Here is a 72,089-nt window from a genome sequence, read left to right on the forward strand (position 1 = left end):
GAATAGAAAATACGAACAAGTTGATGGTAAACGATGGGTTCAAGGTCAAAGAGTTTATCAAATTTCCACTCTTGTAAAAGAGGAAGATATTTAAAATTGATAGCTAACATAGCTTGACGAGAAGGAATACGTTCTTCCTGGATTTTGTAAGAGTCGAAATATTGATAATACCAAAAACGATGATTTCTAGGACCAGGATGATTGAAACACGAATTTTGGATAGTCAAATTAGGATCAATAGGATTAGGATTAGAAATTGGAATAGGTGGAGGATTTGGAGGTGGATTTGGTTATCGGTGTGAACGACTAGATGAAGACCTAGCACGTTTAGGATTAGACATGGTGAAGGAAATCGGAATAGATTGGATAACCTGCAATTTTAAAAACAAATGTATGCAATTCAATTAATCCTAAAACTCAATTGAGTCCTCAATATTTCAAGTTTCTCTAAATCAATCCTAATGGGTAAAGTTTTTGAAAAACTTTTGAAAAAAATATGGTTTTGAGAAACAATATATGTATAGTTTTCATAACAACAACATAATTTAATCAAAACAAAATGATTTGAAAAACAACATTTTTTTTTAATTTCAAAAATTTAAAATTTTTGGAAAATTTTTGTGTTTTTGATGAAATTAGTTGTAACATCTAGTTTCTAATCACTAAACAATCAATGCCCGATCACTATTTCAACCTAGAACTAATTAAAACTAATCCTATGTTCAAAATTAATGAAATAGAGAGTTTAGAAAAATTTACCTTGAAAGATGAAGATTGAGGGGATTTAGATGTTGTTTGCATGATTTTAATGATGATTGCAAGTTTAGGAGATGATATTTGAAGTGATTTCCGATTAAAATCAATGATTTGAGGCAAGAATGGAGATTTGAGTGTTTGAGGGAGAGAAATGGCGGAATAGGTTTTGGGGTTTTGGGTTTTTGGGTGTTCTTGCCCGATTTTAACAGAACCCAGGGGGGTATCGATTCCCCTGTGGGGGGAATCGGTTCCCTCATGGAGGGATCGATTCCCTTTGCAACAAAATGCTAAAATCTGACTTTTAAGCACATAAAATGCTAAATTAATCTTCTCTAGTGATATAGGCAACTCATATATTGAAAAATAATTATGTTCAAATAATTAAATTAATCTTTAATCGATATTTGAACATAAAATTAATTTTTTCATCAAGAATCATAAACTCCCCCTAACTAATAGCAATGAATGCAATCAAAAATTACTATTATGAGCATTTTTCAGTATTTATTAAAAGTGCTGAATTATTTTAAACACTAAGTGAAGATAGGTCAGTTAAACCTAATTCTCTCCTAAGTGTCCAAAACCTTTCCTTATCTAAGGGTTTTGTAAAAATATCCGCTAATTGATGCAAAGTATCAATATATTCTAGAACTACATCTTCCTTAGTGACATGGTCTCTAATGAAGTGATGTCTTATTTCAATGTGTTTAGTTCTAGAGTGTTGGATGGGATTTTTAGTGAGACAAATAGCACTAGTATTGTCACACTTGATAGGAATGGTACCTACTTCAATTCCATAATCAAAAAGTTGTTGTTTCATCCATAAAACTTGTGCACAACAACTACCGGCTGAAATGTATTCCGCTTCAGTGGTAGATAATGCAACACAATTTTGCTTCTTTGAAAACCAAGAAATCAGCATATTTCCAAGGAATTGACAAGTATCGGAGGTGCTTTTCCTATCTAATTTGCATCCTCCATAATCCGCATCAGAAAAGGCATGCAAGCTAAAGCTAGAGTCTCTAGGATACCAAAGTCCTAAACTAGGAGTGTCCTTAAGGTATCTAAAGATTCTCTTAACAGCTAGTAAATATGATTCCTTAGGACATGATTGAAATCTAGCACATAAGCAAACACTAAACATAATGTCCGGTCTACTTGCAGTTAGATAAAGCAAAGAGCTAATCATTGACCTATATAATTTAACATCTACACATTTACCTCATTCATCTAAGTCAAGCTTTGTTGAAGAGCTCATTGGAGTGTCATGAGGTTTCCCATTTTCCAGTCCAAACTTCTTGAGCATATCTTTGACGTAATTAGCTTGATTAATGAAGATGCCATCTTTTCTTTGATTGATTTGGAGTCCCAAGAAAAATGAGAGCTCCCCCATCATGCTCATCTCGAACTCACTTTGCATTAGCTTAGAAAATTCTTGACAAAGAACATCATTAGTAGAACCAAATATTATATCATCAACATAAATTTGAACTACTAATAAATCTTTACCTTTTCTCTTTAAAAACAATGTAGTGTCAACCTTTCCTTTTGAAAAACCTTTTTCAATTAAAAAATTTGACAATCTTTCATACCAAGCTCTAGGAGCTTGTTTTAAACCATAAAGAGCTTTTGTCAATTTTAAAACATGATCCAGAAAATTTGAATCTTCAAAACCTGGAGGTTGTTCCACGTACACTTCTTCCTTTATAAAACCATTTAAAAATGCACTTTTAACATCCATTTGATATAATTTAAATTCATTGAAACATGCAAATGCTAATAACATTCTAATTGCTTCTATCCTAGCTACGGGAGCGTATGTTTCATCATAGTCTATGCCTTCTTCTTGAGTATAGCCTTGAGCAACAAGTCTAGCCTTGTTCCTCACTATATTACCAATTTCATCAAGTTTATTTCTAAAAACCCATCTAGTACCTACAGTAGATTTATTACTAGGCCTTTCAACTAATGTTCATACTTTACTTCTCTCAAATTGATTTAATTCTTCTTGCATAGCCATAATCCAATGTTCATCTTTTAATGCTTCTTTGATGTTCTTAGGCTCTATGCATGAAATAAATGCAACATAATTACAGATATTTCTAAGAGAAGATCAAGTAGTTACCCCTTTTGATGGATCACCTATAATTTCACCATCCTTGATATAGTTGTACTCACTTGGAAAAGATACTTCCCTTTCTTCAATGGTTGGATTCTCTAGGGGATCATGAGTTTCCTCATCTTTTGTTTCTTCCTTTGATGATGATTCTCCAACGTCATGTCTAACGTCATTTGCTTGCACAATACCTACATCATCATTAACAGAAGAATCCTTCCTCGGAAGGTATTATCATCGAAAACAACATGTATAGACTCTTCTACAACTAAAGTTCTTTTATTAAATACACGATAAGCTTTAGAATTTAAGGAATAACCCAGAAAAATTCCTTCATCACTTTTAGCATCAAATTTGCCAAGGTTTTCTTTACCGTTGTTTAAAACAAAACATTTACATCCAAAAGGATGAAAATAGCTAATGTTAGGCATTTTATTTTTGAGAATTTCATATGGAGTTTTCTTTAAAATTGGCCTAATCATTACTCGATTTACAACATAACAAGCGGTATTTGTGGCTTCCGCCCAAAAATATTTTGGCAAATTATTTTCACAAAGCAAATTATTTTCAAAAATCATTCAAAAAAAAAATATAATAATATATTTATAAAAAAATAAATTTAAAAATGATCTAGGACTGTCAATATAGGGACAATCATACCCTATTTTCTCGAAATAGAAGGGCAAAATCAACATGCATCAGAGAGAAGAAGATAAAAGGAAACCAGAGCAATAAACGAATGAGATAGAGAAAAAAAGAAAATCGTAAACAAACAAGAGAGAAAAACAAAAAAGATGAAAGAAAAGAAAATAGAAAGAAGAAAACATTACCTTCGGATTTCGAACATCCTCATTCAACTAGAATCTGAGGAGACCTCAAAATATAGATGGTAGTTTTTCTATTTTTTATTTGGGTCTCAATTTAGGGAAAGATTGAAGAGATAAGTTAGGTTAGGGTCGATTTACTTATGGGTTTGAAGAAATAAAAGGAAGAGGGTCATTGAACCCTTGTCAAGGTTATTTAGGGGCGGTCAGAGAGACCTTCGTTCTCTCTCGGTCGAAAGAAAGAAAAAGAGGGGGATGGGTGAGAGAATATGAGAAATGGTTGGAAAGAAAATGGGAGAGGGTTTCAGTCAAAAATGATTAAAAAAGGTATTTAAACCCCCTAAATTGGGGTTTTTTAGTTTAGGGTTTGCTAAAAACTGGTATAGGGTTTATTCGCGAGAGATGGGTCCTGGGCTTTGTAATGTTTCATTTTAATCACGAAATGTGAGTTTTTATTTATCACGATTTGAGCCTTTAATTTTGTCGCGCATTTATTTTGGTCACTATTATGATGATTTTTGTGTTTGGGTTAATAGCCATCGGGTCCCTCAATGCTTGTAAATTCATATTTTAGGCCTTAATTATATATGGATCATTCTTGAGTTTGAACCTTTGAAATCTTCAATGTTCACATTTTAGTCATGATTTATAATATGCTTGGAAAATGTTATATTTATGTTTTGACCCCTTTTGATTTTTCTTGTATTCGATTTAATCATTGTTTTAGTTTGAAAAGAATATGGATAAATGCCTTTATTGTTTCCTGTGTTTTTGCTTTATCTTCAATTTAGTCCTTGTATTATTACATATATGTATACATTTATTTTATTTCCTACAATGTATAGTATAGTAATATTTGTATACATATTATATTATTTAAAGTGGCATTTGTAAGTATTTATAGATATGTAGTATGAAATATGTAATATATCTATAAGTGGATTTAAGAAAAATGAATGTGTTGATATATTAAATAAAAAAATATTTTTTTAGTATTATATTAGGTAATGGTGTTTAATAAAATTTATTAATAATATCATAAAATTATATAAGATTCTTTATTAATTATTTGACTAATTTATGGAAGACCTCCCTTCCAATGGTTATTCAAATAGAATAATTAATATTCTTATTTGTTGTTTATTTATATTGATGACATATTAAGTCAATTATATATTTTTTTATAAATGTATAAATTTTAATATTTTCCTTTTTAGTGAAATTATTTTAATAAAAAATAATTATTGTGTGTTTTATTTATTTTAATTCCTTATTATTTCTTTGTCTTATTTATTCGTTATATTATGTGAATATTTTCATATATTTTAAATATTTTATTTCTTAATCTTGCATTCATAAATCATGCATTTATTTTTTGTTTTCCTAAATATTCAAAAGCAATGTTGTCTCATGTCGTGAGTCTAAAATGACTAGATTTCAATTTTTGTTAATTCACGTAGTAAGGGGGCATCATTCCTCAATAAATTCGAGTGAATTAAATCGTTTTCATTGAGTCAAGTATTTTTAAAAGAAATTCATAATTTTTTTAATTTCGACAAAAAAATGATCGTAATTTAAATTTCAAATTCAAACTCGTAAAATTTCAATAATTTAGACAATATATAATCGAAGGTATCAATTTTGGGGCTGTGGGGTGCTCACTCTTCCCCACGTGAAATTAACTCTCAAACTCTTAAAAATGAACCTGTTGCAACAGCAAACCAATTTTTTGTCTTTTAAAATGATTTTTTATTAAAATTGTTTTAAAAAAACAGTTTTAAGTATTCGACCTACCTGATTCAAAGGTCGATGGCGACTCTAAATTTTAAATTAAATAAAAAATTGAATCTTCTCGATCAAAGTCAAATATTTTTTAAAATTTAATTTAAAAAAATGGTTATGACAACATTATTCAAGTACAAGTTTTTCGTGGCGTTTTTCAACAAACGTATCTAACGTTACCATTTTTTAGGGTTTTGGATAAAAATGTTGCGATATATATATAATTAGTAGCATTTACTCTAAAAAGCTGCTAAATGTGCCACTAAAAATCTGTTTGTTGTAGTGTATATGAATGAGTTTTATCCGATGGCTAATGAACAATAATGGAACGTGATTAACAACGAGCCTACCATTATACTCGATCCTACACTACATCGTAAAGACAAAGGTCGTCCAAAGTCAACTAGGATTCGTAATGACATGGATATTAGATAAAATATCAGCCAACCAAAATGATGTGATCATTATCGAAATTCGGGACAAACCAGGAGGACATGCATTATTCTATTGGCATCTTACAATCAATAATCATAATATTTTTTTCTTTATAATTTGTTGGTTTTGGTTTTTTTTTTTAAGTTGTGTGGTTTAATTAATACAACCTTGTGTTTTAAGTTTTGGCTAGCCGTCTCTCTGCCTTGGTGTGGTTAGTACATGGATTTGGGTCAACTTATCTAGTTCTGCTAGTTTTTTTCCTGTTATCTGTTTGATTCTTTGGTGCTATGGGGGATATTCTTCGTGAATTAGAAGATATGAATTTGGGAGAGGAAGAGGAGGAGGAACTGATCCTACCGCAAACTGAGGGTTCTTGTTGACGAAAACGGGGTAAAGAAAACGAAAGAACACGAGAATTTTACGAGGTTCGGCAATGTGCTTACGTCCTCGGTGCCTAGGCGGCGCTAGAATTTTATTCAATGATATTTTAGGTCTAGGTTACATCTCTATTTATAATAGAAAACCCTGGTACAAAATTACAAAATCAACCCTGTACCGTACCGCGGGGGCTACGCCCCCGCACCCCCATCCCACATAATTTGTAACCCCACAACGAGACTTTCTTTGTAAGGACAGTTGATGTTCGCTTCGCTCACTCCGCTCCATCTCCTGTCCTCTTTACTGGTATATTTATGAGCCATACCTAACAAATCTCCACCTTGGCGAATATCTTGCCCCTTGGAAACTTCAATGTGGGTTGGGTTACCTTGCTTCTTTAACAACTCGAAACATTCAACAAGTCCAAGCAATGCTTGAACTTGTCTGTCGTAACTGGCTTGGTGAACATATCAGCGGCATTCTCATCAGTATGTACCTTCTGAAACAAAACCTCTCCAGATGCAACCAACTCTCTGATCTTGTGGAACCTTACATCAATATGTTTAGTTCTAGCACGATACACCTGATTCTTACCCAAGTGAATAGCACTTTGATTATCACAAAGCAACTGAACTCCACCTTGTTGAACACCCAACTCCTTCACTAAACCAGTAAGCCATAAAGCTTCTTTTGCAGCTTCAGCCGCTGCCATGTATTCAGCTTCAGTTGTAGATAGTGCCACGACAGATTGAACAGTAGACTTCCAGCAAATAGGCCCTCCACCAAGAGTAAACACATACCCTAGTCGTAGATCTTCTATTATCCAAGTCACCTGCATAATCTGAATCCACATATCCTACAACCAAAGGATTATCCCGCTGACTCCCAAAAACAATTCCATGTCCCACAGTACCCTTTAAGTACCGAAAGATCCACTTGACTGCATCCCAATGTTGCTTACCAGGTTTAGACATGTACTTACAAACTTGACTAACAGCATGAGCTAAATCAGGACGAGTACATACCATCGCATACATCAAGCAACCAACAGCATTAGAATATGGAACCTTTGCCATATTTTCAGCTTCCTTATCTGTCTTAGGGCACTGTTCTGATGAGAGCTTAAAGTGATTCGCCAATGGAGTGCTAACTGGTTTCGCGCTGCTCATCGCAAACCTTTCTAGCATTTTCTCAACATAACCCCGTTGAGATAGCCGCAGTTTCCTTGAGTCTTTGTCCCTGCAAATTTCCATTCCAAGAATTTTCTTTGCAGCACCTAAATCTTTCATATTAAATTCCTGACTCAATAAAGTTTTCAAACCGATAACATCATCCATGTTCTTCGCAGCAATCAACATATCATCAACATACAGTAATAGAAAAATAAAAGAACCATCATCAAGGCTCTTAACATAGACACAACAATCATACTCACATCGGTTGTAGCCAATCTTGATCATATAGGAGTCAAACCGTTTATACCACTGTCTCGGAGACTGTTTTAACCCGTAAAAAGATTTCTTCAATCTGCAAACTAAATGCTCGTTTCCAGGTTGAGTGAAACCTTCAGGTTGCCGCATGTAGATCTACTCCTCTAAATCACCATGCAAAAAAGCAGTTTTAACATCCATCTGCTCTAAATGCAAATCCCAACTAGCCACCAATGCAAGTACTGCTCGGATTGAAGTGTGCCTGACCACAGGAGAAAAGATTTCATCATAATCAACTCCTTTCTGCTGTGAAAAACCCTTCGCTACCAAACGAGCCTTGAACTTCTCCCCCTCTTTTTCTGTTACTGCTGGTTTCTTCTTATACACCCATTTGCAACCAATCGGCTTCTTACCCTCAGGAAGGGGAACTAACTCCCATGTGCGATTGTGATTCAAAGACTCCATCTCCTCAACCATGGATGCCATCCACTTGTCGTTTTCCTGACTAGTAACAGCATCATGAAAAGTAACTGGATCATCACTGCTAACAGTAAGTGCAAAAGATACTAAGTCTTCAAAACCCAATCTGTTCGGAGGCTTTATATTCGTCCGTCTCACCCTGTCTCTGGCGAGACTATAATCCTGCAAATCATCCGTAGTGGAACCACCAGAAGTCGGTTGAGAAGTTTCTGGTTTCTCAACTGGAAACTGCTCGAAATCTACCACTGTCGTGTCTTGCTTCTACTGCAACATAGACTGTTCATCAAAAAATGACATCTCTACTAATCACAACTTTCTTCGCAACTGGATCCCAGAACTTGAATCCTTTGACACCTTTCTTGTAACCCAGAAAAATGCACTCCTTCGATTTTGCATCAAGTTTGGATCTCTCATCAGCAGGTAAATGCACATAAGCAGGACAACCAAAAATCCGTAAGTTATCAAAACTAACATCATGACCAGTCCATACCTCTTCTGCAACTTTCCCAGCCAGCGATGCCCTTGGCGATCTGTTGATAAGGTAACACGCCATGTTAACAGCCTCAGCCCAGAAGTGTTTGGGAAGCCCCGCATTCAACCGCAAACATCTGGCTCTTTCATTCAACGACCTGTTCATTCGTTCCGTAACACCATTCTGTTGTGGTGTCTTGCGCACTGTAAAATACCTCTGAATCACATGCTCCTTACAGAATTGTAGGAACTGTGAATCTGTGTACTCCGTACCATTGTCAGACCGCAAACACTTGATTTTTCGTCCTGTTTGGTTTTCTACCTCAGCTTTCCACAGCTTGAACTTCTCAAAAACTTCAGATTTCTGTTTCAAAAAATACACCCAAACTTTCCGTGAAAAATCATCAATAAAAGTAACATAGTACCTAGATCCACCCAAAGACGATGTCGTGGAAGGCCCCCATACATCAGAATGCACATAATCAAGAATCCCTTGAGTTGTGTGCTTCGCAGTCTTGAAACGAACTTTAGTCTGTTTACCAAGAACACAATACTTGCAAAAATCGAGCTTACAGCTTTTGACACCATGCAACAAGTTTCTCTTGTGTAATTCTGCCATACCACGTTCACTAAGATGAGCAAGGCGCATATGCCACGATTTTGTCGTATCATCACAGGACTCAACAGAGTGAACTCCACCTGCAACGGTACTCCCTAACAATCTGTAGATATTCCCTGCAGTCATCTTGCCTTTCATCACAGTCAATGCTCCTTTAACAATCCGAATGGTTTCCCTATCCTCGTCAGCCTTAGGGATAAAACCATTCTTGTGCAAAGTGCCCAAGGAAATCAAATTCTTCTTCAAGTCTGGGATATGTAGAACACCACTCAACGTCCGAACGGAGCCATCGTACATCTTAATTCTGACATCACCAATACCAACAATATTGCAACATCGATCATCACCCAAATAAACCGAACCAGAATTAACCGGCTTGTATGTCGAAAACCATTCCCTATTTGGCGTGATGTGATAAGAACATCCAGAATCAAGAATCCAAGCATCCGTCAATTGTTTCGTTGAAATAGAAAGCATATCACCCTCACTGCAATCAGAAGTATCATCCTCGACCACGTTCACAGACTTAGATGAGCCATCACGCTTCTCATCAGTCTGCTTTTTCAACTTCGGACAGTCTCGCTTCATATGTCCCGCCTCCTTGCACTTGTAACAGTGAATCGTCTTCTTATCCCTGGATTTGGATCTGGAATTCCGCTTCCCGGACCTGCCTTCTCTGGCTTCCGTCCACGATCTCGATTACCCTTGACATATAAGCTATCGGCTTGAGAGCTTTCCCCTGCATTCTGCTTCCGCTGGTTGTGAGCCAACAAGGCTGCAGTAATCTCCTCAACGTTGATAGTCTCTTTCCCATATGTAAGAGTAGTCACCATATGTTCGTAAGAGGAAGGCAACGAACACAAAAGAATCATCGCTCTGTCTTCATCCTCAATTTTCACATCAAGCCGAGCCAGATCAGAAACGATTTGATTGAATACATTCACGTGTTGCGCCAAATCGTGATCGTCCTGCATCTTCAGCCCATACAGCCGCTGCTTCAGATACAGTTTTGTCGTTAAGGATTTGGACATAAACTGACTTTCCAACTTCCTCCAAATTTCGTCTGGAGACGATAGATGCATGACGTGATACATGACCTCGTCCGCCAAGCATAATCGTATGGTTCCTGCCGCTCGCTGCTGCAATTCTTCCCAATCTTCCTCATCCATCGACGCCGGCTTTGTAGGTCGCAAAGCCTTCAAGATCCCTTGCTGCGCCAATAGATCCTTCACCCTCGTTTGCCATAATCCGAAGTTACCCTGACCATCGAATTTCGCGACTTCGAATTTTGCTCCTGACATCTGATACCAATTGTTGACGAAAACGGGTAAAGAAAATGAAAGAACACGAGAATTTTACGAGGTTCGGCAATGTGCTTACGTCCTCGGTGCCTAGGCGGCGCTAGAATTTTATTCAATGATATTTTAGGTCTAGGTTACATCTCTATTTATAATAGAAAACCCTGGAACATAATTACAAAATCAACCCTGTACCGTACCGCGGGGGCTACGCCCCCGCACCCCCAACCCACATAATTTGTAACCCCACAACGAGACTTTCTTTGTAAGGACAGTTGATGTTCGCTTCGCTCACTCCGCTCCATCTCCTGTCCTCTTTACTGGTATATTTATGAGCCATACCTAACAGTTCTTCACAGGTTTCTTTTAATAATTGCTTTGTCGGACATTTCCTTACGACAACCATGATCAATTTCCAGGCAATACGGATTACAATGGCAAACGTATGGTATCCGATTGGTGGAATTTTAATTATAGAATTCGGTGAAGGATGCTTTTTATTCAGGCTTTTCCACGATATTGATATTGATAGGATTGCACAGGAGGGGTCGTGATACTTTTGTTCCCATCAACTATTGCTACATCGTCTACAAACGATTAAGACCCGTTACAGGTGGATTTGTATAGAATTGATTTCTGGATCCTCGTGAACGATGTGCCGATAGGGTATATTTCAAAATAAGTGGCTAAGCAATTTGAGGATTTTATTGGAACTTTCTTAGAATATGATGCTAAAGCTGTATCACTCGGTTATGGAAGTTATATTCAGATTAGAGTGGCGATAGATGTTCAAAAACCTCTGAAGCGTAAGAAAAAGGTTGCATTGCCAAACGGTGGATTCACATACGAGGAGACTGATTTGGTGATGACGGGGGCGGAGGAAGAGGATCTTTTGGAAAACAAGAGATTATCAAGAGGCAACGAAGTATTCATGTGGCTTCGACTGTTTCAAAAGAAAATGTTGCTGGGAATTCAATTACATCAGCATGCCTAAGTACCTAGGCCAGTCGGTCGCAATGAAAATCATAAGCTGAAATGTCCGAGGATTAAGGATGCCTTGGAGAGTTCGACATCTCCAGTAGGTGCTGCGGGAGGCAAATCCATCTGTAGTTTTCTTTATAGAGACTAAGCTACAGAACTCGAGAATGGTCAAGGTGAGAAGGTCTTGTGGTTTTCTTTGTTGCATTGAGGTGGAACCCCAGGGGGCTCGTGGGGGTTTGTGTATGGCGTGGAAGTTCTTGAATGAAGTTACGCTACATTCGCTATCTAGCTCAAATATTGATGTGTTGATTACTAATAGTATTGGTTTTATATAGTGGGGCACAGGTTTATATGGTGATCTAGAAGAACAACGTAGAAGAGACTCATGGAATTTGTTACGAATCTTAAATGATACGGATATTCCCTGGTTAGTGATAGGGGATTTTAATGAAATAATGTTCTCCTATGAAAAATATGGAGGTTTAGTTCGAAGGGAATGACAAATGAGCGATTTTCGTGAGGTGGCGGATGATTGTTGTCTATCATATATTGGTTTTTCGAGTGCTTGGTTCACGTGGGAGAGGGGTCAACGTGTGGAGAACATCATTAGAGAAAGACTCACTACAACAAAATAGGTTTAATGCCGCTAAAAACGTTCCTGTCGCAAAAAAACACCACAAGAAGCGCTAGCCAAACGAGTGTTGCAACTGTTAAAGGTGTTTTACGTTAACAAATGCCGCAAAAGGTCATGTTCTTTAGCTGCATTTTGTAAACAAACGCCGCAAAATGTCTAGTTCTTTAACAACAATATGGATATAAACGCCACAAAATGCCATGTTCTTTAGCTGCATTTTGAATACCTAGCCGCTAATAATTATGTATTTAGTGACGTTTTTCCACAAAAACACCACTAATTTTGTACTCCTTTAGTGGCATTTTTCATCCTAAAATGTCGCTAATCACAACTGATTTTCAATATGTTTTGTTCCTATTTTGTATTACCCAAATTTAAATTGTAACAATATCCAATCACAACCTTAAAATAAAATTATGTTTCCAATTAAGTAAAAGTACATAAAAATATGACTAATTCAAAATTTACAAACATCTAACTAAAATGTAATGTAGTTTAACATTGTTCACTAGAATAAACAAAACATTAACTTAAGAAATCACCTAAGATAAGATTTTTTTCGCTTGATTCTGCTACTTTATATCTTCAAGTTGATTTTGAAGTTCTTCATATTTTTTCTAATATGGTGCTTCTCTTGCTTCAACTTCAGCTTTTATTTGATAATCGTCGCTTGCTCTTAACAAATTCATCAAACTCTTATCCATCTCGTATTTCTAGAATATCCATTATAAAAATAAAAGTAGTTTAATAATCAAACAATATTAGTGTAAATAGTATGACATGATCATAGGGCATATGTTAACTTCTTTCCTAATCAATAGAATAAGTTAATAAAAATTGAACATCAACTAATCAATAGAATAAGTTAATAGAATATTGAATATTAAATTGAACATCAACATATTAATAAATTTAATTATTAGATAAATTAGATTTTGACTTTTACCATTACAACTAAGTTATGGAATACTGATCATGACTTGGGTGATTGTAATCAAGGGGTTAATCTTTTCACGTAGAAAGAGGCCTAGATTTGGGGAGTTTCATTGAGTCCCAAGTTTTGCATTTGATTCCCTGAACTCAACCCATTCCCCCACCACTAAATTCAAGATGCTAAAACTAGCCACGTGGAATCCAATTACAGACACAATTTTTATTATCAACTACGAGAAGAAGAAAAAAAATCAAACTTCAGTTGAGTTCCCTCTTAATGCAATGGTAAAAGGCAAGAAGCCATCTCGGTATACATCTATTTTAGTCAAAGGAACCTGAAAAAATGCATCAAAAACCAAGTTGCAGATCTTTTTTTTTTTTGAGATAATCAATATAAAACCATTAACACTTCTTTTCTGTTTCAAAATTAAAAGCACCTTATAAAAATAGAAAATAACTTTTCCTCAACAAGCATAGGTAAGAGTAGGAGATTACGAGTAAAATTTTTCTAAAGTTCCATACCAACTTGGATTCAAAGAGCTACTTCTTCTTTCAGTACCTTTAATCATTCAAATGCAACGATATTCCTGAAAAAGAGATGAGCAAGTTATCAAACAGTACTTTACTAAGAAGAAAAAGGTGCCATAAAAGACCGGATACTTTATTTTTTTTTTTAATTAAAAGAGTTAAAAATATGGATCATGGAAGAATAAGAATGAAATTGAAGATACATTATGTGAATTGGATTCGTAAAAACTTATATATAAAGCACGTTTCATTCTGGACATCATAACGCAACCTTTAACTTGATCCAACTATAACATGTAAACCATGTTCTTGGCACGACGTAAGAAAAATCAATTCCACAAGCACAAAAAGAAATAGACCATTAAATAGGAAACGAAAATAGGCCATTAGACACATAAAGAAAGCATTAAGAGAAGAAAGCGGTAAGCCATTAAAAGGGTTCTCAGGGAACTTTTATTAAACACAAACAAAAACAGAAAACGAAATAGGCCAATAAAAGGGTTCTCAGGGAAATTTTATCAAACACAAAGATCATTAAACAGGAAACGAAAATAGGCCATTAAAAGCATTAAGAAAGACCAATAAGTACCTGAAGATGGCGACAAAAACGCTTGTATGAGATAGTGTATTAGTAGTCCAAATCAAATATCTACAGCTAAAAGAAAAATACAATTACCTGATTTCCAGCACAGCTAGGAAGGCTCCAAAAGTGTTCCAAGCACGAGCTGATTTAAACAAGAAATGTCTAGTACAAGAACTTTCAGTGAAGCAACATGGTTACTTGTTTGGGGTCATCTTTGCTATTATTTTCGGAAGTATAATCCCATGTAAAACAATTCTACTTTTCCGTAAGAAGAGATAGTGTAATAGTAGTCCAAACCAAATATCTACGCACTCAAATTCCAACATCATGATCTTCTCAAGATCTACCAACAAAATGAACCTTACCCGTAAAATGAAAGAGATGTTTCACTTGCAAATTAACTAGCTAAGCAAAAGATAGCCAAAAAAAGAAAGAAAGAAAAGATTACACATTTATAACTACGAGATAACTGATTAATAGGAATTTGTAGCATTTTACTTTTATGGGTATTTTTTTTAAGTAAACCAGAAAACGAAGAATCTCCAATGCTGATATCACATAGATCCTCAAGTAAACTAATAAAGAACAAATATTTGGATTATTCAACCAAATTTCTTAAAACCCATAAAGAAACAGAGTAAAGAAATTAAACCCAATAGGTTTAGGGAGAAAGGGGAAAAGAAATTACCACAGCTGGGTGCAGCCATTGCAGTGTAGCTGTTTCCAAAACGTGAAAATGCAGAAAATAAGAAAAAATAACTCAAAATCTCGCGAATCAAGTAGGAAAAATAAAGCTTCACGTTATGATTAGGGTTTCAAACAATACCTTGTTTAATTTCTTGGTCAGTAAACAAGAGAGGGCTTGAGTGACGGACTGAAGGAGGAGGAGACGCTTGCTTGGCGGCGATGATATGTAGAGAGATTAGGCGATTGCAATGTGCTGCAACTTCTTGGATAAAGGGTAAACGGAGAAAAACTGAGAAAACTGGATAATGAAAAAAAGGTAAAGGGAAAAAAGGGTTTGGGACGAAAATAGACTCAAAAATACTAATGTACTGAAATTTGCGGCGTTCCATTATAGGTAAATATCTGAAATTTGCGGCGTTCCATTATAGGTAAACATTATTGCTGCATTTGTTTAAAAAACACTACTAAAGTAATAGTTAGTAACGGCATTTGTTTTAAAAATGTCGTTATATATATATCTTATTGTGGCGTGTATGTAAACAATGCCAATATAGTAATAGTTAGTAGCGGTGTTTTTTTAAAAACGCCAGTAAATATATACCTTATTGTGGCATTTGTAAAAAAACACCATTAAATTAGTCGTCAAAAAACGCCTCTACGTATACACCGTATTGCGGCGCTTGCGAAAAAAATACCACTAAAGTAATTATTTAAAAACACCGTAAAATATAAACCTTATTCAAGTATTTGTATAAAAAACGTCACTACAGTAATAGTCTATCGTGGCGTTTTTTTAATATCGACGCTGATGTTACCATTTTGTGGCATTTTTCATATAAACACTGCTATATGTTTAAAATTTGTGTATTTACTCTCAAAACGCCGCTAAAAATGCTGCTAAAAATATGTTTTGTTTTAGTGATTGGACCGAGTTTTAGCTTTTGGCTCATGGAGACAATTTTTCCCAGATTTCTCTTTGAAGGACATGTTTCATGCTTTTTCGCACCATTGTCCTTTACTTCTGAACATCGATTTGGGGAGTTCATTGGCAAGGAGATGGCACTTTAAATTTGAAACTTCGTGATGTTAGAGGAGTCATGTGAAGGTGAAGTTGTTAAACTATAGACGAAGGTGGAGGGTTTGGTGCCGGAAAAGTTGAGCCACGTTTGTCAAGGACTGGATAAATGGTTCAAGGATATATGTGTTAAAAAATCATGTTCCGGCTATAGAATTGAAAAGGAGGTTATCATAGCTTATAGAGTTAGAACCAAATGATGATGTTCTGAGAGAGTTTATTGATACAAATCTACAAATGAAATTAGAAGCAGAGAAAAAAGAACTATATTGGGAGTAAAGGGCTTGCACAAACCGGATAAATTCAGGTGACAACAATACGCCTTTTTTCCACAGATTTTCCTCACAGCAGAAAAAACGAAACCAAATAAAATCCCTTTTGGATGACAATGGCAGTATGGTTAGGAGTGAAAAGGGAATCGAAGAATTGGCTTGCAATTTTTACTCATCTTTTTTCACTTCTTCCACATCTGGAGTGGATCCAAGAATATTGGAATCAATAAATCCTTACATTTCAGAAGAAATAAATACCTCTCTTCTTCGTTAGTTTACCTATGAGGATGTTACAGTTGCGATAAAATCAATGAGTCTGATGAAAACAACTAGAGAAGATGGGTTAGGTGCATTTTTTTATCAGCGTTTTTGGCATGGGGTGGGTTTGGAAATTGCTGAATATTGCATTGGACTTGTTTTAGGACGTTATAATATGAGAACAATTAATCGTACAAACATTGTTCTTATCCCAAAAGTGGAAGACCCTAGTCAGTTAAGTTAATGTTGACTGATAAGTCTATGTAATGTCTTGTTTAAGATAGTCTTTAAGATGTTGGTACATCGCATACGCTTCTTGAATGGTTGCATTGATGAGGTCGAGAGTGCCTTTATACCTGAACGACTGATTACTTATAATATCATTATTGCCTACGAAATTCTACATTCTCTTCAGAATAAGAGGGAATGACGTAAAGGTTACTTCGCTTTGAAGCTTGGTATGAGTAAGGCCTATGATAGAGTAGAATGACACTTTCTTTGGGTTATTCTGGACAGAATGGGGCTTTCTCGAACATGGATTGTTTTGTAAATCTTTGTGTTACACAATCACATACTCGGTTTGCATTAATATTTTGTTGGGCGAATCTTTTGAACCAAAACGAGGCTTGAGACAGGGTGACCCTTTGAATCCATACTTGTTTTTATTATGCTGTGAGGGTTTGTGTTGGATTTTGGAAGCTCAAAAGATCAGCCGAAATATGCTAAGAGGGAGTGAATTGACCTTTTGAAAATTTAAAGAAATAAAGAGAAAGGATAAGAAAGATTTGTACAAGGATTTATAGTGGTTCAACTTCCTCAATAAAGTCTACATCCACTACATTAGCTCCTCGCTAAGGATTTCAAACAAACTCACTAATTTGTTCTTTCTTTTTTTAGGCTCAAGAGTAACCTTTATAATTTCCCTATCTTTTCAATGACAAAGATAGAACCACTTCCCTTTTTAAAAAAGGATAAAGATGTAAACAAGAAAACCTCACAAGGTAGGTGTTTACAAAAATTAAAGCTCAAAAGAATAAATCCTAAAAATATACAATTAAGCTCAAGCACACTATGTACAAGAGAAAAAGAAATAAAAGAGTAAAAAGCTTTTCTATTGATGATGAATGCTTGGATAGGTGTTGTGTAACGTTCTTCAAGTGTCTTGAACTTATTTTTATATGTTGGAATGAGTTTGTAGACGTTTCTAGCCGTTGGGATGTTTTGGAGCCGTTGGAAGCCTTAATTTTGAGCATTAAATGCTCTTCTGCAACTTCGGTATCGAGACCGAGAAGTTGGTCTCGAGACCGAGCATCTTAATGGTAAAAAATATAGTCGTTGAACCCTTGGTATCGATACTCATTCAAACATTATCAATACTCATCCATCAGTATCGATTCCAACACCATGGTATCTATAGCAAATCTACCCACTGAAATATCGATCTAGAGACTAACAGGGTTTTTGGCTAATTTCAAGAGTTTTGAGCTTTAAAACAATATTTAGAAGTTTGACAAAGCTTAGAAAACATTTGAAACATGTTTTTTAAATTTATTCGGACTTTGAATTATTTTTGAAATTTTTGAATAAATTCAATTTAGTTATTTTTCCCTTATTTGTTATATCAAAATATAGGTTCAACAATCACTCCCTTTTTTATATAACAAAACCTTTAAAAAAATAGTTTCTTTTGGAAAAAAGCTCCCCGTTGTTAAAACAAAGGTTGAATAGAAGAAATAATTTGAAAAATATTTAAGCTCCCCCAATTTTATTCTTAAAATTGAATTTTTCAAACCTATATATCTCCCTCTTTTTGTTATATCAAAAATAATTCAAACATTTAGGTTCAAAAACAACAATGGAGAGTAAGTATAAATTTTAACATAAAAATCATTTGAAAAATCAAAAGCTCCCCTTCAACAAAAGCATTCCAAAAAAGTGTTGACACTAAAAAACTATTGAATTTAAACAAGGATGAGCAAACATGTTAGTAACACATGAAATTCAATAAATCCAAGTCTAAACTACTTTATGCACTATTAACATATGCATAAAGCTATACAAAAATGTCATTCATTTGAAAAATTGATATCAATTATTAGAGAGATGTCATTTGCAATAAATTACGCGCATAAACATTTAAATTTAATGTTAAAAATAAAAAATTTGTAAAAGAAAAAAGCATTAAAAACATTTTTAACCAAAAACCATTATGATGAACTAAAACATATGATAAATCATTAAGACTTTAAAAATTTTCATCATAATACATTTTAACATACATGTGATAGAAGACAACAGATAATCATTTAAGTTCAAAAAATCATGCATGCATAAAATAAATAGGCAACCAATTATACAAAAATTAAAAACATTTAAGTGTAGATGTTACTCATTCCTTATCAAGTGTGTCTAGAGCATTTGAATTTCTTCACTTTGGTCACCATTGCTCTCAGACACCTACATAAGACATATAATTTGATTTTGGTATCCAAATTGCTTTGAAGCCTTAAACATTAGTTTCAATGTCCCTTGTTCCCTTAGGAACTCATACTTGTCTAATTTTAAAATGTTTTCCTTTCTTTAAAGGAAAAGTATGTTCCATGTAACCATGAAAATGGCAATGTGATCATTTTTCCATTTTTTGAATATGATGAACAATTTTAAGAAATTAATTCATTTTCTTTTGTTAAGCTTTCAATCTTAACTGTCAAATCAAAGTTTTCTTTTTCTAAATCATTGATCTTGGATTTTGAAAGCTCAAAGTCATTTTTTAAAATTTCATTTCATTTTTCAAAAATAAATTTTGCTTTCAAAATCATATCATTTTGAACTTTGAATTTTGAAATTAATTTCTTATATTTGAAATTCACGGTCTCAAATTCCAAATACAACTCATCATAGAAATCTTGTAACTCTTTAAATGAATAAGAAGTTAAATCACAAGAGTTAGAAGTTACCATTGAATCTTCTTGGATTTCCATGAGGTATAGATTGGCTAGTTCATCATCAGAGTTGTTTTCATTACTCTAAGCATCAACAAATACATTCTTTTTGTTCGACCCCTTTTCCTTTAGAAGAGGGCATTCATATTGGACATGTCCCGTTCTTTGGCACTGAAAGCACACCGAGTGATAGGGAAGCGGTGGTGGATTAATGAACGTTGCTCTTGTTAAATAATCAAACCTAGAAAGCTCTAGACTCGATGAAGAACAGAGGGGATGAATAGTAGAAGGTGGCTCCCTTATGAAGGTGAACGGTAAAGATGATGATGGTGAGGATGAATTTGTGGAAAATAGATGTATAAGTGTCCTATCGAACCCTTCTAGTCGCAATGAAAAGGAAAACTCGATAATATGGCTCTAAGTGACCTATCGAACCCTCCTAGTCGCAATAAAAAAGAAAACTCGATAATATGGCTCTAACCAACCCTCCTAGTCGCGATGAAAAGGAAAATTGGAGTGTGAAGATTAATCTCCCTCAAAAGAACCTGAAAAAACTCCAGGAGAAGAAGCTTCGAAGGTACAAGACAATCAACACTTGCAAAAATGAACTCTCGTTGTATTATTAATCTATGAAATCTGTTTTTTCAAAGTTGAATGAAACCTATTTTATATAGGGGTGAGTTCTAAAGTTCCTAAATAACTAATAAATAAAATAATAACAAACTATACAGTTCTTAACTTTAATTCCTAATAAAATAATAATAAACTAAAAATAATATTTTAACTCAACCTTAATTTCTAATAAGATAATAAATCTAATCCTAAAAGATAATGCATCATCCTATATTAAATTATATTACAAATAATCAGTAAAAATTGTGAAAATTCATAATACTTACAAAATCTAGTATTAATCCCATATAGGATTTTCTGCATGCATCGTCTTCACTAAAATGGTCATATCTTGATTTCCCGATATCAGATTGATGTAATTAAAGAACCGTTGGAAATATAAGAGACAAAAATTTCTATCTCCAGAATACATATTGACCAAATAAGGTCATGATCCTATTAGAAAAATCGTCGCAAGTCTGTTGTTGTTCTGGTCTTCTTTTCCAAGGCTTAGACGAGTGGGTCATTTGGAAGAGTTATTACTTCTTCCTTTGATCTGACCCTTGCGATGCATGTATCATCCTCCCTTTCTTCAAAAATATTTGACCTCAAATATGAAACATTAAAGAGAACAACATTAGTATCGTTTAATGATTTATTCATATTATGATTACCGAATAAATATGCTTTGAAGTTTCGAAACTTTGTTCTTCTAATAGGTTCGAGTAGAAACATTAGTCCAAAGAAGCATGTATTATCATTATGGAATCTAGTGCATGTATCATTCCCCCACTCCTCAAAAGGATTCATCCTCGAATCTAAAAATCCAAGAGAAAAAGAATTAGATGTGTTGAAAGGAAAACTTGTGAAACATTTACCAGGATCAATGTGATGTGTCTTTATGCATTTTAGTTGAGGTTTTTTCTTTTTAGGAACTGATTTCTTGTAGTCTTGAAATCCTCTTTTGCATACAAGTCTTGAAATCCTCTTTTGCATACAACTCTTGTAATATGATGTTTAGGTTGAAATTAAACATGGCGTCGGCTATTGTTGGATTTCATTATGATTGCTTTAGATATTCTCTCCATGGTTTGACTCGTGTGTGGAGAGAATGAGTGTTGAAAAACCATGTTAACTAGTTTGTGAAAGTAATTCCTTAAGTATCCTAAGTGTGGCTTATGAATTAAGAATTCTCGGGAGGAGTTTTGTGGACTGCAAAACCTTCGTGGTAGTGCATTGTCTATTGTTTTTTGCTTATCTCAGTCTTTTATGCACTTAAAGGAGTTGTATTTAATATGGATGACAACTTCAATTTTCTTACCTTGTAAAAAGGAGAAGAAGTACGTTACAATATCATTAAAATGAGTAATAAAATACTTACCTTCATAAATCATAACTCTTTATTGATATGCTATAGTGATTAGGGCTTTCAGGTGGTAACCCGTCAAGAGGGTCACCTAGCACCATTCGACAACTCTTGGTGATAGAAGATGGTATGGGTCAGTCTCGTGTTGCTTTCACTTTTTCATCAATTACATGGATTCCCTGTGCACAAACTATAAAGCCTGTGGAGTTGTTCAAATCATGTTTTGTCATTAAGATGGCGTCACGACTAAGACTTTCCTAGATATGGTTTTTTAACAAATCTAACTCTTTGGTGTCTTCGAGATTGTATGTTTGACGATGTATGATGAAATCATGAATTAGATTGGTTTGGTGTTATTTTTCTCTTTTCAGTGGTAATTCGTTAGGTGGATCACCTAACACTTCTCAAAAATCCTGTAAAAGAGATGAAAACACACTAGGCAAATCCTCGTTAATGTTAAAAATCGAAACAATTGATTTCCTAAAGTGAACAAGGATGCAAGGTTGTTTGTAAAAATGGGTATCTCTCAATTCTTTTGTGCTCACACATAGATTTTGAGTCACTCTTTTCTTCTCACAATTAGGTTCACTCACCTCCATGGGTCATTATTCTTTTGGCTTTTGTAACTAATGACCTCTTTTGCTTTTGCCTCTTTCTCAACTTTTTTTTTTACTTTCCCTACTTTCACACAAATTCTTATTTTATCTTTAGGGGCTGAAAGTGTGTCATTCTTTGCTGGTCGTTGTTTCTCCTTGTCCAATTTGTCATCTCTAAGTTTTTTTAGAGAAGATGGAGTAGAAGATGAGGAAGGATTTAAAAGATTACCTTGGTAAGAGTATGAAGTACCTTGGTAATGTTCTCTGAATCGGAATCTCCTTTGCATTTGTTCTTCAATCGTTATTGCCTTCTTTAGTGTATCTTCAAGGTTTTCGTACCCATGGAGTTCAAGAAGATCAGTGATGTTTGAGTTCAAGCCGACGACGAATCTTGACACGATGTCCTCTTCTTCTTTGGTTTTGTTAGCTCTATTGAGTAAGGACTGCATCTCCTTGTAGTAGTCTTCAACTGAACTTCTACCTTGTCGAAGTCGGTGTAGTCGTAGTTTAACTTCTCGTGTATAATGTGTTGGCAGTAATTGGTTCCTCATGGTTTGTTTGAGGTCGGTCCAAGAAGTGATTTCTCGAATTTGTAAGTTCTTGATATTTTTCCTTGTTTGCATCCACCAAGTGTGAGCATATCCTTCGAATTTCATGGTGATGATGGGAACTTGTTCAACTTGGGGGTAGTCATGGTATGCGAACATGAGATCAACCTTTCCTCCCCAATCGATGTACTTGTTCAGATCGTTGTCTCTATTGAAAGACAGGATCGTGAACTTTGGTTTTGTAAAGAGTCCGGGTGCTTGGAAACGTGGTTGTGCTCGTATGGGTACCAAAAGTTTAGCATTGTTTGGCCTTGGATTCTGGTTTGGTAGATGTAATTTTGGTTCTTATCATTCTCTCACGGTATTGTTAAGTTCATTAAATCTTTCAAATTGAGTCGTGAGTCATGCAAGTGCGACTAAGATAGCCGTAAGTGTCTTGTTGTTATTGTTGCCCATCCTGAAATCATAACACTTAAAAGAAAATTCAAAGTAAAATAAAATAAAGAAATAACATTCAACAAAGCAAGAAATCTCACAAGTCACTCCAAGAAAGTAACACAGTGAGAGATAAGTAAGCCGATCTTGTACTCTATAAAACTCACTTTATCAAGTAGTATTCCACATTTCGTATAGGAGTTTGATTGCTAGCAAAGACGATAAGAAAACCTAAAAGCTCTAAGAAGCCAAACAAGGGTTAGACTCCAAGAGAACGAAAATGCAAATAAGGAAGAAGTATGCAAACTCTTTAGTCCTACTAATACAAGAAAGATAATGTATTAGATAATTTAAAAGAACAATAAAAAGGAACACAAAAGAACCTAAAACACTCAGAGTCAAAGAAAAGAAAGAACCAAACCAGAAACCTAGAAAACACTAGGTCAACTTGAGCAACGTTTTTGAGGGGTTAATAGTGTCAAAAAATTTTGGAAAAATTCTTTAATGTCATTCGATGTGTTTAGAAACCACTTGTAAAACTTTAGAACCAAATACCTTCAGTAGTATCTAGTAGTCTATGTTGAATGGTGAGTCCTCAAACAATCTATTTTCTGTGATCACTTTGTTTTAAGGCGTTGTTAATCTCCAAAAATTCTTATTTTTTATGTGAATGATCTTAAATATATTTAGTTTCAATATGAAAATTTTCACCTCGAAATTCCTCTTGTAGAATTTTCAAGAAATTCGACAAGATTCTAGACTAAATATGCTGATGAAACTTGAACGATGTATTTGAAGGCTCTAATGAACTCCGATCGGGGTGAATTTTGGAATGGATATTACTCTTAGGATGAATATGAGATATAGATAAATTTAACCATAAATTCTTTTGTTTTCAATTTTTAAATTTTTGTGACTTTTTTAAAAAAACATTCGGTCTTTTTTTGGAAAAAATAGCAAACTAACAAGAAGGATTTAAGTATAAATTAAAATTAAATAAAAAGAACCTGAAATGATGAATCTTTTGCGAACTAGCTCTGTTGTGGTACCTTGACGGTTTTGTGTGCAAGAACAAGCAAGATTGCTTTCTTCTTTCCAAGAATCGACCCAAATCTGATACCAATTGATAGGGAAGCGATAGCAAATTAATGAACGTTGCTCTTGTTGAAGAATCAAACCTAGAAAGCTATAGACTTGATGAAGAACAAAAGGGGATGAATAGTAGAAGGTGACTCCCTTATGAAGGTGAACGATAAAGATGATGATGGTAAGGATGTATTTATGAAAAATAGATAGATAAGTGTACTATCGAACCCTTTTAGTCGCAATAAAAAGGAAAACTTGATAATATGGCTCTAACCAACCCTCTTAATCACGATGAAAAGGCAAATTGGAGTGTAGAGATTAATCTCCCTCACAAGAACTTGAAAGAACTCCAGGAGAAGAAGTTTCGAAGGCACAAGGTAATCAACACTTGCAAAAATGAACTCTCATTGTATTATTAATAAAAGAAATATGGTTTACAAAGTTGAATGAAGCCTCCTTTATATAGTGGATGAGTTCTAAAGGTCTTAAATAACTAATGAATAAAATAATAACAAACTAAATAGTTTTTAACTCTAATTCCTAGTAAAATAATAATAAACTAAAAATATATTTTAACTCAACCTTAATTCCTAATAAAATAATAAATATAATCCTAAAAGATAATGCATCATCCTATATTAAATTATATTACAAATAATCATTAAAAATATTGAAAATTCGTAATATTTACAAAATCTCGTATTAATCCCGTATAAGATTTTCTGCATGCCCCGTCTTCACTAAAATTGTCATATATTGAGTTCCCGATATTAGCTTGATGTAATTAAAGAACCATTGGAAAGATAAGAGACATAAATTAGTATCTCCAGAAGACATGTTGACAAAATAAGATCAGGATCCCATTCAAAAAGTCATCGCAAGTCTGTTTTTGTTCTGGTCTTCTTTTCCAAGGCTTGGACGAGTAGATCATTTGGAAGAGTTATTACTTATTCCTTTGATCTAAGACTTATGATGTATGTATCACTGGGGGACTCTCCTTCTTACTTGATTCATGCTTCACTTAATTTTCTTTGGAAGTCATGAATTTCTTGAATCTTTTGAAGAACCTAGCCATTTATTCATCTTTATCTTGATCCACCTCTTCACTTGAGTGATTTAAAGGCGATTCTCACCTCCTTGTTTTTCTTATTCTTCTCTTCTTCTTCTTCTTCCTTCTTTCTTTAAAATTTTTCTTCGTGAGTGAGTACAAAACCAATAAGCTCATCAAGAACGTATAACTCCAATTCATTTGCTTCTTCAATGGCATTGGCTTTGCCTTCACAAGATGTAATCAATGAGAAAAACATATTTCTCACAATCGCTTCATTGGGATAGACCTTCTCAAAGTTCTTCAAGTTATTGATGATCATGGTCAATCGATCAGACATTGTCTTGATGTCTTCATCGGGCTTCATCTTGAAGTTTTCATAGTCGAGGGTGATAATTCCCATCTTGGACTAATTCACTTGGCTTATTCCTCGAAGGGTCACCTCCAATTTATCCCAAATCTTCTTAATATTAGAGCATGAAGATACTTTACTATATTCATCCAGGCTAAGAGCATAAAAGAGGATGTGTATGGCTTTAGCGTTGAGTTGGGCAAGCTTCCTATCTTCACTTGTCCACTCCATTCAATTTCTTGGAGGCAAGGGATAACAGTCGATGATGGAATCCCAAAAGTTACGATCGATGAATCAGATTAACAACCTCATCCTATGCTTCCAATAGAAGTAATTAGCTCCATTCAAGTAGGGTGGCCTATGGATGGAGTGAGATTCGTCAAGGTAGTATTGGTTGGAAGTGAGTCATCTTCTCGGTTGCTTTGTGAATTTGAAAGAGATCTTCAAGGATCTTCACAAGGTTGTTAAACCTTCGATTTGTGACCTTCTCTGATATCAATTGTTGGGATTTTGGAAGCTCAAAAGATCAACTGAAATATGCCAAGAGGGGTGAATTGGCTTTTTTGAAAATTTAGGGAAATAAGGAGAAAATATAGGAAAGATTTGCATAATGATTTATAGTGGTTCAACTTCCTCAATGAAGTCTACATCCACTACCTTAGCTCGTCACCAAGTATTTCTAACAAATTCATTAATTTGTTCTTTCTTTCTCTAGACTCAAGAGTAACCTTTATAGTTTCCCTATCTTTTCAATGACTAAGATAGAACCACTCCCCTTTTTACAAAAAGGATAAAGATGTAAACAAGAAAAAACACACAAGGTAGGTGTTTACAAAAATTTAAGCTCACAAGAATAAATCCTAAAATATACAATCAAGCTCAAACACAATATGTACAATAGAAAAAGAAATAAAAGAGTAAAAAGTTTTTCTACTGATGATGAATGCTTGGATAGGTGTTGTGTAGCCTTCTTCAAGCGTCTTGAACTTGTTTTTATATGTTAGAATGAGTTTGTAGGCGTTTCTAGCTGTTGGGATATTTTAGAGCCGTTGGAAGCCTTAATTTTGAACATTAAATGCTCTCCTACAACTTTAGTATAAAGACCGGGAAGTGGGTCTCAAGATCGAGCATATTAATGGTAAAAAATATAGCCGTTAAACCCTTGGTATTGATACTCATCCTTCATAATCGATATCAACACCATGGTATCGATACCAAATTTGTCCACTGAATATCAGTCTCGAGACTGGGATGATGGTCTCGAGACCGACAAAGATTTTTGACTAATTTCAAGAGTTTTGAGCTTTAAAACAATATTTAGAAGTTTGAAAAAGTTTAGAAAACATTTGAAACATATATTTAAAATTTATTTGGACTTTGAATTATTTTTTAAAACTTTGAATAAATTCAATTTAGCCCAATAAACATTTTGCCCTTATTTTTTATATCAAAATATAGGTTCAACAGTTTGACATCAATACTGCGAATGACAGCCTCTACGAATGGTGTTCAGGGTGTTCGACTTAATTGATATGCTCCTCGAGTAATTCATCTTATGTTTGCCGATGATTGTCTCATTTTTGGAGAGGTCTTGATCAGTGTGGCATCACAGGTTAAGGAATTACTACACATCTATGGAGATAGCTCAGGGCGAGCTATTAATTTTGACAAGTTAGGTTTGTTCTTTAGTTTGAATGTTATCGATGAGAACAAGAATGATGTTCGTCGTATTTTTTATGTTTCCAATGTCTCAAAGTCCAAAAGGTATCTTGGGCTTCTCGCAATCATTGGCTGAAACAAAAGATGATCCTTTTGCACTTAAAAGATAAGCTTAATAGTCAGATTCGAAATTGGTGCATTCGTACTCTCTCGTAGGGGGAAAAAGTGTTTATTAAATCGGTCTTCCAAGCCATTCCTCTTTATGTGATTCGTGCTTTCTCTTGCCCAAGGGTCATTGCTCTGAACTAGAAGGCATTATGGTGCACTTCCGGTGGTAAAATCGAAAAACAAGAGGGGAATTCACTAGTGTGCATGGTCTTTTCTTTTTTAATCTGAAGGAGGCGGGTGGTTTGGGGTTCCAGGATCTACCAAAGTTCAATGTGGCTTTGCTTGCTAAACAAGGTTGGAGACTTTTTTCCACTCCAATGTCTTTGGTGAGTAGAGTAATTCGAGCGAAATATTACCCGATCAGTGATTTGTTAACGGCAACTTTATGTTAATCCCCTTCTTAATTTTGGAGAAGTGTGTGGAGTGCGAAGAGACTCCTATGTAGTGGGCTGAGATGGAAAGTGGGAGTTGGTAATTCCATCTCGATATGGAACGATTTCTGGCTACCAAGCAGAGTATTTGATAGATACTAGATCAGTAGAAGTTGTAGAGAATTTGATAGATACTAATTTGGGTTACTGGAAGGTTGATTTGGTTATGAGTCTGTTTAGTAGTGTTGAGGCTGAAGCAATTTTAAGTATCCCTTTGTCGTCTTTTGGTCAAGAGGATTGAAGAGTTTGATGTGGTGAAAGAAGGGGGGCTTATAGTGTGAGAAGTGGATCTAGTTTGCTACTTTCACATATTGAAGGTTATCCTACATATAAGCTTTTTTCAATAGAATATGGGCTTGTTCTTGTCAACGTAAGATCAAATTACAGGTATAGAAATTTACTCACAATTTTTTCCAACTCGACAGAACATCTATAACAGGTATATTGTGCAATCTCCCTATTGTATGCGTTGTTCAAATATTACAGAGTCTGGAACACATATTTTGCGTGATTGTCATTTGGAAAGATTAATTTGGACTACTCGGGGTTATTATTGGCCTCAGAACATTTTAGATATGCATTTACTTGACTGTATGAAATGGCTATTCCAACAGTATGTGGTACCAAAACACATAGAGATAGCAGTGACTTCATGGGCACTGTTGTAAGCACTCAATCTATTTGTACATGAAGGTAAATCTGTAAAAATGGAAGAGAATCTTACCCTGATTAGACCGCAGTACTTCGATTTCCAAGTGGCCAATTCAAGTCTTCAGCACCCTCATTTGTTGTCTTTGACGCGCTGGAAACCCCCTCCGATGCCAACAACAAAGCTCAATTTTGATGCAAAATATTTGGAAGAACAAAGGAAATCGTGGTTAGGGGTGGTAGTTCGAAATTTTGAGGGACTTATTATGGGAACATGCCGTAGAAACGGGAAACACATTACCTCCATGTTCCAGGACGAAGCTTTGGCCGCGGTCCATGCGATTCATTTTGCATAAGACATCGGGCTTAGGGAGGTGGTCTTGGAAGGAGGCGCTCGGATGGTGGTTGAGAAGTTATCTTCAATGGACCCAGATCTGTCAAAGATCAGTGCCTTGATCTGGGAGGTACGCCTGGGAGCACGGTTCTTCCATGCATGCAGCGACCATTTTGTCCCACACTCAGCCAATCTCGCTGCTCAGCGGTTGGCTTCCGATGAAAGCTGTGGACATGAAGACAAATACTGGATTGACGAAGGTCCATGGTGTGTAGAACAGCATGCCTCTGAAGAGAAACGGTGGCTCGATCCACCGTAGCCTCGTTCCACGATGACAGTTCATTGCTCAGACTAGGATCTACTAAGCTGCTGTTTTTCCTCCTTCAACGGGCTTTTTCATAGTCTTCATCTTTGCACGAGGGAGAAGAAGGGCCAGCCATTTTGTAACTCTTTATTTTTCTTTGTTTTTGAGTTGTTATTTCCTAGATTTACTTCTATTGCTCTGCCCTCATCAATACGTTCCAGGGGGCTGCACTATTTGTTTTCTTTATTATTTTAATATATGAGCTGACATTTGATTAAAAAAGAAAATAAAATCACAAATGTTAAGACTAACTAACAACAACAACAACAAAACCCTGATTCCCATATGCAATGGGATAAGGGGGACGTAGGGTAGTAGGCTGCCCCTAACGACAGGATGAGAGCAGCTTCCGTGGAAGACCTTCGGTAGTCAGAAAATAAAAATAAAGATAAAAATACAATGCATGTATAAATAAATAAATACATAGTTGAACAGTCTTCATATGCAAAGGATACACAGAGGTCAGCAATAGCAAGCTACGAGAAGGAATAAAGTCAAAATGGGTTAAAACCTAAATTAAGGCAACACTACTCCGCTACCCTAGTTCTAGGCCTTCATAAATTCCAATGACAGAAGAGTATAAAAAGTAGAGGTCATGAGAATTACTACAAAGGCAATTAAAAAGAAGACAGAGGTGCTACACCCTATGGCTGTGACCCACACTACTCGGCTACTCTGATCTTAAGTCTCTATACTTTCCTATCAGAGGTCATGTCCTCGGTAAGGGCTAAATCCTTCAAATCAGATCTCAAGAAGTCTACCCACTTCCTCCTTGGTCGTCCTCTCCTTCTGGCACCGTCGGCTGTAATCGACTCTACCCTCCTGACCGCATCCGTTGGTTGTCGCCTAAGGACATGCCCAAACAACCGTAGTCTTCCCTCCCTCAATTTTTCGGATACAGGCACCACCCCCAAAGACATCCTAATTGCAGAGTTTGGTGTCATGTCCCACAGAGTCCTACCACATGCCAATCGAAGCATTCTCATTTCTGCTGCATCCATCCTCCTTATGTGATCCTTCTTGATTGCCCAACATTCTGATCCATACAGCAACGCAGATCTTATTGCCATTCTATAAAATTTTCCCTTAAGTTTTAGAGGCACCTTCTTGTCACACAAAACTCCAATAGCAGCCCTCCACTTTAGCCATCCTGCCTTTATACGGTGTGAAACGTCATCATCTACACCCCCATCTTTATGTATCAAGACCCTAGGTACTTGAAACAATCCTTTGAGGGGAGAACGTGACCTTCGATACATACTTCTACATCTTCATCGTTTGGGTTCCCACTGTAGTTTGAACATAGATACTCTGTTTTTTCAATATTGATCCTTAGACCTTTTTCTTCCAAAGCAGTCTTCCAGGTAGCCAGTCTACTAATCAGCTCATTTTTTGTTTCAGCAACTAGGACAATGTCATCAGCGAAAAGCATACACCATGGAACATCGTTTGGTGTAGCACAATATATGTCCTCCATAATTAAGGCGAAGATGTAAGGGCTAAGAGCTGACCCCTGGTGGAGTCATATTTCCACCGGGAATGCCTCAGTGTCGCCAACTGTAGTCCTGACGTATGTAGTAGATCTACAGTACATATCATGAATCGCCCGGATATAACCAGTTGAGATTCGTCTCGTTTTCAAGGTCTTTTAGATCATATCGCAGGGTACGCTATCATACGCCTTCTCAAGGTCAATGAACGTCATGTGAAGATCTCTATTTTTTCCCTATATTTCTCCATAAGCCGTCGAAGTAGATGAATCACCTCTCTAGTAGACATGTCTGGCATAAAGCCAAATTGGTTTTCCAAAACCCTAGTAACATGTCTCAACCTAGCCTCTATCACTCTTTCCCATAGCTTCATGGTATGACTGAGTAGTTTAATACCTCTGTAGTTACCACACCGTTGGGGATCTCCTTTATTCTTATAGATTGGTATCACCGTAGACTCTCTCCACTCCTCTGGCATCTTGGCAGTCTCTAAAATAATATTAAAGATATTGGTCAACCACTTAACTCCCTCTTCTCCTAGGGTCAACCACACTGTGATAGGAATTTGATCTGGACCGACAGTTTTGTCCCTCCCCATCTTTCTAAGGGCCATTTTGACTTCCTCAATCCCAATCTTGCTAGTAGGGAAGTCATTGGTCGTAGTATGATGGTCGGCTAACCCATCAACATTACTATCTCTACAAGGAGAGGCACCGTTATTAAATAAGCCAAAGAAGTAACTACCCCAAAACCTCTTAATATCATGATCTTTCACTAAAAGAACACCATTGTTGTCCTTAATAAACCTAATGCTACATAGATCATTTTTCCTATTCTCCCTAGATTTTGTAAGCCTGAAGATTCCGTTTTGTCCTTCCTTGGTGTCTAATCTCTTGTACATTTCCTTGTATGCCTTATCCTTTGTTTTAGCCACTATTTTCTTGGCTTCCCGCTTTTCCTCCTTGTATCTTTGTTTAACTCTCGATCTTTCTTCGTCATCATTGCATTGTAGCAACTCCTTGAAGCAAGTTTGCTTTGTCTTCACCTTAGTTTGGACTTCGTCGTTCCACCACCACAATTCTTTATATTCCTTGACCTTCCCTGTCGACAACCCAATGGTGTTTTTGCCCACCTCTCTGATGAAATTTGCCATATTTTTCCATAACATATCTGCATTATTTGAGTTTGTAGTTCCAAAACCTGTATAAGACAAAACCTTACTCCTAAACTCATCAGCTGTCGCTCCATGTAAGTTCTTCCAAAGGATCCTAGGTTTACCTACTTTAGCCCTCCTACGAGTGCTTCGCCCGTGGAGTACGCGGAACACCAAAACCAACAATCTGTGTTGTGATGCATATGTCTCTTTAGGGAACACCTTACAGTCAATGCAAGCCCATCGATCCCGATTTCGAACCAGGATGTAGTCGATTTGGGTACAATGTCCCCCACTATGGAACGTAATCAAGTTCAGATCTCTCTTGTTAAAGAATGAGTTAGTGACCACCATATCGTGTGCAGTAGAAAATTCAAGCAACGTACTCCCCTCCTCGTTCCTACTACCAAAATCGAAACCCCCATGAACACCGTCATACCCGTTGATTTCACTACCTATATGGCTATTGAAGTCTCCCCCTATGAAAACTCTTTGGTCCTCCGGAATGCTCCTAAGTTCATCCTCTAACAAATCCCAGAAGCAACGTTTCTCCCTCTCCCCTAGGCCAACGTGTGGGGCGTGCACTGAAAGGACATTCACCACTTCCTCTTCTATAATAACCTTAATCATCATGATCCTATCACTGTATCTACAAACTTCAACTACATTTTCCTTGAGCTTAGAGGATACCAAGATACCCACCCCATTTCTAGCGTTATCTACGCCTGAATACCATAACTTGTACCCGTTACACTCTCTGGCACGAACCCCTTTCCACCTAGTCTCTTAAATACATGCAAAATCTATTTTCCTATTACTTAGTACGTCGGTCAGCTCCAACAACCTGACATTTAATGCGCCTACATTTAATGTACAAACTCTAAGTCTAGTCTCCTTGGCACCACTCTGTCGAGCGCGCCCCCTATACGCCCTATGGGATCTAAAAGAAGGACATGACCTCAAGTAATCATCTATAGCCAAAGTTACGTGGAACTATGAAAAAGAAATCCAAAGAAGACAGAAGATGCACCAATAAAACGCTAAAGAATTGAGGGGTACTAAGAAGCCTAGTTGATTACTAAATAGGATTTTAATTTATAAAATACTATTGTTATTATTATTACTAAACGCCTAGTGTAAAAGGGAATAAAATATAATAATATTGATTTTTATTATTGACCTGAACCCGAATTGAACTGATAATATGATAACTGAACCCGACTTGTATTCGACAGAAATGAACCCGAACCCGAGATTAACCTGGTAAATAACTGGTATTATCCAACATGTTATCAACCTAACATGTTATGAATCTGACATGTATTTGACTCAACTTGTAAATGATTTGACTTGTTATTAAACTGATATGATATTTACCTCACTTATAAGTTACAATTGATGAAGTTGTGAGATTTTCAATTTATAATAAACTATGATAATTAATATGATTACATTTTAAAAGATAAAACAATTTGTTATTTATGATAATTAAATTCATAAATTTAATTTCTATATTAATTATAATCCTTATATTATAAATCTTAATAATAATAAGTTATTTAATTTCATTAAATAATTTTTATATTGAACATGATTTTATTAGATTATATAAAATTAATTTAAATATTTATAAGTTTAATTTATTTTTTATGTAATAACTAATTAATAATTTAAATGAAAATTTTAAAATATATAAAAAGATTGATTTATTTGAGATTGAAATTTTAAAATTTTAAAAGAAATATTATTGTTTAGGGAAAATTGATTTTTTTGGTAATTTAGAAGTGGTAATGGGTGGGATTGGTATTAGTGTCCAATAAAATTTTTGGGTTAATTAGGCCTGTGTTTTTTCCAACAACCAATGATTTTCTATTTTGTTATTTGGTTTTTGATTTCTTTCACTTCAGTCATGGTTTAATTGTAAATCTCTTATTGAATTTTATATTCAATGCAATGTAGTCATGTATACATTCTAATTCAAGTCATATGTGAATGTTAATTTTAAAATCTTTTATTTTAGTCACCTATGTTTAACGATATACTTTTATATATATATATATATTGTGTACATATTAGGGTTGAACAACGAAACCACGAAAACTGAAAAATCGACACGTACTGAGTAAAAATGTTCGGTTCGGTTCGGGTTTACCTTTAAACGGTTCGGTTTCGAGTTGATTTAAATAATCAATTCTATTGAATCAGTTCGGTTCGGGTATTCCATATGGAACCCACTTGTTCCATATTGAACCGAATAGACAAAAATATTTTTTGAATTTATAGTTTTAAGTGAATTTTTAATTAAAAAACCGACGAACCGAACCAAAAAAACCACATTATCAAACCGAACCGAAAAAATCGGTTTCACATAATTCGGGTTTTTAACCATTCGATTTCGGTTTAAATTTAAAAAAACTGCTTATTTCAGTTCGGTTCACTTTTTAGTAACAAACCGAACTGAACCGAATACACCCCTAATACATATATCATACATATATACTTATATATATATAGTTTATATACTTATACTTTATATACATGTACTTATATATATTATATATATTTATATTATATTTATATAAATATATATATTATGCATAATTAGATTGGGTTATGTATTTTGTAATACAAATGGCCTTATATTAATAAAATGGAATTATATATATATATATATTGTAAGTATAACAAATGCATCAGTATAATGTACATTCTATATACATGTATCATAACATTCATCATTTTATCTATCTATCTATCTATATATCTACTATCTATTTATCTGTACACACTCATTTTTGTCTGGGTTCTACGTTCATTATTATTATTATTATTAATTAATTAATTAATTAATTACATTTTTGTAGGCCTTAGTTACAACCAGGCCACCCGAAGCCCAACAGCCCAGCCCACCAGATCCTAGATACAAGATTCGAATGGAGCCCAAGATCTGACCCATCCAGGCCCAACAGTCGACCCGTCCTGGCTCAGTTAAGCTTTCAAAACCTAGCTCCAATCCAGCCGCCGCCAGTGAAGTTGATCAGTCCATTGTTGGCACGTGTGGTACACACGCATGATCCTTCGTCTTCCAGACGCGCGTGAGCTGCATCGGTCTTCTCCCCAATCGCACACCATCGCTGTCGACATCAATAAGAGCTGAGCAGTTCCCAAAACAGTGAAGAATCAGTCAAACAGTAGCCAAAGTTAGAAATATCTCACTAAATTGAAACAAAACCATATAAAAATGAAATAAATCCTTAAAAAATGAGATTTTACCCACTCGACTCAGAGATAACAATCAACGATCAGATATAATAAGTATACAACCATAAATCAAGAAGAAAGAGAGGAGATAGGGGGATTGAACAGAGGAAAGCATTCAGTAAGAAAAAAATAGAGAAGAGAGATCGGGGGTCTTGAAGAAAAGAATAAAAAATAGAAAACAAAAAGAAAAGAGAAAAAGAAAGAAAGTGAGGGAGATTTTACCCTTATAGAGAAACCCAGTCGTTGTAGCCTCACCAGAACGAGGAAAACCACCATCGAAGGTAAAACTTTCCCCTCTCTTGGATATAGGGTTTTCAAATAGCTGGGTTTCGGTTTTGTTTTGGTAGGGGAAGGGTTAGTTTTCAAAGAAAATAGAGAAAGGAAGGGCAGGGGTTGGTCTCAGCTAATTTTCCCTAATCATAGCCATCGATTATGGCGGTCGTGGCTTCTGTTTACTACTTTACGGTGCAGAAAAGAAAGATGAGGGGATGAGAGAGTTGAGAGCATTTCTCATTTCTCTCCCCTTTGATTTAGAGAAAGTGGAGAATAGGGTTGAAGGGCCAGTTAGAGTGGAGTTTTTGGGGTATTTATGTTACCTGTAAAAGGTAGGCATTTCAGGAGGGTCAGATGAGCATTTTCGTGTTTTAGGATAAAATATGTATAGGGCATCTGGTTTTTGTAATCTTCGTTTATGGTCACTTATTGTAATTTTATCGTTTCATATTTCGAGCCCCATATTTGTTAAGTTTGTATATTGGTCACTTGGTTGTTTATTATGTATAGTATGTTGGTATTGGACATTATCTTCTATATTTATGAAACTTGCATTCTGGTCACTTGATGAAGTTTTAAACATTACTATTTCGAGCTCATCATTTATTTTATGTTGTATCTTTGTCATTGTGGATTTATATTTATGTTTGTTTATATTCGAATTCGGTTGTTGCTTTTGGGATAATATCTTTTTGGTCCTTAAATGTGTAAGTACATAATTTGGGTAATTATTGTATGGGGCTTTAGGTTTAGCTTAATTTTCATTTTAATCTTCACTTTATTTGTTTTTTTATTCGTTGTGTTTTGGTTAAATCTTAGTCAAGTGCCCAAAGTTTTATTTCTTCACTTTTGGTCCTGTAGTTTATTTTGGAATTATTACCCTTAAATACTCTTATTATATGTTGTTTGTATGTTAGACATAATTCTTGATAAATTCACAAATTGCTTTTATTATTCTTTTTTTTAAATCCATAATGTTTACACATTTTTATTTTAGCCCAAATTTGTAACTTTATGTTTTATTATCAGTTCGTATTAAAGCATAACTTCATATATGAGTACATATATGTATGTCAATCAAATAGATGTTATTATTCATTAGTATTAAAATAATTTATTTGTTCTCATTGTATTGTTTGTAAGTGTGTAACTTTAAATATAGATATATATTTTAATTTATCATTTATTTTTATTTTTATATTACTCCATTTATCGATACATTACTCGAACATTTTCAAGAACACCAATTTGTAGAATGGGCGTGGAAAGCATTACTTGATCGAAGTAGTGTAATTCGATACGACATTCTAACGAAATGGAAATTTGAAATAAATCTAGTTTATTTTACTAACTAAATCTTTTTTATTATTTAAATGATCCAATGCGTTGTTTATGGAGCAATTTATTTTGTTGTATGTAAACGTCGATTTTTTAATTTATATTCGATTCACGTTGTTAAATCAATGAGGGAATATTCTTTTTAAATGATAAATAGACAAGATAGCCTTCTCAGTAGAGGATGTGCAAATCTCGTGACTTCTTATCGAATTAAGGAATATTCCCTAACAAATCATTCGAAGAAAATTAATTAATGTTCAATGAATTGATCACATTTTAATTTTATATTCGACTTATGATTTCCGCCATTTACGACAACGTGTAAGCTATTAAGTACCAATTCTGGGAGCTGTGGGGTGCTAACTCTTCCCCACGTGTAATCGACTCTCGGGCTCGTTAAATTGAATTTCTGGTAAACGCAGACCAATTTTTTGTCTTAAAAATGATTTTTCTTAAAATTGTTTTAAAGGACATTTTTAGGTACTCGACCTACCTAGCCCAAAGGTCGATGGCGACTCCCTTTCAAATTAATTCAAATCAATTCATAATTGCCCAAATTTTCAAATTAAATTCATAATTGTTTTTAAAAATAATATTTAATATTTGTTTTTCTAAAAAATGGTTATGACAGCTTGGCGACTCTGCTGGGGACCTTTTTTTAGAGAGTATGGCTGTAAGTCGCTTACATATTGTCATAGTGGTGGAAATTGTAAGTTCGAGTCTATAGTTAACTTATGATCCATTTATTGATGTTTTTTTAATTTCTTCATTTTTAATTGTGATACTAATTTTTTAAATCTTTGTTTTCAGATGTGTTCAAGTCTATATTGAGAATTTTCTTTTTTTCTTTAGATTCAAAGGTTTGTATGTTCCTCCTCACAGACATCACATGCATTTGCATAACATAAGATCTAGACCCGAGCTTCGTTCCAAATAAGTCGATGTGAATGCTTTACTCTCGTAAGAATTTATTCTTCGTATGTGTTTTAGCAAATAACCCCTGTGATACATGCCTTATACATTCGTATGGATTTATTCCTTGTATGGGTATAAGGAAGTGAATCCTCGCGAATTGAAATTGTTTCACTCGAAACCTGTAATGGGTGAGGATCGAGGGTTTGGCAGCCCAAAGAGGCACCGACAATAAAGACAATTCGAGTACCCTTTCCTCATTGAACTGAAACCATACATATAGTGAATCGTAGAACGATCACCCTAGGTATAGTCATATCGAACCTTTGTCGGTCAGTAGGTACCCAAAATAAGTGTACACAATGGAGGAGTGTTTCTAAATCTTTACCTTTTGCTTTAAATTTTGTTGAATAAAATCATGTGAACTAGGTACGATGCGGTTAGGATCAATTTCTTGAAAACAAATCATTTTGGGTAGAAAGCATGTTCGGGTAGGATTGCTATCTAATGAAAGCATGCTTGGGTAGATACCATGATTGGGTAGATGTTATATTTATATTTAAATAACATATTTAATTTTATTAATTATCTTTCCCGTACTAACTTATTTCTTTTCTTTTGTTTGTTTCATTTTTCATCTTTCTTTGCATTGTATTTCATCGACATAACATAATGTGAAAGTGTTGATCTGCAAGGGGATATTCAAGAGAAAATTTTCACAAGAAGAGATAAAAGTTTTCAATCAAACAGTCACATACACAGACATGAACTGATTGCTAAAAGAAGTTCAGAGAGTAGAAGAAGAAGACTTTCTTGAAGATAGTGCAACATTCGAGACTGGAAAGATGGTCCATTGATCTGAGGGGTAATCTAGCAGTAGAGTCTTATCTACTATCGTTTCATCGCTAATTACCAAGGAGTGACTTCAGCTTGTAGAGCACTTTAGGGGCATCATTTTCAAGGACGAAGAACCAACACATTTCAGACTCAGCATCTAAACGAAAGCATGTCTGTAAAATGGACTGTCTTGTAATACGAAGGCTTTTATTTATGGTGAAAATTATTCTATGATATTCATCGTTGGGATCAATATTTTTTGCATCTGTATTTGCATTCTGCATAACATTCAATTAAGCATTTTTACATGCATTAATCATATCTTGTGGGGGACTCTAAGGAAGTGTTTCTAATTGTGCTACTGCATTCAAACAATACTAAGAATTAAATTAAAATTTGAGAAATTGAAGAAAGAACTGGAAGAGAATTTGCAAAGGATGCAAACAGAGTGGGAAGCTAAAATGGAGCAAACGGAAAAGGCCATTGTGGATCACATCTTGCAAAGCCAAGACGACCTAGTTGACCAAATCGTAGAACAACTGACTGGACTCAACCAAGAAAGAGGCAAAGAAAAGATTTCCTCGGCCAGAGAAGCCTCTTAATGTGTGATGGCACAGGCTAGTCCACAACTACTCATTTTGCCCTACAAGCTTCCAAGCCACCAAGTAGCCTTCTCCGCCACTAAAACTTAGGCAACCGTGTTAAATCCTCAGGATAATCCTACTTATTACAACATGCCAAATCCTATTGAGATGAAAAGAGCCAAGAATGAGATCTCGGAGAATTAGAAAAATTGGTGTAGAGAGACCTTCAAAGGAATGAGAGGACAAAGCTCTCACAATGAAATGGATGCTATAAAACTAGTTTTAGTTCCTGACTTGGTGCATCCACCTAAATTCAAAATGCTTTATTTTAAAAAGTACAATGGAACCAGTTTCCCTACTGCCCATCTCACGATGTTTATTCGAAGGATGACTGGATACACCAATAATGATCAGATGTTTATCCATTGCTTTCAAGATAATTTGACTAGATCCGCTTCTAAGTGGTATAATTAATTGAGTCATACTCAAATCCGTTCTTAGAAGGATTTTGGCTCGTGCCTTTTTGGGACAATATAAACACATGACTGATATGGCTCCTGATCGAACAACGCTACAAAATATTGAGATGAAGAGTGATGGGAGCTTCCGACAATATGTGCAATGATGGAGGAATGTTGCATCTCAAGTGCATCCACCAATGATTGAAAATGAGTTCATGACTTTATTCATTGATACATTAAAATCTCCATATATAAACTACATGATAGGAGCTGCCACTAAGAGTTTCTTTGACATCATCATGTGTGGAGAGATGGTTGAAAGATCTATCAAGAATGGTCGGATAAGTGGCACTAGCAGTACTGACAATGAGGAGGGAACTGAGATTAACATAGTGGGATCTTATCTAGATAATCAAGGGACCAAACCTCATAAGGTATTTCGTGAAAAAAGTCTCATCAATCTAATCCCAATGAGGTATGAGGAATTGCTAAGATAGTTGAGAAGAACCTCATGACCCCAATTCAATCCAAACCAAGAGAGGCCCCATATCTTGAAGACCATGATGTTAACGTCATATGCAACTATCATGTTGGGAGCACAGGCCACACCATTAAGAACTGTGGGGCATTGAAGCGTAAAGTCCAAGATCTGATTGATCAGGGGCATTGACATTCAATGTATAATGGGGCATTCTGATCATGAGTAGGGGTGGCATCCATTAAGAGTTTTGTTGCATTCCCATTAAAAGCATATCATCTTGTTTGAACTTGTTTTTCGTTTCCTTCATACGTTTAAGTGTTTGTTAGTCATTTGATGTTAGAACATTTTAAATAAAATATTTCCTTCTGAGGAAATGAGGAATGATCAAATTTTAATTTTGAAATTATTTGAATATCATCTTAATTAAAAGCTTTTTTAATAATTGAGGTTGTACATCTTTGACAAATAACAAGATTGAAACCTACAAAACAAGAACCCTTAACCCTACTCCAGAATATACACCAAAATGCATACCCTTATCTTGCAGGGACCAAGCTAGATTTCTCCTCATATGTAGAGTCAATCAAGGGTTTGACATTCAGGTATGTGTTAGGAGCGGACAAAATAGGGTATCTGGCACATGAAATTGCAAAGCTTGATTGGTTTCTACTTCTGCTGATGACGTTCAATGATGATCAGGATCTTCACAGATGGAATGGTCGAGTAGGTGAATCTAGTTTAGGTCAGTTGGTTGGAAATTAAACTCTAACGATGAGATTTTCTGACTTTCAACAAACACCGAGACTATAACAGGTTCTTCTTGAAAAGATTAAGAAATGAAATTCGTATACCCATAATATATATATATGTGTATACAATAAAGCTTAGCTATTCCGCTAAAGCAATTGGTTATAGAGGAAACTCAAAAGCCCTGACTTTATGAATAGATTACATTCAAACCATGACATTGATCGGGCACTTGGCAATTTGGTGTTTGCTCCACTGTGATTGTCAAGTCGAAGACTTTGTGACGACATGAATCATTCAGCTAGCCAGATAAAGGCAATTATAAAATAATATATGTACAATAAAGTTGAGTTCAGCTTGCCAAACAATGGCAAATTAAATCAAATTTACTAAATAAGGAGTTTCGGTGAATATGGACTGAGGGAGTTGAGGAACACTTGTTATAGTCAACTTCACACGAGCACTCAAAAATCTCATTTTTAGACCGATATTTCTGCACTACCTTTGCTAGAGGAGTCTACGAAGCTTGAACAAATGGAAGATTTCAGAGAACTGAAATAAAAGTGTTCTAAAGAGTTTAACAATTGACTATGTTAGTTGTGTCATTCTGTACACCTCCGATCAAAATGCCAAACCAAGAAAGGGGAGCATGTCCTAATTTTCACGATGACCAAGAAAAGGAAAAGGACGAATCAATGAAACAAACCTTAGAATTTAGGTAGCTAACCTCAAAACCAACATATAGATCTCGATATTTGTCAAAGATTTACAGCTATAAAATATTAAAAGAGTAGTTAATTCTTTTGATAGCCATTGAGCTCCTGTTTTATTATTTGTTTCAATTGTGAAACTTAGATGGAGGCATTTTTTTCAAAATTATTTTTGATATTTTTCAAAATTTTGAAAATAAAAAAAGAAGGAAAACATTTCAAACAAGATACTCTCTGTGGAAGCATTTCTTGGAATTCAAAGAATGTATCTCAGAAGTTCGTGATCAAAACTGGGGCAAGGGAAGCCGAATTTTTAGGGACAAAATTTGAATGGGGCAATGAAAACAAATTGTCTCAGGTTGAAGTTAAGAAAGAGTATACCCTGTTGGAAAAAAAAAGACAACTGAATCAGTGATAGAGTAAAGACTACTCATGCAAACATTCTCCTTCAAAACATACATCAACATATATATACATGTTACATGAGTTTGCATCTTTGCATCATACATTCATCATCACACAATAAAGACTTTGATTTTCCCTCTCATGAGGATACTTGAAAAAATGTTTCACTTGAAATTTTGTCTTTCTTAAAGACATTTTTCTCCTCTCATGAGGACAAATTCAAAATTCATCAAATAAAATATAAACTTCATCTGACATCAATAATAACATCCAAGATAATCAGCCATAAATGCATCATTTTGATCTTTTAGGAAATCAATGTTCGGAAATGACCAGATGTCTCTAACCTAAATAAATAATGATTCAACATCCTGAAGTGAACGATAAAATCTTCTGAAGGCATTTCCTCAACATACAGGAACAAGAGGATTATCTATCGTCTTTGAGATTGTTTTTCCGAAACAAAGTGTCGTCTCGCTAGAGACAATTTTTTCTTAAAAATAAATTTCTCGCTTGAGATATTTTTCTTTTAAAATTTTTTTTCTCACTTGAGAGAGTCTTCATTAAGACACAAACATTTGAGATTATTTTTTTTTTCAAAACAGATTCGTCTCGCTTGAGACAGTTTTCCCTCAAAACACCAAATTTGGAAATTGTTTCAATTGAAACAAAAAAAAAATCTTTGAGTTTGTTTCCCTTGAAACACAAACATTGAGATTGTTTTTCTTGAAACAAGTTTTGTCTCTCTTGAGACAGTTTCCCTTGAAACACAAACATTGAGATTGTTTCTCTTGAAACAAGTTTTGTATCTCTTGAGACAATTTCCCTTGAAACACAAACATTGAGTTTGTTTCTCTTGAAACAAATTTTTTCTCTTTTGAGATAGTTTATTTTGAAACATCATATTTGAGATCGTTTCCCTTGAAACAAATTTTGTATCTCTTGAGACAGTTTCTCTTGAAACATCATCTTTAAGATCGTTTCCCTTGAAACGAATTTTGTTTCTCTTTAGACAGTTTATCTTGAAACATTTATCCCTAAAGATGGACAGTCATCCCCATCACATAGGAACCGTATCATCCACCAATCAGATCTCCTCATTATGTAGGACCCACATCAACCTTAGATAACTAGCCATCCTCATCGCGTAGGAATCGTGTTATCATCATCCCTAAAGATGGCCAGTCATCCTCATCGCGTAGGAATCGTGTCATCCACCAACCATATCTCCTCATCACGTAGGAACTATGTCACCCTTAGATAGCCAGACTTTCTCATCACATAGGAACCGAGTTATCTCCAAATTTACCTAAAAATTACTAGAACTCTTCATCGCGGATGAGCAGTGTTGTATCTTCTATCAAATTTCAAAACCAAAAAGAGAACCGGACAAAAACTTGTTGTTTTTGCCATATTCTTGTTAACACAAGAATGTGCAAAGAGGGGTACCTGTAAACACCCGTTTTTGTTCAGGTTCTACGTTTGTTATTTTATTATTATTATTAATTAATTATTTTTTACAAGCCTTAGTTACAAGGCTCAATCCTGAAGCCCAACATCCCAGCCCACCAGAACCCAAATACAAGACCCGAATGGAACTCAAGATCCGACCCATCCAAGCCCAATAGTCGACCCGACCCGACTTAGTTAGGGTTTCAAAACCCTAGCTCCCATCTAGTCGTTGCCAGTGAAGATGGACACTCCATCGTCAGCGCGTGTGGTACACGCACCTGATCCATCGTCTTTCAGACGTGCGTGAGCTACACAGGTCTCTTCCCCAATCACACCGCCTTCGTCGATATCAATAGGGGCTTAACAATACCCAAAATAATGAAGAATCAGTCAAATAATAGCCAAAATCATAAATATCTCACCAAATTGAAAAAAAAAACCATATAAAAATGAAATAAATCCCGGAAAACTAGGATTTTACCCACTCGGCTCAGAAATGTCAATCAACAATCATATATAACAAGTATACAACCATAAATCAAGAAGACAAAGTGGAGATAGGGGGATTGGACAGAGGGAAGCATTCGGTGAGAAAAAAAGATAGAGAGGAGATATTGGGGGTCTCGAATAAAACCAGAAAAAATAGAAAACAAAAAGAAAAGATAAAGAAAGTGAGGGAGATCTTACCCTTATAAAGAAACCCGGTCATTGTAGCCTCACCAGAACGAAGAGAAACCACCATCGAAGGTAAAACTTTCCCCTCTCTTGGATCTAGGGTTTTTGAATAGGTGGGTTTCGGTTTTGTTTGGGTAGGGGAAGGGTTAGTTTTCAAAGAAAATAGATAATGGAAGGTCAGAGGTTGGTCTCGGGTTGTTTTCCCTCGCCATTGCCGCTAATTACGACGGTCGTGGCTTCTATTGACTACTTTATGGAGGAGAAAAGAAGGAGGAGTAGATGAAAGAGTTGAGAGCATTTCTCATTTCTCTCCCCTTTGATTTAGAGAAAGTGGTGGGGTTGAAGGGCCAGTTAGAGTGGAGTTTTTGGTGTATTTATGTTATCGGTAAAACACTGTCATTTTGGGAGGGGTCAGATGAGCATTTTCTTGTTTTAGGGTAAATTATGTCTAGGGCATCTGGTTTTTGTAATCTTCGTTTATGGTCACTTATTGTAATTTTGTCGTTTCATATTTCGAGCCCCACATTTGTTAAGATTGTATATTGGCACTTGGTTGTTTATTATGTATAGTTTGTTGGTATTGGATATTATCTTCTATATTTATGAAACTTGCATTATGGTCACTTGATGTAGTTTTAAACATTACTATTTCGAGCTCATCATTTATTTTATGTTGTATCTTGGTCCATGTGGATTTATATTTATGTTTGTTTATATTTTAATTCGGTTGTTGCTTTTGGGATAATATCTTTTTGGTCCTTCGAATGTGTTAGTACATAATTTGGGTCATTATTATATAGGGCTCTAGGTTTAGCTTAATTTTCATTTTAATCTTCACTTTATTTGTTTTTTTATTCGCTGTGTTTTGGTTAAATCTTAGTCAAGTGCCCAAAGTTTTATTTCTTTCACTTTTGGTCCTATAGTTTATTTTGGAATTATTACCCTCAAATACTCTTATTATATGATGTTTGTATGTTAGATATAATTCTTGATAAATTCACTGATTGCTTTTTATTATTCTTTTTTTAAATCCGTCATGCTTACACGTTTTTATTTTTGCCCAAATTTGTTACTTTATGTTTTATTATCAGTTCGTATTAATGCATAACCTCATATAGGAGTACATATATGTATGTCAATCAAATAGATGTTATTATTCATTAGTATTAAAATAGTTTATTTGTTCTCATTGTATTATTTGTATGTGTGTAACTTTAAATATAGATATATATTTTAATTTATCGTTTATTTTTATTTTTATATTACTCCATTTATCGATACATTACTCGAACATTTTCAAGAACACCAATTTATAGAATGGGTGTGCAAAGCATTACTTGATAGAAGTATTGTGATTCGATACGACATTCGAACGAAATGTAAATTTGAAATAAATCTAGTTTATTTTACTAACTAAATCTTTTTTATTATTTAAATGATCCACTGCGTTGGTTATGGAGCAATTTATCTTGCTGTATATAAACATCAATTTTTTAATTTATATTTGATTCACGTTATTAAATCAATGAGGGAATATTCTTTTTAAATGAGAAATAGATGAGATAATCTTCTCATTGGAGTCTTCCCTATGTGTAATCGACTCCCTTTCAAATTAATTCAAATCAATTCATAAATCTCCAATTTTTCAAATTAAAGTCATAATTATTTTTAAAATATTATTTAATTTTTTTCTTGACACTATATATATATATATATATATATATATATATTATAGTTCTTTTAATTTGATCCTTGAATGTTGTTTAATTTATTTAAATCTTATCTTGTAATTTCACATTTGTTCAATTTAGTCCTTTAAATTATATTTGTATATGAAATTGGCCTATAGTTATTTATATTTTTATAATTTACTTCAAACCCAATAAATCAAATAATAAACTTCATTTCAAACTCTATAAATTATATCATAATCTCCAAACCCTTTAAACATTTTTACCATCTTTTTAAATGGATTCAATTTTATCCATTTTATATTAATTTCAACTTAACTTTTTATAATTATTTTGATTTGATCCCTTATCCTTGCGTGTTGTTTAATTTATTTAACTTATTGTTTATAATTTCATGTTTATTCAATTTAGTCCTTACTTTTTTATTAAAATTGACCCATAATTATTTTTATATATTTTTTTATAATTTACTCCAAATCATATACAATTACAAATTATAATTTGTCTTTCATGAAGGACAAAAAATAATTAATCCAAAAATGACCCGACTTAAACTCAATTTGTACTCTATAAGATCCAATCTAAATTTTGTTTGTCAATGATGTGACCCGATCTGAACGAGATCAACTAAAGTCCATCTGAACCTGAATTAACCTGGTATTTAACTGTTTCGGACCTAAACCGTTTGGACCTTAACTGATATCTATTCGAACTGAAATTAACCCGATCTGAACCCATACTTAAATCTGGTGTCAAATCAACTTAAAAATGATCCAAACTGATTTGACCCGATCTTATCCGAGTCAAACCATCAAATTGACATGACACGACTTGTATTCGATTTGAACTGACCTGACAGGATTCGACTAAAACCTGAACGATTACCTGATTTGACCTAAAACTAATAGTAACAAAACTCTAAAATGAGCAACCTAAAAATTAACCCTAAAAACAATAACCCTAAAATCAACCCTAAGAAAACCTTAAAATTGGTGGTGCGTTGAGATGATTTTGGGACGATGGCGCTTCCTTGAGAAGGTGTCTTCCGTCATGCTAGAAGAAAACTTTTTATTGTGGCAGCGCCTTCATCCTATGTAGTAAAAATGAGTGTCATTCTGAAAAAATAAAATTTTTGTAATCTTATTTTGATAATTAAATATTTTTAACTATTATTTTAATTATTTTACCACTATATAACTCCATTATTTTCCGAAATCGATAATAATAGACACCACTTCAAAATACACTTAAAATATAAAATATTTTAAATTTGTTACTAGGAAATAATATATATATATAAGAAAAAATTTCATCTTTTGTGTTTAAAATTTTTATCAAGTTGACTTTTAGTTTTTAAAAGAAATATATCATTAACTAAATAATACAAATTTCAATCATCCATATTTGTATTTTTTAATGATCAAATTAATAAAAATTATAAACATAAAAATTTAAAAGCAATTTTTATCTTTTTTATAAATGTTAAATTGATAAATAACGTTAAAGTGTAACAAAATTTAATAACGTAATCGAGATGTTTAAATAAAAAGAATATTGTGATTCAGTATGACAAAATTAAAATAATAATAATTTTAAAATAATATAAGTACTATTGTCATATTTAAACTAAATATAAACTATTTTAAACAGAATTACAAATGATTAAAGCTATAGTTTTCCTTGTCAATATAAGGGTCACTGAAATTATCAAATGTTATCCATATGCAATTTGACTCTTTTTCGAGCACCTCATATTTTCTGTTTATCAAAAGCTAGACGACTGAAATATAAAAAAAGACTCCAACAAACAAAAATTAAAAAAACCAAAAATCCAGTCCATAGTTTTATTCCCAGTTATCTTCCTTTCCAAATAGATTATCAAAGGATGGCTCTAAAAGGCTGTTTCCAGTTGAGCTCGATTTACAACACCAGAGCCACTGTGCTTCAAAGCTTCCCTCATCATTCTTCTGCATCTGTTGAGAAGATCCATTTGCTGACATTTAGTGGGTTGAAATTCAATAAAACCAGTTTATCATTCACTGGTAGATCCCAAAAATCCAGGCTTGTATGCAAAGCTAGTGATGCTGTTGCTCAAGGTAAGCATCTTTTTCTCTTACATATCTACTCTTTCTGACTTCATCTAAGTTTATCTGCAATTTGCAGTTGAGCAAGTGACAGAGGCAAACTGGGACAAGCTTGTCGTCGGCAGTGACAAGCCAGTTTTAGTCGATTTTTGGGCGCCATGGTGCGGACCCTGCCGAGTGCTTGATCCAGTCATAGCTGAATTAGCCAAGGAGTATGCTGGAAAGATTGTTTGTTACAAGCTCAACACCGATGAATGCCCTAACATTCCGACGAAATTCGGGATTAGAAGCATCCCGACCGTGCTGTTCTTCAAGAATGGAGAGAAGAAAGAGAGTATCATTGGTGCAGTGCCCAAGGCTACCATTGCAGCTACACTTGAGAAATATATTGATGCCTGAACTTTGAAGCAAAACCATTTCTTGTAAGAACTCTACATGGTTTGTTCATGCCATGCTATGTCAGTTTCTTTATGAATAATCCATTTCAAATGACAATTTATGCTCAGTAATTTATTATCCTTCCACTTTGCTTGTGCAGTAAAGGAAAAATATAATCATGGTAAACAAATTAATAGGAAATTGGAGCAACTTCAAAGTTGCCGTCAATAAAACACTATGCTATATGTTCTTCACTTTATAAGAAATTAGTACACAGTGGGAGGAAAGGCCTTGATCTATCATATAGTGTAATCAAAGAAAAACCCAACAGGTTTTTTGCACATCAGTTTCTCATGGGGAAGGATTCCAATCAAATTGACAATTATTAAAACCTTTGACTGTTCCAAGCCCATTCAATAGCTGCTTCCCCATGTCCTGTTGTTGGTGGTTCATGAGTTGTTCCCGAGCCATCTGCACCATACCGATCCTACCGTTCATGACCGGGTTGTTTCCCATTGTTGCTCTGATTCCATTCATTATAGCAGACTGGCCAAGTCCACCACTCATTGAACCAAACCCAACGCCACTAACTGGATTATTGCTGTTGATGACCCCGTTGCTGATCAAAGTGTTGCCGCTGTTGAGAACTGTATTGTTGCTTGGTGGTAGCATTCCGTTTACGCTCGTCACATCATTGCTTAGAGTGCCGGCACTAACCATGCCACCGGTATTATTGAGTTGGCTAGACATTATTTCATAAATGATTTTCTGAACGGAACTTTGCGATTCATTGGGGTCTGCCTCACCAGAAAGAGCTAGCTGCTGCATGGGCATGTTCATTGCCGGAGAATTTGTGGAACTCATGTGACTGGAAGCTGCTAAGGCGCCATTTGGAGCTTGAGGAGGATTTGCTTGTGCTTGTGTTTGTGGTATTGTGGTAGAGGAGCCCGGCGATGGAATCTGAACAGAGTTTCCACCATAGGGACTGCTTGCATTATTTATAGAATTCGGCTGCCTGGAGCTCATGGAATTCTGGTGTAGAGGCCCAGCGATGGTTCCGGCAGATGTCGATGCAGATGCTACATTAAGTGAGTTATTCATATTAGCCACACCATTGTTAGCAGGAAGCTGCATCCCAGAAGCCTGGGCATTACTTTGATCACCATTAGAGCTCTGGGCTATCATTTGCTGTTGCGATGTCTGCTGCTGCTGTTTTAGCTGTTCCTCGGACTGTTGAGCTTGAGCATAAAAACCAGATGAAGCGCTTGTTCTTCGAGGGAACTTAGCCAAACTCTCTGCCGAAAAACAAAATGAATGAGATAACCGTCCAGCCAAGAAATCATAGAGCCAACACGAACAAATTAATCTGAAGCTAAACTAGAAAGTTCTTATTTCTCTCACTATTTGCAAAATACAAACACACTATTTTCAATGGTACAGCTAAATGAACACATCGGGTTGTTGATAACCAAACACCAAGAACCCTTTCAAAGTGCAAAATATAAAACGTAAGAAAATATCACACGACCAGCCGACCACAAGCAGATAGTCAGCGAGAGCTTACTGAACTCCCACTGAAATTAGGTTAAAGGTAAACTGTTACAAAAATGGAGGTTACTAGAAACTCTGAAGAGCAATTGCAGGATGCCTGGACTGCTACTTTCAAGTGTTTAGAAATATATTTAAAATGAAAAAGCCAATGAGAAGGTATAATATATTTAGCAAAGTAGATCTTGTCAAAACTTACCCATGGGTCCGGTCCTCGTTTCTCTGCTATAATCAATCAAGTCTTTCATGCTATTAACCACTTCAGATATCTGTTGAAACCCCAACAAAATAAGGAAACAATGCATTAGACAATACACATTTCAAAAGAAAAATTCTTCATAGAAATACAACTACAAAACTTGAGTTCACATTTTAGTTTTTTCCATTGTCACTCATAACATATAACAGACATTTTGATGATGGAAATACATTCAATATGGAGCAAAAAGAACTCGATAAGATTGTAGGAATCACCTGAAGACATCGCACGTATCTCTTTGTATAACCCAAATCATTTACCAATGGCACTTCCAAGGCTTTAGCCAATTGCCGAGCTGATGCTACAAACCTAAAGTTCATTCATAGCTAATTAGAAATCCATGCACGTAACATAGATCACACTAAAATGTATTTAGTAAACAGAAAAAAGTAGACAGATACACTGCAAGTTGGTTTAACATCCCCACCGCCCAAGAACATGGGTGTGTGAGAGAGACCAACACTCTAACCAGGATCTATGAGACTTTTCATTTATGACCTTTACAAACCGAATACAAAAGGACATACAAGTTACAGTTATTCTGCAAATCTGGAGCAGATAAATTTGTTGATGCGTTTTGAGTTGCAGCTTGATACTTTTGAGCTGCCGCCCCAAGCTGACTAACCTGTACCATCCAGAATTACAACCATCAAATACAACCAAATGGCATATAAACAGCGATCATACAAAATGATAATCCGCTTCATAGTTTAGGGAAATAACAAGAAAAATAAGATGATTCAGTATCATCATTGATATGTTATTTTCTAGACTACAAGAACAGTGCAAAAGGAAGATTTCATGCAGCCGATCATAAAATAGAAAACATCCTAACTTATTGATCGGTTATCTTTGTAAAAGCAGAACATAAAGAAATGTTGATGGATCTCCTGTACTTAAACTCAATCAGCAAGTCTCCATAGACTTCATACGGTCCAGAAATACTGTCAGCAGCATATATCAGACATTCTCAAGCCATAGAGACTCATAACCTGAGGTATCAATAATCTTCTAGGGATGAGTTCTTCATGACGCCGAGCACAAAATTCCCAAGAACATATCTGGTGAAAAGAATATAAGAGCCAAAACTTTGTTAATGATACCCCCCAAAATGTTCAAAGTAAATGTAAAGCCATTACTTCAATTCGTAACCTTTAGATCTGGTGAGAAAACTATCCGAAGCTGACCATCACGAACAACACGAAGTTGCTCAAAAACACTTTCTTGTATTGCTTTTGCATAGTCCAAGACAATTTGGCCCGATGAAATCTGATACTCACGGGGCATATCAACATAAAGAAGTTCTTCTAAAGTACCACTTTCATATTTAATCTTGAAAAGCCTAGGGAGAACTTCGACAGTCGCCTCTGAAAACACAATAGGAAGGTATTAATATATAGGAGAGAAATGGATAAATTAGCCCGCAAGAAACCAAAATATACCAATTTATGCAAGAATAAGATGACATTTAAGTTTGTTGCAGCCCATATGTAGCACAATACATATTAACCACACTAATATACAATGAGAGAAAGATGAACAACCACAAAAGGAGACAAAAGAAAGAAAAAAGCATACCAAAACCACGTCCTGGCTTCCGATTGCATATTTCACAGTGCCATACACCCTGTAACATTTATACAGTGGTTTAAACCTCCTTTATATTAATAGTTAGTCATTAGAAACAAAAAATATAACATTATATACTCAAACCAGGAGGAAAATTTCATCTATAAGGTGAGCAAACAAACAAAGATACAAAGTTCTAAAGATGACAACTTCATTCAATGAAATAAGAGTGCCAGTTGAATAAGAAGACTTGGAAAGTTTTAATCAGAAGCAGACCTGAGGGAAAACACCAGTTGTTTGGCAGCCACTTCCATACAAAGAAACACACCACTTCTTTTTGGCATTCGGTGCAAAATACTCGGCAACAAATTTTCTCCAAAATTCAATGTTGTTGTCCTACACAGAGAACAAGAATGTTACATACACAAAGCCACTCAATGCAGAGGAAAAGATCTTTAGCCATGGAGATCTTACTTCAGGTCTATGTTGTTGCTGATAAATGTAATGTGTCAGACGCCGGGCACACATCCCGGGCTCATATGCTGATTTGACGGGTGATCTCAAAGGCAAATTCTGCTGTTGAAACTGCTGCTGAAATTGTGACCTTTGTTGAGGTATTGCTTTCAAAAGTTGCTGCTGGTGTTGTAGCTGTTGAAGCTGCAAGAGTCTTTGTTGATGCAAAAGATTAATTTGGGCGGCAGCAGTTTGTGGGGACTGCCGTGAAATTTGGAGTAAATGTTGCTGTTGCTGCTGCTGATGCAAAAGCAATGACTGATCTGAATGTTGAGGTTCCATTTTTACCTGTGCCAAAGTCCTTGTAGGCGGGATTTGTTGTGGTTCCAGTTTAACAGGAGCAAGATTTCTACACGATTGCAACTGTTGCTGCTGCTGGCCATGCTGATCATTAGCCAGTTGTTGCGGCTCCAATTTGACGGCTCCAACGCCAGCCAAGCCTCCTCTAATAGATTGAAACTGTTGTTGTTGCTGCTGCAGCAGCTGTCCTTGCTGGGTGTTGTGAGGTGCAGAGACTTGTTGCATTCCCGGTTGACCATGTTGGAAATGTTGTGACTCAGGTTGTTGGGGTTGCTGTTGATCCGGTAAAATAAGGTTTCCAGAAAGGTTTGAAAATTGTTGGCCTTGAACTTGACCAGATGATCCAGGGTTTGCCATGTTCGATGGCACAAATGATGATGATGGGGCATTAAACCCCATCCCAGTACCAACATTTGAAAGTGGATCGGATTCAGCCCCTGGGTCAATTCCTCCACGCTGAATGCTCCCAGGACCAGAAAGCTGAGGGTTCAGACCCCCATTCCCGAATGACTGATTAAGAAGGGAAGACACATTAGGCACATTCCCAAGCATATTCATATTGCTAAACCGAGTTCGAGGGGACACTAATGAAGGGAACCCGGATTGAGAAGGAAGACCACCGCCTTGTGACCCTAACATCCCCGAATTAGTCCGCAAAAGAGAAGATGGAACTGACTGTGCACCACCTATAGGAGTAGAAGGACCCAAAGGCACCATGTCACAAGAATCACTACCTAAAACTCACACACAAAACTGAACCAACTATCTAAATAAACTACTGTTACAGAACAAATCACAACAATGCAGCCATAGAGCTCAAAGAAATCAGCAGTTTATCCCCTGCTTTCAGCTTCCCACTCATTGTGCACAAAAAACAAGGGTTCGGTTCAGTGCCTGAGGATATAGCTTCGTGTTCCATAATACAAGCTCCCCCAAGAAGGAGCTCTGATTCTGAGCATTCTAACATTACAGACAAGCAACAGTTGAAAGGCTTTCGCAATAATTCCTGTAGAGAAAAAGAACACGAGAATCTTCAGATCCACTGTAACATAAATCATCTCCAAAAAAAATAGTAACAATTAGCAGAAATATAATTAATACTTTCAACCAAAAAAGAATGTAACTTTAGATTCCAATAAGCATATAATCAAACACCACTCAAAGAAAAACCCAAATCTCAAAAACTAACAAATTTCATCAAAATCCTACAAAGTTTTACTTAAATTTAAAATAAAGCCACAAAAATTCACTTACCAATCTCAAGTATTTAGCCTCCGAAATCCCCCAAAAATTGCAACTTTATTAAAAGAAAAAACTAATGCTCAACCAAATACATTAAGAAAACCAACTAAACTCGATCCAGCCACTAGCAGCACAAATCAATGATCCAGACATAAACCCAGAAAAGATAGAAGACAAATAACAAAACGGTCAAAGCTAAAAAGACTTCCAGAAGACTTACCCGAGTTACAAAAAATTCCACTGCTACTATGAAAAGATAAACAAAGAAGAAGGGGCAAGGGGAAAAAAAAGAGAAAAGGAAGTTTCCGAAATCTTCAAAACTTTGATTTCAATCAAAACACACCCAAAACAAAATACCCAAATTTTCTTTTGAACTCTCTTTCACTTCAATTCTTTTACGTTTTACTTCAATGAACTGAAGCAATTAATATGGTTTTTACTCACTTCACCAGGGAAAACAAAAACTAAATCAATTTTCTTTTCTTGTCTAAGTACGTACCCTGCTCTTCTCGGCTTCGTTGTGTTTAGAGAGAGTATTTTTTTTATTGTCCTCTGCGGACGTCAAAATTGCATTCCATTAGATTGAATTTTCCTTTTTCCCTTTTTTTCATTTCTTAATTTACATGTGGGTGGCAGTGGTGATGTTTTTTTCGAAAAATTATCGGTGATTGGTATATTTAACGATCTAATATCGGTCAGATTATATTTTTTGATTTAACATCCGTAGCAGTCAAGCGTGTCCCTGAACCGCACTATATGTTAATTTGACGCCACGTGGAATATAGCGCGCCCCTGTACCGCGTTATATGCTGACTGAGTTACACGTGAGGTATAGCGCGCCCCCTGCTCCGCGCTATACGCCACGTAGGGGTATAGCGCGGATCAGGGGGCGCGCTATAAGTCGTACCAAAATTATATTTTAACGCGGTCACTGGTCCGCGCTATATAATAATTACATATAACGCGGTGCAGGTACCACGCCTTCTATGTTTATAAATACACTCCTCCGGTTCTCACATCTCCTCGCATCTCTCCTCTATCATAAATTAATACAACAATTCCGTCAACGAGTAATAATTCTAGCAATCTTCTCATATTTGATTTATAAGTTCGTGCGATTTTTCGTTATAAGGTAATTTTGTTATAATTTTTTAATTATACTTATTGTTTATTATCATTATTTGAAAAAATATTATACTAATTATTTTCAATTAATTTTTATGTTTGTAAAATTGAAAAGCGGGAGCATACGTCGAAATAGTTTTGCGGTGCAGGTAATAATATAAAATTATATTATTTAAATTATTTTCGTTGATGTGTTAAAAAAAATTTGTGTTATATTTTCGTTTATATATAATTTATTTAATCAGGTTTGTTTCAGTTATTTTTTTTTGCAGATATAATATTGCCGCACTTTTAAACTTAAAGAATGGCGCGACTTCAGCTATTGCTTATTATGATGGTGAAATTCAAGAAGATGAAACCGACGTTGTTTTCGTATCAAATGAGCGTGTTAAAATATCATTCAAGAGAAACATAACTCTTGAGGAGCTGATAACGAAGATTTCGAGGAAGATTCATGTTGGAAGTAGTAGAAGAATGTCGTCGTTGCAGTATAGATTTTTAACATCATTGTTGCCATTAACTTATACAACGTTCGAACTTTCGAACAATGATGATGTTCAAATGATGGTTGAAGCTCAAAGTAATCATTCAGACGCCGCTATTGAGATGTATGCACATTTTGTTCAAGTGCGTGCTGTTCGGGGTCAATCTTTAAGCTCACACTATGGGCTGGCTGAACAAGTTGATTAAGTTGACAGCCCGACTACAGTAATGTGTAATGATTTTAATGCCATAATGGGGAGACATTCATTCGCAACTCCTTACGATATGTACCGAGGTGGGTCGACGAACAATCCGTATGGCAACATCGCGTCCAGTTCAAGGGGAAGAAATTCATCTGCAAATCCCTTTGACCTTAATATGGAGATACCATCAACGCAACAATCTGTGCAGTTTCCATTTGACACGATGGCTTCAAGCTCCATGGGGAGGTATTCGACTGCGAGCTTTTTCGATCTGAATACCGATATGCCTTCCAGTTCAAGGGGAAGGCGTGCAAGTAGTAGGTTCTTCGACTTAAATGTGGAGAGCATGGAGGAACCATCATCTCCACTAGAAGAACCGCTTCGTGAGCCTGGTGCGGATGGTGCTTAGACTGGACTATTCATTCACCCAGAATCATAGCAATTCAACTCCGATGATGATGAAGTTCCAGGAAATGTGGCACAAACTGACCCTCTTGCACACATGTATAAAGCTGATTATGGTGCAATGTACGGGCCAGAATTTGCGAATATGCCTCATCTCGGTGACTATGGATATTACTCATCAATAAATAATGGTGAGTTATCTTTAGGCATGGAGTTTTCAAGCAAAGAAGAAGCGATGATGGCTCGTATACACGTTAAGACTATAACCATTTTGTGGATCCCGTATACCTACTATCTAAAGTTTTTAAGGTATACGAATTTGAGTTTCCCCATATAGGTAATGACAAAGACCTTGATGAGGTTCAAGATTAGCTTCCGATTGTACCAAATCCGAGTTTATTGAGGTAGCGTGGTCGTCCAAAATCCAATTGAATTCATTGCGATATGGATATTCGAGAAAGATCTAGACAAGACAGAAGATGTGGCCATTGTAGAAACCCAGGACACACTAGAAAAACATGTCCACTTCTGTTGTCATCAAGTAACAATTGATGAGGAAATGATGTATTTGTTTATCAAATAATAATTCTTGTATTTTAATTTGCATTTACTTCAAGTTAATGTCATTCGATAATCGCTGATGAAGATTAAAAAAATGAACACAATCATTAAATTTTATCAAACTAATAACAATTTGGTATTTAAATACAACAAACTTACAATAAGAATTAAATGGTAAATGATAATCAAATTACAATAACTGATATTAAATGGTAATAAACAAAATTAACTGAAATATATTAAAAAAAAGTCCATCAAATTTAACAAAATAAAGTAAATATTAAATGAGAAATAATAAAAAATTACAATTAAACAAAATAAAGTAAATAAAAATATAATAAAAAATCTATCGATGCTTGCGTCGCGAATGTGTTCCGCATGGCGGTGGCTGTCGGTCTCGAGGAGGATTTCTTCGTATCACTGGTTCTGACTCCTCGCTGTCATCGTCGTCGTCGTCGTCACCATCGTCGTCGTCGTCGTCGTCGTCCTGAGCAGGTATATTAGGTTGATGAGGAGCTGATGACGATGAAGCACCTCCATAGAATAAGGACCCTGAAGGTGTATGACTGACTATCCCACCGGCCTGCGAAAACTTGGAAAACTGGGAAAACCCAAACATCGCTGAGTGTGAAAACTGTAAAGGAGGTGTCTGTGCTGTAGCAATGGGTGATGAGGCTGAACCCGCCAAATATCCAGTATATGAACCCTAAGTCGAATATGCAAATATAGACCCATAATAGCCTCCAGGAGGGGTTATCTGTGACGGTGGCGGTGGCGGGGTCATAAAACCAGGTGAAGGCGGTGGCGGCGGCATCTGGTAATGGAAAGGCGATGGCGGCATCATATATGGTTGCGACATCATATATGGCTGCGGTGGATGTTGGGAAGGTCCTGCTGGTGCAGCTGAGGATGAACCGGAAGCACCTGCTCTCCGTCCATGAGTCGGGGGACGATGGTGATGTGTCAGTGAACGTCTCTGTCGACATCGTGGAAAGGTCTGCCCTCGTGCATCCTCGGGAAGTAGAAACGGTTTCCCGTTACTGTTGAACCACTCATAATAATCCTCAGCATACATCAAGAAGTCATAATCCACAACACGACCCACCCATGATGCCTCACCAGCCAATCTGTATCTGTCTTGCCGCGTCTATTTAAGCTATGTAACTCGTCCATATTGCGAGGTACTTTCGGAATTGGTTGAAAACAACCAAACTGCCGGAGCACACGATCAGTGGAGTGCCACTCGACGGTCGGATAACAGATCAGAGGGACCATCGCCATCCAAACATCTGATGGACCCCTCAACTCAGGTGGGAACACCGCCCTCACATCATCAGTAGAATATGGCACCTATTCAAACTAAAACAAATAATATATAATTTTTATCAAAATAATAATCTAATTATATAACTATAATCTAAAATCGATTTTTAAACATTAAAATTCATACTTGTGTTCCAGCCTTCTGATCGATTAGCACCCTAATTTTTTCTAAATCATCAGGTAGCTCCTGATGATTTTTACTATCAGTAGACCACCTATTCAAGGAAAAAAATTTGTTATACCCTGTATAAAATTATTAATATACAAAATCAGTTTTATAATTACCTCAGAAGTAGTGGAAATACAAATAGGTTCTTCATAACGGGACATAAAAAGGGCAATCGATACCATGCCCAAGACAGCAGCAGCAGGAGACATCCGCCGATAGCATTACGCCTGTAGTCAGTGGCTCCACACATCTCCCTGTACAGCAAAGCCAAAACTGCCGAGCCCCAACTGAATGATCTGGCGAGACGAAAGTCGCTAAGATGTCGCAACCACATGTAGTGAACTAGGTTGCGTGATTTGTCCGGCATTAGCAACCCTCCTATCAGCTGCAGTATGCATGCCCGTGCATACATCTTAACCTCATCCTCAGAGGCGTCTGCGCTCAACTCCCGAAAATTGTCATCTAACCAATTTAACGGTATCCTACATCCGATAAAATTTTCCGGGACACGTCCTAGACTATCCCGACACAAAGTAGTCCAAGAACCGGAAGCTATCCTCGATATCACATCTCCATCCATCAGAAGCCCCAGGTGCATAGAAACATCCACAAGTGTGATCGTGCACTCTCCGCATGGAAGATGGAATGTGTGGGTTTCCGGCCTCCACCGCTCTACTAAGGCAGAAATCAGGTCTGGCTCTATCTTACAGTGACCCTGATATCTACCTATGTAACTGAATCCAACCTCTACTAAATACGGCAAGACACGGCTGGGTATCACTAACTTAAGATTCCTAATAAAAGAATCTAATACATGGTTCTTCTCCTAAAAATAAATAATTACAAAAATTAATTCTTAATCTAATAATCATGCATTAAATAAATCAACTAATTATTACTAATAATTTAAATTAAATTAAAACGTTAAAATGTTACCGTATCAGCAAAGTGTCGAGATATTTAATTCTTAATCTAATGATCATGCATTAAATAAATCAACTAATTATTACTAATAATTTAAATTAAATTAAAACGTTAAAATGTTACCGTATCAGCAAAGTGTCGAGATATTTAATTCTTAATCTAATAATCATGCATTAAATAAATCAACTAAATATTACTAATAATTTAAATTAAATTAAAACGTTAAAATGTTACCGTATCAGCAAAGTGTAGAGATATATGATTTCCATCCGAGCGAAGTAGACTGCCTTCCATTATATATCTACAAAAGAATTATATTAGTAAAATATTAAATAAAGTAAAATACTTAAATAAATTAAATACATAATAGTAAAAATATTATAAAATATACCTTAAAAAGAGAGAATATTTGAGAGAAATTTAGAGAATTTGAGAGAATTTGGTGTGATAAAAGTGATTGAGGATGGGGGTATTTATAGGGAGGATTGAGATGTGGAGGGGCGGGTATTTAGGGGTATAGCGCGCCCCCTGCATCGCGTTATACCCTACGTGTCAGATACCCAGGTATAGCGCGGATCAAGGGGCGCACTATACCCACGTGGCACCAAATCAACGTATAGCGCGGTTCAGAGAGCACGCTTTACTGCTACGGGTGTTAGATCAGGAAATATAATCTGACCGGTGTTAGATCGATAAATATACCGATCACCGGTGATTTATTGGGAAAAACATCAGTAGTGGTGGTTGCATGCGCATGTATTCATTAACTACATCCATCATCATGGGGATGATGGGATATATTAACGTGACACACTTGTTTCGTTGCATGTGCATGCTTACACCAAATTATGCTATATTGTTTATATATTGTAATATTTGATTTTAATTTTAAGGAAAAAACATATCACATGTCCATGTTATTTGGGGGAAAAATGAATATGGTCTTCGTCTTTTTTCTTTCTTTCAATGTGATCCTCCAATTCAAAAAATAAACTTAATATGATCATTTAACTATTTTTTTTCTTCGTTGGCCGCTATGGTGCTGATGTGGGAGTTCACGATGTTGATATGGCAATCCATGATGCTGACATGGTAATCCATGGTGGCAGATTAACACTACGGATGATATGGTAGATGGACTGCGACGCCAGAACTGTGGACCGCTGATAACTCTGTAAAAGGCCACATTTTGGGACCTTTTAACTTAAGTTATTGAATGTCTAAAGGCTCATTTAGGACTATAGAAATGCATTTAGAAGCATTTAGTTACATGTGGTGGATATCGGTTTGCCGTGGCATTTTATTTTTACAGTGGTGTTACTTTATGGGAAAGGTACTTGTCTGATGATGTGTAGGTATTGAAAGTAAGGAAAAGAGGAAAGAAAATGTCGTGACATAAGGATATTGCTGAGTTAAATAAAAATGCCAAGTTCGACTGGCATTTCGAGAGCGCACAAGGTCAAAGAAGATATTTTCCAGCCAGCTGTCCCCGACTCTCCGTGCCCTCTACCCGAGAAATCCACCTCAAAGATATGCCTGGAGGTTCCTCGGTGCTGCAACCGTCAGTTCTGCTGATGACACCGTCTAACCCTGTAGATCTTGTCTGTCCTTGGGAGCTTGCGACGGGATTATGTCGGTCACTCAACCACCTACCCAAGCTGCATCATAGACTGGACTGCTCGACTCCCAAGCATTTGACCATGGTTTTTGCGGTTTCCTAGGATAGTTAACAACAAATCCTAGGATTTGTTTTCCCCTATAAATAGAGGATGAAGCCACCTTGAAGAGAACTTTGGTTCCACTCAGATTTGAGCTTAAAAAGTTAGAGATAGAATATCTCATCTTTCTCCGTCAATCCGACTTGTCGTGGCATTTTTCCTCGACAAGCCGGAGGGAGTGGCGTCCTGAGTATCTGAGAGGAGCCAGTTCGCCAGGAGCAGTGTGTGGTGGCCGAGGGAAGCATTGGGCAGTGCATGTCGAAGGCTTTCTCTCCTCACTTTGTTCTTTGCTTTCATATTTTGTTATTGGGCTGTAAGAAATGACTGATACTTGCTTTGTGCTTGTTTATTTCGAACCCCACCATGAACTAATCCTATTTGGTGGGAGTTCACTTGGATGTTTGAGTTTTATTTCAATGAATGGTTGCTTTGCTATGCTTTAATCTGTTTTGTTTATGAAACTTAATGCCTTAAGGTTATAGGAGCTACGAGAGTAGCCTTTACTTAGGAGGTCTTGAGGATTCGAGAGAATGCCTTAGCAAATTATCCTTTGTGTTCGAGAGAAACTAGGGAGGAACTGCATAAACAAGGGGTTCTAGATAGTAACTAGGCCTAATCCACCTTAGAGATAAGGATTGGATTTCATTCGACTAAAAGGAGTTGTTCTTGAATGATAGGTTAGATGTTAATGCTGTCGCAAAAAGGTATTGCCGAGACATATCCTGTTATTTGGACCAATAGGATCACAGTAGGGGTTTACGCCAATCAGTTTTGCCAGGACATCTTTAACCTGTCGAGTCCCTTACTAGAGATAGCATAAGGCACCTCAGTAGACTCTGTCGAGCAGGGTAAACATAGAAGAAATACCATTCAGAGAAATAGACTTAGGTTTTCCTTGTGACTCCTATCACTCATTTCCATTGCTATTTGTCTTGTGAGGAAGCCAAAGTCCTATATATATTAAATACAGGATTTACATTTTATTTTGCCTTGGCATTTATATTTGTTCCCACACATTACAATTTCATTTGCCACGACATATCCAATTACTACCACACCACCATCATTCCATTTCCACATCAGTCATTCCATTTTGCCACAACATTATCATTTGTATATACCATCACTAACTTTACTTAGGTGACAAAGTAAAGTGCCTTGACAAACCTATTTGATTTCCTCAATTCCCTATGGAGACGATACTCACTTATCACTGTATTACTTGTTCGATTGTGTATACTTTCACATATCCGCACTCATTTTATAGTACCCACAAAAGCGGACAAGTTTTTGGCGCCGTTGCTGGGGATTGGCAACTAGAAGTTAATTTATTTTGTCAAAGCATTTTTACTTTACTTGTTCATTTTTTTGTATAGTTTTACTTGTTATTTTCCTTGTCTTTTTCAGGTTTTTATTTTACGTACTCAATGTGCTCAAGCAAACATGTATCAGATCAGAAATCAAGGAATTGGTCAAGAGGAATATCAGAATATCGAGGTAATTCCGAATGCTGGGAATGCAGCCAGACCTCGTGCCATTCGTGATCACTTAAACCTGATCTTAGATGATTTAAATCCTGGAATAGTGGCCCCAAAAATTCAGCCAGCCCACTTCGAGCTCAAACCTGTCATGTTTAATATGTTAAATTCAATAGGACAGTTTGTGGGCATGCCAAATGAAGATGCCAGGCAGTATATTCGTAACTTCTTGGAAGTGTGGAATTCTTTTCGCCAACAAGGGGTGCACGAAGATGTTCTGAAATTAAAGTTGTTTCCGTACTCCCTGCGAGACCGAGCAAGGGCGTGGTTGAGTGGCGTTCCCGCGGGTTCAATGGAGTCTTGGATGATATGTGCAAAAAAAATTTTGTTGCAGTATAATCCTCTGAATATGAACACCCAATTGAGGAACGACATTGCTTCCTTCCATCAAGCTGATGATGAGTTGATGTATGAATGCTGGGATCGATACAAGGCTTTGCTTTGCAAGTGTTCAAACCATGGTTTTCAAGATTGGACACAAGTGGTGATGTTCTATAATGGAGTAAACGCACCCACGAGGATGATGGTAGATGCCTCAACAAATTGGACGTTACTTGACAAATCACCAGCAGAGGCATTTGACATTCTGGATAAGATTACCACTAATGATTATCAGTTTCCATCCACATGGCTTGGAGCTGGGCGCAAGTCACAGGGATCTTTCGAGCTAGATTCTAAAGATAACGTGTCTGCCCAACTTGCTGCTATCACCAACATGTTGAAGAATTTGCAAAGGCCAAGTGAGGTGAGAGAAGTGAAGGCAGCTCATTCAGCATGTTTATTATGCCATGACAATCACAATGAGAGTGACTTCCCAACCAATCAAGAATCCATTAACTTTGTAGGCAATTTTAATCGAAGCAATAACAACCCTTATTCCAGCGCATATAATCTCGGATGGTGTCAACATCCAAACTTTTAATGGGGAAATCAAGGAAACAACAATGCTCATCAACCAATTCGGCAGCAGAATTTCAATGACTCCCAGGGATTTCAATCGAATATGTCATGGCATAATTCTAATAAGGGGGTCATCTTCATCAAACATAAGTTCTTTGGAAGCCACAAAGTAAGAGTTTATTGCAACAACAAAAACAATGTTGCAAGACCATGCAACCTCCATCAAAAATCAAGGATCCCTGCTTTAAAGCCATAGTTCGTCGCTAAGGGCGCTGGAGAGTCAAGTGGGTCAAATTGCTGCGGCATTACAAGAACGCAAACCAGGACATTTATAGAGTGACACTGATGTTACCAAACCTCATGGCAAGGAGAAATGCAGTGTGCTAACTCTTCGAAGTGGTACACAAATTAATGTTGAAGATAAGTTTGGGGGAAGACCGAAGGATGATTCACCCCTATAACCAAGCAAGTTGACCATGAAGTGCAAGAAGAAGCACCAGTGGAAGAGGAAAAGACTGAGGAGTCGTCAAGTAAAGAAACTGAGGGGGCAAATAAAAATGCCAAGGCAACTTCTGTTCATACCCCGTCAGTACATGAAGCCAAACTCCCACCTCCGTTTCCACAAAGACTGAAGAAGCATAACGAAGATATCCAATTCAGAAAATTTGTTCACATTCTGAGTCAACTTCAAATCAATATTCCTTTTCTAGAGGCTATGGAAAAAATGCTGACATATGCCAAATTTCTCAAGGAAATTGTTACTAAGAAGAGAAAAGTGGAGCAGTACGAGACAATTGCCACGACAAAAGAATTTTGCTCCTCCTTAAGCAAGCTGCCACCGAAGAGACATGATCCGGGCAGTTTTATCATCCCATGTTCGATAGGAGACAAATTCGTTGGGAAGGCATTGTGTGACCTTGGCTCAAGTGTAAGTTTGATGCCTAAGTTAATTTTCGTAAAGCTTGGGATAGGAAATGCGAGACCCACCTCAGTCATCCTGCAATTAGCTGATCGTTCACATGTTTGACCAGAGGGGCGAATTAAAGATGTCATCGTGTGGGTTGACAAGTTTGTTTTCCCTGTCAATTTTTTGATTCTGGACTGTGAGGTCGACGCCACAACGCCCATCATATTGGGGAGACCCTTCCTAGCTATCGGTCGTATTCTCATCGACTGTGAGAAAGGCGAGCTCACCATGCGAGTGGCCGATCAACATGTCATTGTAAAATGTTTTTTGATCACTCAAGTACATGGATGCTTTTGAAGAATGCCAGAGCATTTTTAAAGTAGATACAATAATTGCAAAAGAAGCAGATCAATTTTGCCATGACAATTTCATTCAGCTGGATGATAATGAGAGGCTATTGGAAGACATAAAGGCCGAAGAGCCTAACGATTTTTCCTCCAAGGAACAACAAGCTAGTTTTCTCAAGACTAGCCCAGGTACGTGCTTTGAACCTTTGAATTTCGAAGAATTTATTCATCCAAAGCCCTCATTACAGCATGCTCCTATCCTAGAACTTAAGAAATTGCCACAACATCTTAAATATTCTTATCTGGGTAGTGACGAAACTTTACCTGTGATTATTTCCTCTTCCCTTACTCCTAACCAAGAATCGAGTTTGTTAAGTATTTTTCACAACATAAGAAAGCTTTAGGCTGGATGATGGTAGATCTCAAGGGAATAAGTCCAACAATCTGCATGCACAAAATCCTACTGGAGGAATGCCACGACAAATCCATAGAGCCACAGTGAATATTGAACCCAATCATGAAACAAGTTGTGATGAAAGAGATTCTCAAATGGCTCGATGCAGGAGTAATTTACCCCATTTTGGATAGTTTGTGGGTGAGTCCCGTTCAAAGTGTGCCCAAGAAGGGAGACATGATCATGGTGACGAGTGAAGACAATGAATTGATTCCTACTCGTACGGTCAGCGGATGGCAAATCCGCATGGACTACCGCAAGCTTAACAAGATTACCAAGAAAGATCATTTCCCTTTGTCGTTCATTGATCAGATGCTGGATCGACTTATCGGTAAGGCATTTTATTATTTCTTGGACGGTTACTCGGGGTATAACCAGATTTCCATCGTACCAGAGGACCAAGAGAAGACCACGTTCACATGCCCCTATGGCACTTATGCTTTCCGAAGAATGCCTTTTGGACTCTGTAATGTCCTGGCAACTTTTCAGCGCTGCATGCAAGCCATATTCTCTGACATGGTTGAGGAATTTCTTGAAATTTTCATGGATGATTTTTTTTGTTTCTAGGGACAACTTTCAAAAATGCCTCGGCAACTTAGCGAAGGTACTAAAGCGGTTCGAGGAGGCTGATCTCGTGCTGAACTAGGAAAAATACCACTTCATAGTAACAGAAGACATTGTTATAGGCCACAAAATTTCTGCAAAGGGCATTGAGGTAGACAAATCCAAATTCTGTCAAGGGCATTCGAAATTTCCTTGGGCATGCTGGATTTTATCGAAGATTCATCAAAGACTTATCCATAATATCCAAGCCCTTGTGCACCCTGCTGCAATAGAACCAACCATTTGTGTTCTATCAAAAATGCCATGGCACATTCAAAGAGCTGAAGTAAAGACTTACCTCCGCATCGATCGTGGTTCCCCCAAATTGGACGGCCCCGTTCGAATTAATGTGCGATGCAAGTGATTTTGCCGTGGGAGCTGTGCTTGGGAAACGTAGAGGTAAAATCTTTCATGTCATATATTATGCCAGTCGTACCTTAAATGATGCACAATTAAATTACACGACCATTGAGAAATAATTACTTGCCGTGGTATTTGTATTTGACAAGTTTAGGCCATACTTGATAGGCACCAAAGTTATAGTTCACACTGATCATTCAACTATAAAATACTTAGTGAACAAGAAAGATTCCAAGCCTAGACTGATTAGGTGGATATTACTCTTGCCAGAATTCGACTTAGAGGTAGTCGATAGGAAAGGTACTAAAATTCAGGTTGCAGACCACTTATCTAGGCTAGAGAACATTTCAGAATGCCATGATATTTTTGATATTAAAGAAAAATTCCATGACGAGAAAATTTTATATGCCACGATAATTCCGTGGTACGCTGACCTTGTTAATTTTCTTGTTAGTGGTGTTTTTCCTTATGAACTGAATAATTAGGGAAAAAAGAGGTTTTTGCATGATGCCAAGTTTTGTTTTTGGGATGAGCCTTACTTGTTCAAGCAATGTGCCGATCAAATGATTCGACGGTGCATTCCCGAAGAAGAGCAAAGTGATATCTTACACCGTTGCCACACAGTGACCTGTGGAGGGCATTTTGGAGGTACAAGGACTGCTGCAAAGGTCTTCCAATCGGGTTTCTATTAGCCATCGCTATTTAAAGATGCCCACGAATTTTACAAAGTGTGCGATAGATGCCATCACACTGGAAACATTTCCAGACGCATGAAATGCCGCTGCAAAATATTCTGGAGATAGAACTTTTTGATGTTTGGGGCATTGATTTCATGGGACTTTCCCATGTTCCTTTGGAGACTTATACATTTTTCTTGCGGTGGACTATATTTCAAAGTGGGTTGAAGCAATTGCTACGCCAAGGAACGATTCTAAGACGGTGCTCAAATTATTTCACAAGAACATATTCACTCGATTTGGAGTCCCAAGAGCCATCATCAGCGATGAGGGCACTCACTTTGACAACAAGAGGATTGCCAAGGCATTATAGAAATATGGAGTGCGACATAAGATTGCCACGGCGTATCACCCGCATACAAATGTGCAAGTTGAAGTGTCTAATCGAGAAGTCAAGCAAATCCTTGAGAAGATGGTGAACCCTCGAAGGAAAGACTTGTCCCCCAAGCTCGATGAAGCATTATGGGCCTATAGGACGACATTCAAAACACCTCTGGGAATGTCGCCTTTCAAGATGGTGTATGGAAAAGCCTGCCACCTACCAGTTGAACTAGAACACAAGGCATATTGGGCAATCAAGAAGCTAAACTTCGACGAGCAACTTGCTAGGGAGAAACGATTGCTTGATCTAAATGAAATGGAGGAGTTTCGAGCGCAAGTATATGAAAATATCAAGCTCTACAAGGAAAAAACCTAAAAGTGGCATGACAAAATGCTTTTGCCACAATATTTTCATGTGGGCCAGAAAGTGTTGCTTTTCAACTCAAGGCTCAAACTCTTCCCTGGCAAACTGAAGTCACGTTGGTCGGGACCATTCAAAATCCATCATGTTTACCCATACGGCGTTGTTGATATCAAGAACATGGACGATGGATCCATCTTTAAAGTCAATGGCCAATGCCTAATGGCCATCTTAAGGATGCCGTTGCATTTTAATTTTATTTCTGTATATAACTTATTCTTGTTTTGCCGTTATTTTAATATTTCTTGTTTTAACTAATTATTTTTATTATATTTTTGTAAGGGTCACCGCACATGGAAAGTACGTGAGTTGTATAGAGAAAGCTTGGGAATAATTTGGGCGGCAAACTTGAATAGTAAAAGGAGGGAACTTTTTCACTTTTCACTTTTACTTAGGATTAAAAATTTCATTCTTCCTTTTTGTTTTCTTCCCGCCTAGACCCTACCTTCTTATTTAATATTCCCCCATAAAAATCTTTCTTTTGTCTTATATTCTTTTCACTTTTACTTTCTTTCATCTTTTCCTTCCCTCCGTTTAACCGAACCTATATAGCCGACCATGCCAAGTTTTTTCCATTTCTTTTGTTTTGTCTTCACACAATGGTCCGATCACGGCCCCCTCCACCACCCTTGCCACCACGATTTGTAGATGATGCCACTCGCGAACGGTTCCAAACTATCAAGAACCGACAAGTCTTTTTTGAGTTGGGGTTTGTCTTCTCCGAAGAAGAGGATGACAACTTGGGAAGCAAGGTGCTCGATGTGGTCACCAAACATAAGTGGCAAAAATTTGTCAAGCATCCCGTCGCCGTCAACGCAACCATAGTGAAGGAGTTTTATTCAAACATCACTGGGCCAAATCAACATGCTGTGCTGGTTCGCAGTATTTCTATTCGTTTTACTCCTACTGCAATTAATCGCTACTTTAAACTGCAGGTTGTTGATGACCACCATACTCATTTTGCAAAAGATACTGACAACGAAACTTACCATGGCATCCTGGAAGACCTTTGTCTTCCCAATACTCAATGGAACAGTAAAAAATGAGCTGCAAGACCGTGGACCGGGAGAGACTACTTCCACAAGTGAAGTTATGGAATCATTTCATGAAGCACAAACTCTTACCCACTTCCCACAACACCACCGTGTCCTGCCAGCAGATGCTCTTGCTGCATTCAATCATATTCGGGCGCGCCATCGATGTAGGGAAACTTATCGTGGAATAGGCTCATTTGTACCTGAAGTGACCTGCAAGTTCCATGGTATTTCCAAATCTCATCACCGCCTTATGCCGTAAAAAGAAGGCCCCTGAAGAATTATTTGATGAGATTTTACCGGGTATTGCTAGAATCACCAAAGCGAAAATCCCTCTGTTGTTGGGTTACAAGAAAGCCAAAGGGAAGGAAAAAGACGCAACCACATCTCGCGCTACACCATTTCCACATGCCAGGGCAACTTCAAATGCCCTGGAGCAGGCAGTCCAACACACTCAAGAGCATGTCGGGTAGCTGTCTGACAAAATGATGACATATTTTGCCTATTCAAGCGTCGAGATGAATTTTTGGCCAGCGCCTTGATGGAGTTTCTCCCGCACACAAACTTTACCATTCTTTTCTTCCCTGATATACTCGTGCCATCGCATAAGAATGCCGAGGCATCTGCAGAAGTACCCCACCTTGCTCCAGCTGTTGTTCATCACTTATCCAGTAAAGATAGTCACCAGCCCGCTGAAGCGGACGATCCAGTTGACCCTGATCCAGTCCATGCAGTATCACCTAATGCAAATCGAGAAGCCAACCTCTAACTCGCCAATGTCTCAGAATCACCACAATTCGTTGAACCCTTGGCGGTCGAACATCCTCATATGCCACAACCTACCACGCCTATGGAAGAAGCACACCTTGAAGTACCACAGCCCACCGAGTCAAATGAGGAGTCCCAATCTGAGATGCCACGGCAAGCTCTTTTGTGTAGGAGCCGATGCCGCCTCAGGAAAGCATCTCAGCATCAGGAGCCCCCGCTCCCAACCATTCCAGAAGGACCTAGCACTCCTCCAGTCGCACATGCGTCTGACTCCGAACATTCTTGCTCCGCCAAGCTAAGAAAGCGCACTCGTCGTGCCACCGCTGCACCATCGCATGCTTAAAGCCAAGGTACCTTGCATTTGCATTGCATTCATAGCATGTAGTTTCGTTTTCCTTAATTTTTAGTAAGCATTGGGGACAATGCTTCTCTTAAGTTTGGGGGAAATAGGGTTCTCGCATTTCTCACATCATTGCATGATAGTAGCAGTACATTAAAAATGCCATGACATTAGTAATTGCCTGAATAGTTTTCTAGAATTAGTGAAGGATGCCCAATGACGATGAATTTGATGGCTATGATATAATGTACATGACTGGTTGAGGATGATAGAACCAACCCTAGGACTTGTTTCTTTGAAATTCTTGAATACACGATTGTATGATTTCTATGCTTGAGGAATTTAGGAATTTTTTATAAGAGAATTCTTGAAATGTCGTGGCATAAAACATTGACTGTTGAAAGCCCCCTTTCTATACTTAAAAAAACAAAGAAAAGAGTTTGAAGTTATGAATAAATGCCTAGGCATATCTGTAGAGGAACATTTCGCTATACCATGGCATATGAGTGAATGAAAGATGTCACGGGATGACTCTAACTGACTAGCTCGGGGGTGGAAGGTATGCTCTCTTTCACCTAGAGTGTGGGATGATAAAGTGATGGGCTGACTCCCCTTGTAGCATAACTAATAAACGAAAAGAAAGGCAAGGTGGGAGTTGATTGAGAAAATGTCATAGCAAATTAAGAAAGCTTGCGTAGAAAAGTTTTAAGTTTGTTAAGCATGGACTGGATACAAATACGCACACACCCACACAAAGAATCTTTCCATAGGGGACAGTACTAGATTTCTCAACCTAGTTTAGCATGTTGAAGTCATTTGTGCTGAGGGCTGAAATTTTATCCCATAAACTATTCTGCTTTTGAACTTGTCAAGGTATTTTTGTTTTTCTTATTACTATCCATTGCTTGAGGACAAGCAATAGCTTAAGTTTGGGGGTGTGATAACTCCGTAAAAGGCCATATTTTGGGACCTTTTAACTTAAGTTATTGAATTTCTAAAGGCTCATTTAGGACCATATAGATGCATTTAGAAGCATTTAGTTGCATGTGGTGGATATCGGTTTGTGGTGGCATTTTATTTTTACAACAGTGCTGCTTTATGAGAAAGGTACTTGTCTGATGATGTGCATGTATTGAAAGCAAGGAAAAGAGGAAATAAAATGCCGTGACATAATGAGATTGTTGAGTTAAATAAAAATGCCAAGTTCGACTGGCATTTTGAGAGCGTACAAGGTGAAATAAGATATTTTCCAGCCAGTTGTCCCCGACTCTCCGTGCCCTCTACCCGAGAAATCCACGTCGAATATATGCCTGGAAGAATCGATGCTGTAACCGCCGATTCTACTGATGACACCGTCTGACCCTACAGATCTTGTCTGTCTTTGGGCGCCTACGACGGGATTATGCCGGTCACTCAGCCAGCTACCCAGGCTACATCATAGACTGGACTGATCGACTCCCAAGCACTTGACCATGGTTTTTGGGGTTTCCTAGGATAGTTAACAACAAATCCTAGGATTTGTTTTCCCCTATAAATAGAGTATGAAGCCACCTTAAAGAGGACTTTGGTTCCATTTAGATTTGTGCTTAAAAAGTTAGAGAGAGAAGATCTCATCTTTCTCCGTCAATCCGACTTGCCGTGGCATTTCTCCTCAACAAGCCGGAGGGAGTGGGGTCCTGAGTATCCGAGAGGAGCCAGTTCACTAGGAGCAATGCGTGGTGGCCGAGGGAAGAATTGGGCAGTACATGTCGAAGGCTTTCTCTCATCCCTTAGTTCTTTGCTTTCATATTTTGTTATTGGGTTGTAAGGGAGGAATGGTACTTTCTTTGTTCTTGTTTATTTCGAACCCCACCATGAACTAATCCTATTTGGTGGGAGTTCACTTGGATGTTTGAGTTTTATTTCAATGAATGGTTGCTTTGCTGTGCTTTAATCTATTTTGTTTATGAAACTTAATTCCTTAAGGTTGTAGGAGCTACGAGAGTAGCCTTTCCTTAGGAGGTCTTAAGGATTCGAGAGAATGACTTGGCAAATTATCCTTAGTGTTCAAGAGAAACTAGGGAGGAACTGCATAAACAAGGGGTTCTAGATAGTAACTAGGCCTAATCCACCTTAGTGATAAGGATAAGATTTCATTCAACTAAAAGGAGTTGTTCTTGAACGTTAGGTTAGATGTTAATGTTGCCGCAAAAAGGTATTGCCGAGACATATCATGTTATCTGGACCAATAGGATCACTGCAGGGGTTTACACCAATTGTTTTTGCCAGGGCATCTTTAACCTGTCGAGTCCCTCACTAGAGATAGCATAAGGTACCTCAGTAGACTCTGTCCGGCAGGGTAAGCATAGAAGAAATATCATTCAGAGAAATAGACTTAGGTTTTCCTTGTGACTCTTATCACTCATTTCCATTGTTGTTTGTCTTGTGAAGAAGCCAATGTCCAATATATATTAAATACAGGATTTACATTTTATTTTGCCTTGGCATTTATATTTGTTCCCACGCATTATAATTTCATTTGCCACGACATATCCAATTACTACCACACCACCATCATTCCATTTCCACATCAGTCATTCCATTTTGCCACAACATTATCATTTGTATATACCATCACTAACTTTACTTAGGTGACAAAGTAAAGTGCCTTGACAAACCTATTTGATTTCCCCAATTCCCTATGGAGACGATACTCACTTATCACTGTATTACTTGTTCGATTGTGTATAATTGTACATATATCCGCACTCATTTTATAGAACCCACAAAAGCGAACAATCTCAACGTTAGCACCATTGTACCTCCTCTTTCTCGTATTCGTCACTGAATATGAATAAGAGATGTCATATGAAACATTTAAAACAAATCTTATTTGAAAATCGTTAAAATTTGTGCTTCTTTTAAAATCATTCACTAATATTAATCACTAACAATTATTTAATCGTGTAAAACCAAA

General features: G+C 36.4%; 2 protein-coding genes across 2 annotated transcripts; one reads left to right on the forward strand and one right to left on the reverse strand.

Moving 5' to 3' along the window:
- The first annotated feature begins 47,427 nt into the window (after positions 1-47,427).
- Positions 47,428-48,156, forward strand: LOC120152832 (thioredoxin M-type, chloroplastic-like). The gene is made up of 2 exons (XM_039164953.1): positions 47,428-47,695; positions 47,763-48,156. The coding sequence occupies exons 1-2, from the start codon at positions 47,485-47,487 to the stop codon at positions 48,080-48,082; spliced, it is 531 nt and encodes a 176-aa protein (XP_039020884.1). The 5' UTR covers positions 47,428-47,484; the 3' UTR covers positions 48,083-48,156.
- Positions 48,157-48,340: 184 nt separating this feature from the next.
- On the reverse strand, positions 48,341-53,985 carry LOC120152831 (transcriptional corepressor SEUSS-like). The gene is made up of 10 exons (XM_039164952.1): positions 53,713-53,985; positions 51,912-53,256; positions 51,714-51,833; positions 51,447-51,495; positions 51,021-51,235; positions 50,861-50,929; positions 50,396-50,493; positions 50,084-50,177; positions 49,809-49,878; positions 48,341-49,356 (listed from the first exon to the last, which is right to left on the reverse strand). The coding sequence occupies exons 2-10, from the start codon at positions 52,965-52,967 to the stop codon at positions 48,413-48,415; spliced, it is 2,715 nt and encodes a 904-aa protein (XP_039020883.1). The 5' UTR covers positions 52,968-53,256; positions 53,713-53,985; the 3' UTR covers positions 48,341-48,412.
- Positions 53,986-72,089: the final 18,104 nt, after the last annotated feature.

This window comes from Hibiscus syriacus, unplaced genomic scaffold (assembly GCF_006381635.1).
Source record: "Hibiscus syriacus cultivar Baekdansim isolate YM2019G1 unplaced genomic scaffold, ASM638163v2 tig00111095_pilon, whole genome shotgun sequence".
In the NCBI taxonomy this organism is placed as follows: Eukaryota; Viridiplantae; Streptophyta; class Magnoliopsida; order Malvales; family Malvaceae; genus Hibiscus; species Hibiscus syriacus.

Excerpts from the sequence above, each read along its gene's own strand:
- LOC120152832 (XM_039164953.1), top strand. The coding sequence starts at position 47,485 with ATGGCTCTAAAAGGCTGTTTCCAGTTGAGCTCGATTTACAACACCAGA. Across the intron at positions 47,696-47,762 it reads TAGTGATGCTGTTGCTCAAG|TTGAGCAAGTGACAGAGGCA; the intron begins GTAAGCATCTTT and ends TGCAATTTGCAG.
- LOC120152831 (XM_039164952.1), bottom strand. The coding sequence starts at position 52,967 with ATGGTGCCTTTGGGTCCTTCTACTCCTATAGGTGGTGCACAGTCAGTT. Across the intron at positions 51,496-51,713 it reads CAACTGGTGTTTTCCCTCAG|GGTGTATGGCACTGTGAAAT; the intron begins GTCTGCTTCTGA and ends TAAATGTTACAG. Across the intron at positions 50,494-50,860 it reads GAAGATTATTGATACCTCAG|GTTAGTCAGCTTGGGGCGGC; the intron begins GTTATGAGTCTC and ends TGGATGGTACAG.